The 72,089-nt window shown below is 43.2% G+C and overlaps 1 protein-coding gene across 1 annotated transcript; it reads right to left on the bottom strand.

The window, feature by feature from the left end:
* Nucleotides 1-11,429: 11,429 nt before the first annotated feature.
* On the bottom strand, nucleotides 11,430-56,370 carry SMS (spermine synthase). Its single transcript, XM_046673536.1, has 11 exons — nucleotides 55,953-56,370; nucleotides 35,401-35,521; nucleotides 31,984-32,074; nucleotides 31,376-31,440; nucleotides 27,066-27,241; nucleotides 26,155-26,309; nucleotides 25,602-25,691; nucleotides 19,784-19,898; nucleotides 18,890-18,969; nucleotides 13,426-13,541; nucleotides 11,430-11,944 (listed from the first exon to the last, which is right to left on the bottom strand). Exons 1-11 carry the CDS (start codon nucleotides 55,999-56,001, stop codon nucleotides 11,905-11,907), a joined length of 1,098 nt encoding a protein of 365 aa, XP_046529492.1. The 5' UTR covers nucleotides 56,002-56,370; the 3' UTR covers nucleotides 11,430-11,904.
* Between the last annotated feature and the right edge of the window lie 15,719 nt (nucleotides 56,371-72,089).

Here is a 72,089-nt window from a genome sequence, read left to right on the forward strand (position 1 = left end):
TCTCATGCCCTGATCATAAGTGTGTAAATTGGTACCCCACTTTGGAAAGCAAATTGGCAACATCTAATAAAGTTGAAGCCTGGAGAAGCAAAGATGTGGGAAGGTACTAGAAAGCTGTTTTTTTTTTTTAAAACGAGTCTACAAGGAGGTACCATTTCTAAAGGAATTGCTAATTTAAAGTCCAGGAGCCAAGCAGTGGTGGGTAGCAGACAGGAAAAGGATACAGTTGTGGGTCACCTCTGATAAATTGTGCCAAGTACCTTTCTAACTTCTGATGGCTTTGTTTATTAGCCCTTCACGTGCAGTAATGTGTTAAAGGAGTGATATTTTTAAAGGAGCTCTTTGGTGCATAACAAAAACCCACAGCAAGGTGCATATTTGCCCACTTCTCCAATGCTTTTTTCCTAGTAACATTGTTGTAGCATTCTGATTCTTCCATGAAGATGCTGACATTAGTCTTCCAACGTCTGAAGGCCTGTGGGTTTGGGCCTGGTTAAATGCATTTGTTTCATGAAAGAGAAGCTGATCATCTCTTTTGGGTTATTCATTTCTTTCTCCATATGTCAGTGCCGAGTTGAAACATAAATTAGTCACTATTCTTATCGTTATGTTGAATCATCTGCTAAGTCCTTTGTATGTTACTGGGTCTTCCATACCCAAACTACCAGATATGTTACCTTTTTGATGATTTACATTTCATAGTATCTCTTTCATCATTTCTATTTTCATTCTCTTTTTATTGGGTACTAACTGTGCGCCTGCTGAACTCCGGGGATGCAAAGCCCAATAGGGCCCAGTCCCTGCTCTCCCAGAGCTTACAGAACATGGATATCTAACCTTAACCAATTTTAACACCCAAATGGAAGATGCCCCAATCCCACCTTACATGAGTCCTTCCGGGATACGTAAAAAATAGCTAACCTCTTTACTGCCCCCATTTAACTCTCATTTAACATAGCCAGTTATCTTGAAGATGTGTGGAGAAATTGGAGGAAAAAAAATTGAGCATTTGGGAGAATTAAAGTAGCAGGTTTTTAAAAACTAAATAAAACCAATTCTGTATAATTGCTCTTGGTGAATGAAAAGACTGAAGAGGGCACGCCACTTAATATTCTTTAAGATTCCACCACCTGATTTCTTTGAAAGGCATCAGTGGCTCAGCACAGTAGGCAGTTTGGCTGCACTGGTATAAATTCTGATTTTGTATAACTCATTTTTGAAGCCTGATACTTGCTGGTAAATAATAAAAGCTAACATCTGAGCACTTACTCTGTGCCCGGCACCAATCTAAGGATGGATTCTTTCATTTGATCCTCACCACAATCCCGAGGCAGCTTTCTATAGATTGAATGTTTGTGTGCCCCCACCGCAAGTTTATATGTTGAAATCCTAACCCCTAATGTGATGGTATTATAAGTTGGGGCCCTTGAGAGGTGACTAGGTCATGAGGGTAAAGCCCTCATGACCAGGATTAGTGTCCTTATAAAAGAGACCACAGAGAGTTCTCTTGACCCTTCCACCAAGTGGACTCAGCGAGAGGATGGCTGCTATGAACCAGGAAGCTGGCTCTTACCAGACACAGAATCTGCCAGTGCCTTGATCTTGGACTTTCCAGCCTCCAGAACTATGAGAAATAAATTTCTGTTGTTTGTAAGCCACCTGGTCTATGGTATTGTTACAGCAGTCTGAACGGACTGAGACACAGGTGCCGGTATTATCCCTATTTTACAGATGCAGAGAGGGCCAATGTCTCAGAGCCATGAAGTGGCAGAACCAGGATTTGAAGCCAGTGGTCTGGGTCCAGAGCCTAAGCTCAAAACCACTTTTACATCCTGCATCCCATGAGTAATTAGTATTTGCAGGAGTTGATATTGCTTGTCCCAAATGTGATGAGTAAATGGTAACATCACTGAGTATGCATGAAGCACTACTGACTTTTATATCTGAAAATTTAGGATGGTTTCTCAAGCCAGTCTTGAGCCTACTACTAAAAGCAGGGACTGGAGAAGTCTTGACCAAGGATTGAATACAATTCAGTCTTGTGTTTCAGGCTCCCTAATTACCAAGAGAATTATGTTCACCAAATGGCACCTTTCCTGTTTCCAGAACAATGTTCCTTCGAGGAAGCCACAAACTTTGGCATCTCATACCAAAGAAGGATGTTTGTGCAAGTCACAGCACTATTTTACGTATGAGGTACCTATTACTGCTTTTGGTTATTTCCTTCAAAGATGTACCATCTCTTTGCTAATAAAAGGTCAGCTGTTGACTGCTTCACTCAAAGTCAATATAAGGCTATTAGATTCAGTCTTCACACATTTGTCAGAGTCAAGGTGGACAATCTGTGCTGATATCTCTGAGTAAGATACTTTCCTAGTTCCTCAAACACCATGAATTCTGAGCAGGGGGTATTAAGCACTCTTTGGATTTTACATTAAATTCTTAAGTCAAATGTTGTAGATTGAATTATCGTTCTCAGTTCTTCACTCCCCTGTCAACCATATTCTGGCCATGGCTTTGTGGTTGACAGAGTGTGCTTCCTTGCCTCTCAGCCTTGGGCTTGGCTGTGCATTGTGCTTTGACCAATGGGATCGTGACAGACATGGCACAGAGGCTGGAAATGTGCCTGCATCATTGTTCTTGCCCTCCCGCACTCCTGTCTTTCAACATGAAAACTTGTCTCAGCCAGCCACTGGTCCAAGGAGGATGAGAGATATGTGGAGCAGACCTAGATCCAACACACAGCTTTAGAGCAAAGCCCAGCAGAACCCAGCCAACCCACAGAAGTCTGAGAGAGAAAGTGACACTTGTTGCTATAAGCTGTTGAAATTTCAGGTTTGCTTGTTATGCAGTAGTATTGCAGTAATAGCTGACTAATACATAAACTCTCTTCCATCTGTCATCTAATTATTTTGAAGATGATCTATATTAGTTTCCTGGGGCTAATGTAACAAAGAACCACACACTGGGTGGTTTAAACAACAGAAATTTATTGTCTCACAGTTTTGGAGGCTAGAAGTCTGAAATCATGTTGTCAGCAGGGTTGGTTCCTTTCAAAGGCAGTGAGGGAGAATTGATTCCATGCCTTTCTCCTCAGGCATTCCTTGACTTGTAGAATGGCGTTCTCTCCACCTTCACATCGTAAGTATTCCTGGATCCAAATTTCCCCTTTTCTAAGGATAGCAGTCATATCAGATAAGGGCCTACCTAATGCCCTCATCTTAGCTTGATCACCTGCAAAGACCTTATTTCCAAATATTGTCACATTCGCAGGTACTGAGGGTTAGGACTTCAATCTTTTAGGTGGACACAATTCAACCATAACACCATCTCAGATGTCTTTCTGAAGGGGGAAATAAGACCAGAAGGGCCTGATGGCTTTTGGGTTAATGAAAAATCTGAGAGTTTCTGTTTATATCGCTGTAGCAGGGATAAATAGTATTAAGTTTTGCTGTCTTCTTCTAAATGTTTGGTGTTTTATAAAGCACTTGTAGTAAATCACCTCCATCCGTACCCATCCCTTAACTAAAACACGTGTGCTTTCTTTATAGCCTTCACCTTAATAAGTCCACACTTACTCCTTTGAGCTTCTATTTCCAGCAGGCCTCATAGCGCCTTGTTGCTTTGGGCTGGTGTTTTATGCCTATTTTTCTTTGCTGCTTAAGAGGCTGCCCATGTGTTCTTTCCTCTACATATTGCCCTGAATGTATCCCAAACATTGTCTTTTATGACCCCCTACACAGAGGCTGCTGCAAAAGTGGCCAATAAGTGCTGAAAGCCATTCTAGTACAATTCAGAGCTGAATCATGTCATCTCTAATCCTTCCTCTTATTATTCTTTGTATTTTGAATAAACCTGTGAAAGACCCAATCACGAATTGAAATTTGTTCTGGTTTTACTCTCCACAGAAACAAACAAACTCACCTAAACCCATGAAATCAAAGCACAATCCAGGCTTCAGTAAATTGCATGTTTAGTTGAATAAAAAGTATAATCCCTTATCCTTGCGTTTAGAACCTTCTGACTGTCAGGGCAGTGTCTGTGCCCTGAACGGGGGTCTCCATATCCTTCCAGAATTGCGGGGAGGACCTGAAAATTTCTGCACTGTTCACTCCTTTAAAGTCTCTGCTAATTGGCCTCCATCTACTGCCAGTTTTGTAATTTTTCAAATGCTGGGGGTATAAACGCCTTTTGGGGAGTACTGGGAGCTTAAAATCGAACCCCAGATTAATGGTTTATCTAATTGCCTTTTTAACAAAATCCATGAGAACATTTCTAACCCTTGGAAATCAAACAGGAACTCATTTTAGCAATTACTATGGCAACATCTATTGCTTTCGAGGCTGCTTGTAACAATAAGTTGATATTTAAATCATTTCAATTTGGCAGTGGTACATGCAACAGCTTCTTTCTGCATTTTTCTGCAATGCCACCCATCTGATTTTCCACTTAGCAGCATGCTAGCTCAGTACTACTCAAAGCGTGGTCCACAGACGGGCAGCATCACCATCAGCTGATTAGACTGTGAGAAATGCGGACTCCTGGGCCCTTCCCCAAACCTACTGCAGTGGACTGTCTTAAGGAGATCCTCAGGCGATCCTTCTGCGCACTCAACTTTGAGAAGCACTGCCCTAGTTTTTCTATTCCTGTTTCCAAATAGCAGGACTAATGTTCCAGCTGAACCTTTTAAAGTCCTCAGCCAGTTTTCTTGTCAAACTAATTGAATAGCTTTTTAATATGGTCCTATTTTCAAATTTAAAATATTACAATACGAGGCTCTTTGCCTTAAGTAAAAGGAAGGCTTCAGACCCACTCTTGCTCTCCATTCCTCTCTTCTACCACATACATCAGGGAAAGAAAAAAAATCAAATCCTTCCTGCCCTGCAGTGTCTTAGCAGACGCTGGGGAACAAACATCTAACAGCAAAGAAACGCTGGGGTCTTTGAAGCAAGATCTTTCCCTGAGGCCTTTTGTCTCTAAGCCAGCAGGATGCACAGGAACCCCAGTGCCGACAGAGAGCCAAGTGCCGCAGCATCCTCTTACCCTTGCTGGCATCTCCCTTTATTTCTACCGCAGCAGACATCACGGGCAGAGCCCCACTCCCTGGCCTTCACAATCTCCTGCAGGAGCCCTCACACGTACGGTTTCTCCTTTATGTAGCAGAGTCAGAAAGGCTCAAAGACGTAATTCAGCCACTACAACTTCTGTTGCCTCACGAACATCACATTTTACTGTCTCCTGTGCTGGATCTTAAAAGCAGCACATGCTTATTTGGGTGCTACACAGGTCGCTCGAGCCTTATTCCTCTTAGGTTTTTGATTCTGTGTCCAAAAACTGTCGTCCCTCAGGCAGGCGGGAGACAAGTTGTGCCAAGTGCATCCCTCCCTTTATTTTTTCCCTTAATGTTTAACGTTTTACTTGGAAATAATTTCAAACTTAGAGACAAGTTGTAGTAAGAACTTCAGTAAATTTAATATTGATACAATACTTGTATGGAAACTACCGTTCGTATTCCAATTTGTCCATTGGCACAATAATGCCCTTTCCAGCATCTTTCCTGCAATACGGGATCCAGTGGTGGGTCACGTATCCCATTTCGTTGCCATGTCTCTTTAGCCTCCTATAATCTGGAAACCTTTTCACAGCCTTTTTTTCCTGACATTAATACTTTTAAGGAATACAGACCTTTTTAATGGAAGATTTCTCATGTTGGGTCTCATATTTCACCATGATTAGATTCAGGCAATGCATTCTTAGCCAAATACAGCATAGGTGGTGATGGAGTACTGGAGGCACGTCATGTCCACCTGCTCCTTGTTGATTTTGATCACCTAGTCAAGGTGTTCAATTTCTCCACTGTCGAGTTCTTTTCTCTAGCAGTGTGTGGTAGGCTGAATAATGGCCCCTATGGATGTTCACATCCTAAGCCCAGAACTTAACATGTTACCTTATATGAATGTTACTCTATATTGCAAAAGGGACTTTGCAGCTGTGGTTAAGGATCTTGAATTGGGGAGATTATCGTGGATCATCCAGGTGGGCCCACTGTAATCCCAAGGGGGTCTTACAACAGGGACAGAGAAGGAGTCAGAAGAGAAGGCAATGTGACAACAGAAGCAGAGAGATTTGAGGCTGGCTTTGAGACTGGAGGAAGGGGCCAGAAGCCAAAGAATGCAGATGGCCTCTAGAAGCTAGAAAAGGCTGGAAAGTGATTCTCTCCCCAGAGCCTCCAGAAGGAGCCAGCCCTGTAACAAGAGTCATTTCAGACTTCTGACCTCCAGAACTGTAAGATGATAAATTCATTTAAAGGAACTAAATTTGCAGTAATTTGTTCAAGCAGCAATAGGAAAGTGATACACAACTCATAAGCAGTCTGGGAGAGAGACTTTAAAGCCATAGAAATATGTTCCTTGTCAAAATTTCCCCCAAGATTTTGCATCAGTGAATGCTTTCTTGCCTGGTTCAGTTTTCACTGTGGTGACTACAAAACGCTAATTTTTCAACTCCTGCCCTCCCTTCCCCTTAGCCAGCGGGCACTCAGCAGTCTATGATATGTGCCTTATCTATCTGTATTCTTGTGTCCCCCATTTATTTGTATATTTGTTTTCCATACACCTTCATGACTTCCAAGTTTTTCAATGGTTTATAATTCATTACTAGGCTTAATTATTTTAGTGCAGGAACCCTTCTGGATTTATCCAGTGGGAGCCAAGGCCAGGCTCAAACTAAGCACAAGTGGCCAGGAGCGGTCTCGTGGCCTTGCTGCCTGGCCTCCACAGGCTGCACCAGACAGAGCCATAGTCCTCTGCAGGCTGGCCTGGACCAAAGTGGAGGCCTGGTGCAAGAATTCCACCAATGGATGGGGAGTCACCAAGGGCAGAGACATTCAAGAGTGATATCACTGACAGCGGAGCCAAACAAACAGGAAAGAAGAAGAGAAGACTCACTCACAGAAATGGCTGACACCAAAATGGCCGCAGATCCCACACATCATTCTGGTTTTCTGGTCTGAATGCTGTACATCTTCCCGAGTTTCTGCTCCTCTTCTGCCCTTCGGGCCACCAAAAAGAAACCCAAAAGATGCAAAACCTGGTGAAAGGACCCCCTTCACCAACACAGCGCTTTCACCCATATTGGGACTACATCCTTGCTAGGGCAGGGTGGACATTCTTGTTCCTTCTAAGCGTGAAGATGCAGCAACTTCTCCCTTTATCATCAGACTGCTTTTCTTCTCGAACATGCCCAATCCTGTTTAATGTCTTCACACCAGCCTGTTTCCTCCATGTTCCACTTGGAAGATACAATTCTAGGCATTATATTCTAAGTATTATATCCTTTTACAGTGCGCTTCAACTTCCTAAGTGCCTACTACATGCGCAAGGCACTAGACAAACGTGACCAAAAGGGGCCTGGCAGCAGCCTTCAGAGCTCACGTTCTAGCCATCTGTCAACTGGACTGTGGCTGAAGGTCCTGCTTCCGGTGCCCCCACCACACTTCAGTTGAAAATCTCCAGCTCTTCTGCGGCAGTCAGAAACCACTCAGGTGTATTCTTTCCCACCAGGACACACTGTCTCTTCAGACATTAAACATTCAAATGTATATGGACAATAGATATGGGATGAAGACTAACAAGACTGAGGAGAAAAAACAGAAACACGAGTATGAAAGGATCACGCAACGAACGCACAGGATACGTGGGCAGAAGCTCCCCCCTAGCAGTGGAAGGACAGGGGTATTTCAGGAATCAAATTCAACTGAGACAACTGAAAAGCAGGCAAAGGCAGAGTTGTCTAGACAGTAGAGGACACGGAATATAGTCCAAGGAGCACTTCTGTCCCTCTGCAATGAGCTGAGCTGTCAGAATCACTTAGTGAGAACCTAAGTTACCAACACAATCCTTAGGTAAGACTATTTTAGAACTAAGAAAAAAGGGCTTCTTAAAAGGTGGATCGAGGCATGATCTCTAAGTTAATTCCAGGGTCAAGGCCATATCTCCAGAGACCTGCCCCTGCCTGTTTCTACTGTCCTGGGGTGGAGCAGCCCCCTAGTCCTCCCTAAGGATATTGGAGGGCTTCTGTCAAAATACCCCTGGCTTCTTTAGCTGGCTTTACCCAGGAGAGCGCCTGACTCATTTATTCTGTGACATTCCTGTGCAAAGTTGTAGAGGGAGGGGCCTGTTCCCTAATGCTTCATCATAAAGGAATTACTCACTGAAATGACCACCACGTGGCTGGTTGTCGCCCAGAGACGCCATCTGCATTAATGAGCTGGTCAGGGCGTCTCCTGGACCCCTGGGACAGGAGATAAGCATACCTGTCCAGTCACATTTATCACTGATTTCCCAGGGAAATCACATCCAAGTGTATTCAACTAGCTTTCCAAAAGCACTGAGCTATTTCTTGCCCACAGTTTATTTTTCATTTTTGAAATAATGAGTAAAGCAGAAATCAGTGGAATGATGGCACCAGGTAATTGAGATTTTAAATAGTTCTGGCCAAGGAGAAGTGACCTGCCAGGATTGATTTGGGGTTCCGACAACAGGGTGAAGGGACCCAGCTACCCTTCCCCACTACCTAAATACAATGAAACAATGGAAGCAAAAACTGTAGGTCAGGAGTTCTTAACCTGGGGTCTATGGACAGAATTCTGTGTCCCTAAACTGGAATGGGAAAACATTTCTATGTTTATTTTCATTAACTTCCAACAGAAATTTAGCATATCCTTTAAGTGCAACCACAGGTGACAAAGCATGTTAATACTGGCAGTACCTGACTGTCAACCAATCAGAAGCTTTACCACATACCAGTTGTTGCAGATCTTATATACTCATTATTACTTCAAAATTACGGTATTTGACCCACCACTAGATCCAGTTACATGACAAGTTATTAAAGCGCAAATATTAATTCATAAATTTTTGAAAAACAAGGTAACCTGTTTCCTTATGTTCGTTATCTACTCTATGTACTAAAAGACACGTTTGAGGAGGGAGGGGCTCACAGGTTTCACCAGGCTGCCGGAGTCGTCCAAGGTACAAAAAAGGTTAAGACCCCTGACGTAGGCTTTCAGATAGCAAATTCAGAATGCTGGAACCTAGACTCCAATTGTTGCTAGCCACGGGAACCCCAGTCACATCTCAAACTCTGACTGCTAGTCTACTCAGTGATGTTAACATCGAATTCACGAAGCTATTTTAAGATTGAGCAAGACAGTATAAATGAAGGTGGTTTATTAACCCAAAGCACAGCAATGCAAAGATTATTTGGTATAAAAAGGCATTCAACAGGGTGATAGAAGGAGGTTAAGTGTTTCTTCAATGCCACATAGCAGCTCATATCAAATCATGCTGCCCAACTGGCCCCCAGAACAGTACTACTGGAAATCTGTTCCAAGACTGGGTAAGGAGCACATGCTACTGCGGCCATCGACACAGCGCTTCCTGTGTGTCTTGCTAGGAACAAAAAAAGGTCAGCTGAAGTACAGAAAGTGCTTAGAAAAGAAAGAGCTGGTTGAAGGACCCCACTTGGAGTAGCACCGCTCTAGAGACTCGAATAGAGGCCAATGATATATAACATCACACACTTCCTTCCCCCCTCCCAGGAGTCATGGGAACAGAATGAAATTTATCATTTTATTGAGACAAATGCAGACTCTCAAGTCAGCAATAGTGAACAAAAGCAAGGAGGGAACCATTTCAACTGCACAGGAAGTAGGAGCAGCACATTTTTATTTTGACATCAGCCCTGCTCTAGCCCACTAAAAACACTATCAACCCAGCCTTCCTCCAGCCCAGTCAGAGCACCATTAATCAAGTTTTTAAAATATTCAATCATTTTCAGGAGAAAGCAGCATTTCCTTTAATAAACCAATTCTTGATATCTGCTGATGCATTGAATAGAATTTAAACCGCAGCCGTATTTGTCTTGTCTTTAAAGTGGCTATATGATACGACAGTATATTCTATTTCAGACTATAAAAGACTATAAGACTCCAGCCATTAAAGTAACAGTGCTTAGATCTTATAACATTTCCTGAAAATGCAGCCAAAGTAGAGGTTGTTTTTAGTTATCAGAGTTCAGCTGGCATGCATTTACAACAATTACAAAGATGTTCAAAAACAATCAAACATTATCCTTTCTCCAACGCAAAGAAATGAGCAGGGTCAGAATTTACCATTATCACCCAAAATAAAAATACTTCCATTCCTTTCTTCCTCCCATACCACATCCCTTACTCTCTCCTGAATGCATCTTCCATGGTCTGGCACAACCTGATCCACCTCATTTCTAACTCTCAGCTCTTGGCAGGACTTGTGTGTCATCAGATTCATCAGTGGATTTTAACCTCGGCCTCAAGCTAGTCTTCAACTATCAAGGTATGCCCACATCTTAGTAACGCCATATCTAGACACCAGATATACTTGGTTTCTTTTCTAAAATGGAAAAAATCCAATTCTATTAACTCCAAATGGTGTTCTAACAGTAATAGTACCATTTTTAACCTTACACAGTCTTTGCAAAGCATAATAGAAGTTTGAAGGGCAGGTAGGATTCTTAACATCTACCAATGCCGTTCTTAACCTCTATGCACAGGAAAAATATTTACTGATGGCCAATCTAGTTCCAACATGATTCTAACTCCTTTAATTCTAATATTATTGTTTCTCCTCCCATGCCAATCCAGTAAAAAGGAAGAGAAGGAGTAGGCACATACTCATTTTTAAAGAATATTTGTTAGATACCATGAGCCTATCTTGGGAGGAAGAAGGTTCTGGGTTGACACTATCTCAAAATAGACACTATTTCACCTTTAATGCTTTGCTTACTACAAATTCACCACAAATGAACTCACTCCATTGATAAAGCATAAACCTTTTATAAAAACAACAGAATAACTCGGTGATGTCTAAGGATACAAGTCAACATAACCTGACCTTTAACGTGGACTGTGACCCACACACACTAAAGCAGTTAGTTACACGTACTTCCTTAGGCGAGTTCAAGGTGCTCTTGTTGTGGGCCTCTCTACAAACTGTCACCAATCCGTGCATCCAAAAATCTCCTCAAAAAGTTTCACAGCAGCAATCTAAGACGGTCTCTATTTCCACATCTAATACACCGGTAAGAGTGGAAGTAGAAATAAGCTTTTGAGTTTCAACTTTACAGTGCAGCCAAATCTTTTCCTATCCTCAGGTCAATTTTATAAGGAAGAACTGGTGAACGTAATAGGTTGTGTATCATTTACCACAGTGGTAAATGAAGTCATTACCACTCTTCAAAAAAGGCCCTAAGGCCATCCTATTATAAAGAGATAAATGGCACCAAGTGATATAACAGAGCTAAAAAAAGATCAGGAGACACCTTTGTTCTGTGAGATCAGGAGTGAGAAAGAGGAGACCTGGCTGAAATGAAACGACAGACACAAGAAATTTCTCATTTGTAATTTTAATTGAAGCATTGCTATTCATTTTTTTTAACTTTCTTATAAGCACCAAATTGTAACATCTAAGTCAATTTTTGCAGAAAGAAACACCATCAAGAACTTCTCTCCAGAACGAAACAATGATGTTCATTCCTCCAAACAAGCAAATTCAAAGTCTACCAAAATACAAAGGAAAAGAGCCCACACAGAAAAAAGTAACGAAAATCACATTCTAGGGGTTCAGTGCATTTAGCAGCCTTCGCTGTGCTGTCTAATCATCCTTCAGCTGACTTTCAAAGAACATAACACCCTAGCTCATCAAAATATACATTTTCCATTTGCTTTTTTAAATTAAAAATAATAATTAAAAAAGAAAACTTGAAGGAATTCACGATCAATTGCCTGACGCGTTCCAATGTCATGTACAGCATTTGAAGGTCAGGAAGGCCATGTGCAGCACACGTGATTTGGGGATACGATCTTCAAGGTTTAGCTTTCTTCCAAACAGTGTAAAACACCCACCTGGACAAGGAGTCAAGGAATAAGATTGGGTAATTCAAGGAAGAACAGACATCACTTAAAATTTCTTTGCTCGCCTATAAATTAGAAGATGGATGAAAGCTCCATGGCTTAGAGCACTGTGGTAATGAGAATGAAGGCCTCTTAAACAAGGCCACTTCACCGCCTGTGACATGGAGGGACAAGTGGAGAAAAGGTTAAAGGCACGCCAATATTCTCTCAGGTAACATTACTGCTTCCAAGGTCTCTAAGATGTTTTAGGGAATAATATGAGAAGAAAGGGTGGGAGGGGGGGAGAAACAAAGACAAGAAGGAGGTGAGAGATGCAGGGGAGGTGGGAGGGAGAGACGGGTATAGTAGAGAGAGGGCGGTATGGGAGAAAGAAGGAAAAGAAGGTGGAAGGATGGAGGGGAGCCAGAGGGCAAAAGCCTTTTCTCCAAATGTTATTGATTGATTTCTAAAATCTCTCAACACAGACACGCAGACTTGACTGTAAAAACTGCTCCCGAGGGGAACACTGATGGAGGAGGACAGTCGCGGGGGAGAGGTGTCAAAGCTCTCCACGGGCCGTGGAAGAACGTGGGCACCCAGCCAGCACAAGCCTCCCCTCCTTCGGGGGCTCTTCCGGCTAGGGTCTCTGTCAGAGCCTGCCCGGCCTCAGGGGCCTGCCTCACTGTGAGCCCATAGCAGGCACTGGATCTCCCTCGACAGCAAGGAAAACTGCTGTCACAGGAAACTGGCCCCAGTGAGCGTGGATAAGAAAGCTTTTGTCTGGAGGCTACAGCCAGCCTTTTAGAAGGGTGACATGCATTTGAAATTTCCCATAACAATGTTGTCATTCTGGTTTTTCTCCAGGTTCTTTTTTCTCTGGACTAACTTACTAAGTGGAGCTAATGGAGACCAACATTAACTTTGCGATCCCCAGCATTATTTTTAGCTCTCGATTTCTACTGCAACTCAGGATCAAGTGAAGTGTAGAAACTAATATTGAAGTAGGACAGTCTTAACATCAAAGTAGAAGGAGCATCTTCAGTCTCTTTGCCTGCCTCAGTTCAGGCGGGGCTTTAGACCAGGGCTTCTAAAGTTTTGATGTGCAGTCCCTTGGCCCTGGTTAAGACAGGTCACCAGGCCCCACCTCCAGCCTTTCTGATTGGGCAGCAGGCTGAGATGGGAACTGAGAATTTGCGCGTGTAACTAGTTCCCAGGTGATGTTGCAGCTCTGGGGCCGCCTGTGAGAACCAGGGATGCCTGATCATTAAAACCACCTGGGGAGCTGTGGCAGGCCACACCCCAGAATCTCTGAGGGTGGGACCCAGCAATCAGTATTTTTTTTTAAAGCTCCCAGGGAATTCCAATGTGGAGCCATATTTGAATACCAGGGCCCCATATACCACAGAGCTAATTACATTTATTATTGGGCTTTCAAATGTTGAACTGACGTGGGTGTTCTGATCTGGCAACACAATGATAAGGTCAAAGGATACAATTCCAGGTATGAAGGGACACAGACGATCTCCTTCGAGAATTCCACAGGACAATACAGGCGCCCGAGCTGTTCTTCATAGAGCGACAGGGCTTCCGTCAAATTGACACAGTTCCCCTAAATCAAAGAAAGAAAAGCAAACAATGGGATTCGTCAGTCCTACTGAGTCCTTCACTCATTTGAAGGTCTTTAATAAATGAGACCAATTCTTGCTTTAGATAGAAGTTCATCTTTGAAAATGAGATAAGGCTTCTGTACTCTCACAAATTGCATCGAATTCTATTTATAGATCCATTAGCTCATTATCCTTCTACCTCATTTACCAAGGCATTTCAGATTATTAGAGTATGAAGCAATAGAAAGCAGTGAGACCAATTTCTCATTAGTGACAGTCATTGTATCAACACCATGCAATTAGCAAAGATTCATACACATAACCCATTCAAAATAAGTTTTCTCAAAAACAGTCACCACTGTGTTGAGAATGAAGTATCAAAAAGATACTGTCCCTGATTTCCAGAATAGTTTAATCTATGACCCTCACAAGAATCTAAGATGTTGACAGAACCATATTCACACACTCATGTTTCCCCCCAAATCTGTGATTTATTTTAAGGCTTAAGAGAACAAAAGTTTATTTAGAATATTCTGCAGTTCCACTGCTTATCAAACATTCTCTCTCGACTCCACTGTTCTAATTATTCTCCCCTTCTTGCCACCACTTTTTAAGCCTCCCCAGCAGCTAGGAGTGGTCAATGAGATATAGTGGAAGTCCACCGGAGGCTGCCGGGAAAGTTTTTGATTCTGGACAAAGATAAATAGTGACCTGCCCCTTCAATTTACTTCCAGCCTATAACCTAGATGTGACATTTGGAGCTGCAGCAGCCACTCTGTAACCACGAAGAAAAAACGGTGAAGAGAATCAGAAGCTGGCTAAGACAAAATACAGCTGCTGAATGGCTACAATATCTGCCTACTTCTAGAGCAGTGCTTCTTAATCTTTAATGTGCGTGAGGGATCTTGTTAGAATGCAAATTTTCATTCAGCAGATCTAGGGTAGAGTTTATCATTTTAGCACAATTTTTCCCCAAGGGCTTTTCATAACAGATTTAGAAAATAAGATGGGTTTTGTTGTTGTTTTTGCTGAGGAAGATTAGCCCTGAGCTAACGTCTGTGCCAATCTTCCTCTACTTTATATCTGGGTCACTGCCACAGCACGGCTAATGAGTGATGTAGGTCTGTGCCTGGGATCCAAACCTGCATACCAGGGCCACACAAGCGGAGTGCACTGAACTTAACCACTACACCATGGGGCCAGCCCCAAGATAGGTATTTTAATACCACCTATTTCCTTTTATCCTCTGAAGTACTTAACATTCGGAAGTCTACTGAATATGTGCCGATTCCACTTTTTCTTAAGAACTTCACTATCAATTTGGCTCAAAATAGTCAAGTACAATGTAAGAGGAAACTTATTTACAAATAAAGGCAGCCTATGATGTAAGTGTTCCTGAGAATGGCATTTCAAACCCAACCAACCAGCCAGCCAGCCGAGGGCAAGCGGGTAGACAGAACTATTCTGAGACCTGGGCTTGGCGGTTTTAACTTAGCACATTCACTCAGCATGACGTCATCCTTCAGGGCCAGCCTGTTTAGTAACCCATCATCTAGGGTCCTGCACTGGGATCTGACCAAAGTGCCCTTCGCCAGCATATAATTTGGTTTCAACATCAAGTTCACCAAGAGAGTATATAAACACCACATGTGTAATTTAAGATTCACAAATAGAACACACTGCCTGGTTGTTTTTGGAACACATCACCACTAGAGAAGCACCACCAAGGTGCACAGTTGAATGGTTTTCCTGGCCATCTTAAAATTGACACTATGCTCTCTTTATAGAGGGGATATGGGAGGACCTCCTCACAGAGAATGTGGTAAGGAAATAGGAAAGTTTCAATTTGTTCTTCCCAACATTGTCAAAAAGCAGTTTAAAAAAGAAAAAAGTTTAAAAAAAAAAATCTCACCACAAATAGAGACCTACCCAAAAAAAGTAATGTGGTGTATTTCACTTTCCTGTGTATTTAAATGGAAATACATTTTTCTTCTCTTAAGACAGACACATGGGAGATGCAAAACAAAAATCTAATAGCAAAAAATTAAGCACCTATTAAGGATTAGAGGAAGGGAATAATGGGGCACTTCTAGGGGATAAATCCCAATTCAGCAGCTTCGATTCTAGAAAGTTCTCCCTGTCACATGTTAGATGTGGGTAGATGCACTTTTTTACTTTATAGATTTCTGTAATTGTTTTTAAACTTAACGGTTAGCATGCATGATTTCTGTAATGTAAAAAACAATAGGTCCAGAAGAATATATCCTTAACAACACCATTTTTATCAAGTTCAAAAGCAAACAATATTCAGGAAATCACACATGTGTGAAACATCTATAAAGAACAGCACAGGAATAGGAAAAAATAACACTAAAGATGGGTTAGTTCTAGAAGGCCGAGAGGGATCGGGGGGGAATGTAGATGTGTCAAGGGTACTGGTAATACCCAGCTCTCAAGTTGCCGGGGGAGTTAGTATTCTGCATCACAACTTACATGAATGTAACATACATATTTTTGTATATATCAAATGACCTCCACTTTTTCTAATGAGGGGTGAGGGAGAGATGGGGGGAGGACAAGTTCCACGACCTGCCTCCTAGTCCCTTGAAAGCAATTTCTCCCTGGAGTTAAATTCCTCCAGCACACCAGAGCCAGCCCAATTCCCACCCACTCCATGACACTTCCCCAGTTTTGTGGCATGCTGACAAGGCCGTCTTCAAGTAGCCACAGTGACACTAGTGACATTATGAACTTGATAACTGTGATGCAAGCAATTTTAGGCAGGAATATTTAGCTTCTGTCAATCACCAGGTAACAGGCCAAACAACGTGTTCATCCCATCTTTAACCTTACTCCAGTTTCAAGCTACATGCTCAGGAAAGGGGGTTAGGTGTCAATCAAGGGTATCCCCTAAGGAGCCGGCCAGGTGGCGCAGCGGTTAAGTGCTCACATTCCACTTCGGTGGCCCAGGGTTCGCAGGTTCAGATCCCGGGTGTGGACATGGCATCATTTGGCACGCCACGCTGTGGTAGGCGTCCCACATATAAAGTAGACGAAGATGGGCACGGGTGTTAGCTCAGGGCCAGTCCTCCTCGGCAAAAAAGAGGAGGATTGGCAGCAGTTAGCTCAGGGCTAATCTTCCTCCAAAAAAAAACAAAAGGTATCTCCTAAGCATATCACATGGCTGTTAAAAAAATGTAGATTACAGTGTGGCAACTGCATCAGTACATCCCGGAGTCAAACCACGCAGTGCTCTTGACTCGACTACTACTGCTTCTTCAAAGGCCTACACCCGCCTGGGCCCTTTGAATCTCACTGTGTCACACACTGAACCACCAAATGTACTATGTGATCCCCAGGTATTATGAGACTGCCTTGAGTTTCTAACTGTAATGAACGCAGGGACAGGAAACATGTCCTAATACATCTTATGGACAATTCTTAGAAACCAGCACAGCCCTGGGCATATAATGTGATTTTTGGTAAAAGTCAGTTGGCCAAAGGCAAGTTATCAAAGCCTAGATCATTAATATTTATGAACAGGCTGTGGTAAATCGTAGTGTTTCTATTACTCTTCCATGCTGAGATAGCACTTTCCCAAGAAAGCAGTCTACCAAGAAAATATTCACAACAAAAGCAGTCGCCCCTTCTTCCTAACTCCACCTACTGTCTGCTACAAACTGACTGGTTTGCAGTGGGTTCAAATTGTTTTCAGTCTCTTGTTTAAAGATCCCAGAGCCTCACATTCTTCCCCAACTTAAGGTGCATGAGATTTGATTTTATTTGCAGAAATATAAAAACAACTAAATTCTATCAAGATGCTCTGCTTGAGAAATATCCACTCACAAAAAATTTGGGTTGCTTTTACAAGAATAAGACAACTTTGGAGCTGGCCCTGTAGCCAAGTGGTTGAGTTTGCATGCTCCAATTCTGCAGCCCAGGGTTTCACCGGTTCGGATCCTGGGCGCAGACATGGCACCACTCATCAGGCCATGCTGAGGCGGCATCCCACATGCCACAACCAGAAGAACCTACAACTAGAATACAACTGTGCACCGGGGGGGCTTTGGGGAGGAAGAGAAGAAGGAAAGAAAAGGAGGCCAGCTCAGGTGCCAATCTTTGGGAAAAAAAAAAAAAAAGAATAAGACAACCTTGAGCAGGTCTCATTGTAGATTTCCTATAAAGCACGGGTCAGCAAATTTCTTCTGTAAAGGGCCAGACAGAAAACATTTTAGGCTTTGCAGATCATACGTAAGGTCCTCATCACAACTACTCAACACTGCCCCTGTAGTGTGAAAGCAGCCATAGATAATATGTAATGAATGGGCGGGGCTGTGTGCCAAGAAAACCTTCCAGAAACAAGCAGTAGGTGAGATTTGGCCCACAGTCTGCAGTTCCTTGCTTTAAAGAATGTGTTAAAAAAATCACTTCTAAACATCAGGGAAAAAAATCCATGCATAGACAGTTATCTGTTCTCCTCAGAACCTCCCAGCACTTTCACCAAGTGCAAGGTCTAGGCTTACTCGCCATGTATGGGGGTCTTATGTGCAGGGGGAAGAGAAGGAACACCAGGATGGGTGGGAGACAAATTCAAAGTGTCTCTTAGAGTTGCCAAGTTGTTTCAGCATTATTAGTCTCAGATCTCAAACTGGCCAGGATGTGCTTGAAAATGTCTCCCCACGGGAATAAAGTTAAGACCTCTCTACTAGTTCTTGACACTTAAACATACTAACACTTTAAAAAAGGGGGAGGAGACTCTCCTGAAAACACCTAAGAATTACAGGGACCAGAGTACAACACTACCTAACTTAAGTAAGTGCTCATCTGCCTGCTTATGAAACCAAGGGATTTTTGCACCAAGAGACTGGATCATCAGTTAGCTGCTTTTGCTGTCATTTTCAGAATTTTGATAAGAACTTTAGTAGGTTATATATATATTTTTATATATCAAGAAATACAACCTTCCAACTTTCATTTAAAATTAAGAATCCCTTAGAGAATGAGAAAAACGCAATTTGCTTCCATCTGGTGGCAGAAGCTCATACTACACCCAAAGCAGCTTACGAAATTTATGTTGAAAATCTCCTAGAGGAGGAGGGGAGGGGAAAAAAATAAAAAGTCAGTCTGTGTCTCCATCTCGTGGCAGCAGTTCATACTACAGCCAAAACCAAAGGAGAAATCAGACAGTTGTGGCAATAGGACAGCTATTCACAAACGTACTGCTTGAAAAAACACAATCCAATTAAGCTATTCTATCCTTAACAGACATACATCTCAAGAATATGCAGTCAAATTTCAAAATTTAAAATTTTTATTGAGAATTTTGGGAAAGAACAGTTAAGTAGCCTACCTGTGTAAAATATTTCCCATCTTGCTTCAGTACTTTCATTGAGAGGTCAAGAATCAGTCTGAGAAACTCCCATGTGGAATCTGGATGTTAAAAATAATTAATTTTTTATAAATATGGGTTTGTATGCATCAGAAACAAAATCTAAAATCAAACATTCACATTAACACTCAACAACACCAAAAAAGAAAGAAACAGCTATGAGCTTAAGACCCAATATTTGAGAGCTTATTCATGAACTATAGTGTACTGTCATATATTGAGTGTCTCGTGCACACACACACAAGCAAGGTCAAACACACATGTACTTTCAGCACAATACCAGTGAAGATTCAACACAAAGGCAGTGGTTGAAATCTGAAAGACAGCAGCTTTAAGTAAGGGGGAAAGCAGCAACATCCTGAGAGAGAGACTGCAAGGATCAGCAAGGGTCATCGGGTGGGGGCTGGAGGCTGCCAACTCAGTAGGAACACAAGAGTACAGAGAAAACATTAACACTGAAATTCCAACCCAGCAGTGATCTCAAGCACGTAGTGTGAGAAGGGGAATTGTCTCCGGTGTTACTTGGAAAGGTCACCAGTTTGTCCCAGTACAGGTTAAAATTCACAATGTAAATAAATTATCAAAGGTGCTAAGGTCTCGGTGTGATTATGAGTCATTTTATTTAATACTTGTTCCAAGTGACTGAGTTATTAATTTGCTCATTTAGTGGGAGAACAAGATTTGACCAAAGCCAAACGCAGCTATTTTCCCACAGAGGGCCTCAGTTTAGCTACCTTTCAAAAATGAAGGAACTGAACTAGACAATCTCCAAGAGCCTTTCATTCTCACCAGGTGCCAAGAAAAACATTTCTATGAACATTATTTTGGTTAAAAACAAAAGAGAACAGAATCTACCTTCTTCCGGAGATGTGGAGATCGGAACAGCTGTCAAATCATTAATCACATAATCAAACTCTCTCCCTTCTTTGGCGTACCTCTTCAGTACTGGAATACAGTCTTCTATTAGAACCTTCCAGAGACAAAAGGAATAGACGCGCGTGAGCCAACACACGTGGAAGTAGAGGAAGGGGGAAATGCAAGCTGGGGCTGAGATCCACAGCACCTGTCGCACGAACAAAAATGACTTCCACTCCTGCCTGTAACAGCTAAAATTCCGTGCTTACTACATGCTTTACATGCCTTCTCATTTAAACAGCTCTACAGGTACTATTATCATCCTCATTTTCCAAATGGAGAAACAAACTTGAGAGGTTACATTGCTTGCCCAAAGGCACCCAATAAGAAACAGAACCAAAAAGTACACCTAGCTCTATCAGAAAGCCAAGTTCCTACTTTGACTTTAATCTATATTACCTCTCCTACTACTATATTTTCTTCTACGTTTATTTTTTCTTTCATACTAAGCACTGAATGACTTGTCTATTGATTTATATTTGCAGCTTACCTCAAGCTATTAACCTATGGGTTTTCAGTTTTCTCTAACACTTCAAGTACTGCTGGTGATGAAGCCATGTACTAAATACCAGCTCCCACAACCAGTTATTAACTAGTGGAGTACAACAGTTAAGAGCTAGAATTCTCATACAGATCCTTTACAGTAGAGAGGAGATAAGTTGGGGGTTCGCCTTATCTTTGAAGTACTGAAGATATGTGCTGGGGATCCACCCGGCTCTAGGCAACATCCTGAACTAGACTGTTTATTCTGTCTTTTATTTTTCTAGTTATAAATTATATGCTCATGTAAAAAAATCTCACATGTAACAAGTCAGTCAGAAATCAAGTTTGCCACAATTCCCTAAGATAAGCTATTCCAGATTTTTTCCTATGAATGTTCTTACATGTATCTCAGAGTCACAATTTAAGAAACTGAATCTTACCATCCTGATGTTTTATAACTCGCTTCACTTAATGCATCATTCGAGTGCAACCACACAAAGACAGAGAAGGCACTAACACCCCAGCTGCCTTCAATCTACATTCGATTCCATTTGATATGCTCAGAGCTTTTCCCTACACTCACACAGATTCCTTATAAACACTCCCCAACAAATAAACACAAACGCATGTTCTCTTTTCTAAAACCAGGACTGCACATATCAATCTGAACTTGGAAATTTTCACCTACCACCGTTCAAGGTAATGAGGTCTTTAAAAAATATATCATTCCTCTAAAAATATTCTACCCTTATCATTTTCAAGCTTTGGCCTTTACAAACACAGCCATAATCAACCTTGCATAGATGACTTTCTGTCTGTGGGCTGGACACTCCAACATGGGGTTACCAAGGCAAAAGGCATGTGTATTTAGCTTTCGGATTTTTGTGGTTTTTTTGAGGAAGATTAGCCCTGAGCTAACATCTGCCACCAATCCTCCTCCTTTTGTGCTGAGGAAGACTAGCCCTGAGCTAACATCCATGCCCATCTTCCTCTACTTTCTATGTGGGTTGCCTACCACAGCATGGTGTGCCAAGCAGTGCCATGTCTGCACCAGGATCTGAACCAGTGAACCCCCGGCCGCTGAAGCGGAACATGCGAATTTAACTGCTGAGCCACTGGGCTGACCCCTAGCTTTCAGTTTTGATGGCCATTCACATGTCAACCAGCAAAGCATGAGAGAACCTCTTTCCCTGCATCCTTCCCAGCACTGGATGTTGTCCCTCCTCTTCTGTCAAGTCCCTTGCTAATGTTTTCACACGAACTTCCTGGGCCACCACCAGGGGTGAGCATCTTGTCAGAAGCTCACAGGTTATTCGACTTTCATCTTTTGAGAAGTACCAGTGCATATCCTTTATCTTTTTTATTTAGTGACTTAATCTTTAAATTTTAAGCTGTAGGGGCTCTTTATATTATTAAAGGGATTACCTTCCTGTCACGTTTGTTACTAGTATTTTTTTCAGTGTGTTTTTTGGCTTTGTTTATGGTATTATGTTCTCATTATGGTTTCTGGGTTTCTTGCCTTTCTTGAAAAGGTTTCCCAACTCCAAGGTTAGATATTCTAAATTTTCCTAAATGTATTAGTTTTTGTATCTACAGCTTAAGCCGTCTGAAATTAATTTTTCTATGGCTTCTAGGGTTAGCTAACTTTGTTCTCACACAGATTAACAGCCTATTATGCTGGCATCGCTTATCAACTAAATCTCCCTTTCCCAAGGGAACTCAACTACACCTTCAGCTATACATTAGCTGTGTGTGTGCGAATACACATTCATACATCTTCATGTCTCTGTGCCATTCCTCTTGTCCATTCCTGTGTCAACATACTTCCTACTTGATTTCTGTGCTAGAGTAAACAAGCAAGAGGGTAAATCTCCCTTGACTATGATTTAAAAAGTTTTTTCTTGGCTATTGTGGTTTTTTTTCTTCTGCTTTTTCTCCCCAAATTCCCCCAGTACATAGTTGTATATTTTAGTTGTGAGTCCTCCCAGTTGTGGCATGTGGGACGCCGCCTCAGCATGGCCTAATGAGAGGTGCCACGTCCAGGCCCAGGATCCGAAACGGCGAAACCCTGGGCCACCGAAGCAGAGCTCGTGAACTTAACCACTCGGCCACAGGACTGGCCCCTTTCTTGGCTATTGTTAGATATTTATCGTTACAACTGAACTTCAAAATCATTGGGTCTAATTCTAAAAACTCCCTTGGGATTCTGATTGGAATTACTTACAATTAGGAAGAAAAAGACATTGTTCTGATATTTTGATCCAAGAAACTAATGGCTCTCCACGTATTCAAACTTCAGTTGCTGTCTTTCAATAAGATCTTAACGTAATTCTTACCAGTCTCAAAATACCATTCTTGTTAAATTTATTCCTAGGTATTTAACAATTGGTCATTATTTGGAATAGGATTTCCGGCCCACCCTGGGTGGGGGACCAATGTCCATTCAAACTGTTCTGCATTGAGCATAGTGGAGAAAAATTTCTAGTCTGCTTTTACATAATCACTTCACCAAATTCTCATAAATTCAAATAGTTTTCTAGATGAGTTTCCTAGATTTTCTAAGCATTCACATCATCTGAAAATAATTTCTTCCTATATTTATACTGTTTTCCTACCTTACTGCATTAGCTAATGCCTCAAAAACAATGTTGAATAAAGGTAATAACAAGCATCCTCATCTTGTTCCTAGTTTTAGTGGAAATACCTTATTTTGCCATTTAATATAACATTATCTTTAAGTTTCTGATAATTTCTATTTCCTTTAGTTTCCCCTTCTTTTGCAATTTTATTTTACCTAAAAAATTTTTATTAAAAATGACTGCTCAGGGGCTGGCCGTGTGGCCGAGTGGTTAAGCTCGCGCGCTCCGCTGCAGGCGGCCCAGTGTTTCGTTGGTTCAAATCCTGGGTGCAGACATGGCACTGCTCGTCAAACCACACTGAGGCAGTATCCCACATGCCACAACTAGAAGGACCCACAATGAAGAATATACAACTATGTACTGGGGGGCTTTGGGGAGAAAAAGGAAAAAAATAAAATCTTTAAAAACGACTGCTCAATATTCTCAAATGCTTTGTCATCTGTTAATATCAAATTATTTTCTCCTTTACATTATTCATATAATGAATTATACTGATAAGTTTCTTAAGACTCATATCTTTACATTTACGAACTAAATCTTTTTTGGGCATAATATATAATTCTTTAAATAAACTGCTAAATTTACTACTATGTTACTTGGAAATCTTGTACATATATAAAAATCCATCTTTAGTTTTCTTTTTGTACTACCTTAATGATTTCAGTACTAAAATTACTCATTATAAAAAGAATGCAGAGTGCTCTGGAACATTTTCTGTGTTCTAAAAAAGGTTAATGGAGTAATTACCTGTTTTTCAAATGATGAACAGTTGCAAAGACCTAGTGTTTTGCTGATGGTAACATTTTAATAGCTAATGGAAAGCTAAGGGGCTTGCCTGGCTGAAGCCCCACAGACCAGGAAGCCCCACCCCTTGAGAGCTCTGGGAAAATTCTCAGCCTCAGAAGAATTTTCCAGGCTCCCCCTGGTGGTTGCTCTGTTCCAGAAAGGCAGCAAGGGGAGAAAGGATGCATTTGGGCACCCAACTTCCTCAAAAGCCGAGCCATTTCAAATAAACGATTACTTTTCCCTTCCCTAAAACGTCCGACTGTCTATGTCACCATCTGCCTTTGGTGCTCTGCCTTCAGACACACTCGCAAGTCAAGGAGTTGTTTCCCGAGGCCATTAGTCAATCTTCCCACTTATATCTGGCCTCTAATTACAACAGTCCACAACTTCACACAACTGCAGGTTTGAGCTTGTGTTTCTGTTTATTTTTCCTTAATCCATGTGAGTGAGCCATATAAGCAGCCAGGGAGACAGGAATCTGAATCACTCCTCTAAAGTTACCCTATAACCTTGAATAAATGTCGTTTAAACTCTCGAAGCTTAATCTTCTTCATCCATAAAATAGAAATAATACCCACTTGGTACAGGTGTGAAGATTAAACATTAAAACACACACCTTAGGCAGAGGGTCTGGCTAACCCTGCAAACATTATTTGCAAACAATGGTTACTTTTAGTTCATAGTGAAACAAATCTGCCATGCTCTGAAGAACCTAATCCCCCCTCCCTTTTTAAACTTTCAAATAGTACAAGTGAAGTGTCTTTCCCTTTTGCCCACAAAACAATCACAACTGGCATTTTAATGTAGATATAATTCCTCTCTCAGCTTAAAAAATTAACATGCACGTAACATGCAATCAATCAAACCTAGGAAGTACACACGTTAGGAAAGACGGCGTAGGCATAAATAATTTACATTAACCACAAATTAAAGCGCTCATCTATATCGTTTATAAATCTGGAGATACACATTTAAGATTCTGTTCAAATAAAATATTTGCTTGGTTTATCTTGCTCTAACAAGTTCCGTAGGTGTGGGCACTGAACATATGCATCCTCAAAATGTAATACAAAACGTACCCTACAAACGGTCATGATTGGTCAACTTGTGAATTGATTTAGGACAGAATTTAGGGCAATTTAGGATAGAAACTAATTTGCTTAGCAAGAAACAATTGTTGAAACTGCTCAAATATACATATATACATACAATTTTTCAAAACTCACATCAAGAGACTGAAGGGTAGCAGAAAATGCCACCTCAAAATATGCCGATTTGGTATACTGATTATTTTGAGCTGTAGGCACAGGAAAAACAGCAAATGCAGGGAGAGGCTTTCACTGACCTCCCCTTTATCTGCCTCAAGACAGATCCTCCAAAAGGAACTCAACTGTCATAGATCCCTCGCCCCAGGCATTTCAACCAGGGAAGACTGACTCTTATCAGAGGAGAGGAGACTTGACACCACACCCAGACAAACTGTCACATCTCCTTATCTGTTCTTCTAAGGGCCTATCTTTCCTAAAAGTCATGTACTCTCCCTTAAGACACCCACATCCTCTTTCCCTATTAAGATGATATTTAAGCCTAAATTCTAAAGTTACCTCTGAGTTACTCATTTTTCTCTGTATACGGGAGTATATATGTCAAAACTTGTTCTTCTCTTATTAATCTTTTGTTACAGGAGTCTCAGCCAAGAACTAGAGGGAAAATCTTTCCTCCCCTGCAAGATGATCTATTTATCTTCTTAACCAATTATACTTCAAGTTGTTATAAAAAAGCACAATTCAGATCAATAATATATTATATTACCAGTTGACTTAAAAATGGTATCTGGAAAACACGATTACCTGATAGCAGTCTCCTTTAAGATTGTCTAAGACATCGCCACATGTTTTTCGCATGTATTTCTTACACCCATCAATCACCATTTGGTCAATGTTCGAAACAGGTTAAGGAGAAATTTCCCCTGAATTTGGATGTATCAAAGAATTCTGAAACAGTAATACTTTAAAGAAAAGGTTAAGACAAACATAAAAGTTTTATAACACTAATTTGGGTATCAAGCTAAAAAAATGATGAAAGAGACAATGATTTCAAATTTTGCACCACGGACACTCAAAAGGAAGTACATTTTCTTTTCTTCTCATGCAGAAGTCATTCCAGCAACTGCTGAGTAGTAGACACAGTACCAAGGTCATTTTCTCTTTAATTCTCAACTAGATTATGTCTGCTTTGTTGGTGGCCACATAAAAAGGCTACTGGTACTAAGTTGACATATTTGTTCAAGGCACTCTTTATAACACATTTACCTTCTAACATTAACTGGAGTCTTAATACAAAAAAGGAGGAAGAAAACAAATGCAGCCCATTGAACTTGATGTCTTATACAACAAAGGATATCTCTACCATAGTGACCATCTTTGGTTTCAGTTTGACTATTTCGCATAATATGCCCCCATCTCCACCTCCCAGAATCAGTACGTCCTTGCCAGTGTAATCTTCTTTGCCACTGCCCATGATGGCCCGGGTATACGCCAAATCACTCTCCGCCAAATCTAGGGAAGAGAAACAGATCCAAAATGGTGACTCTCCCCAAACCCTCATGCCACCTGATTCACCACGCTATTAAGTGCTGGAATCTAGCCTAAAATTCAAAACTTCATTTTCAATCTAAAAACTGTCAACAATATACAAAAGTATTTTTTTGGATTGTGGAGTTTTCATCCATCCTACCCATCTGACACCTCACACAACATATTACATACATAGATTACATTAGTCATTGGGAAGAAAATCCAGTCTTAAGCATGTACTGATGTGCTGAATAACTTAAAACAATTATATCTTTCCAGATGAAATAATAGGAGGCCTGAGAGTTGCTTCAAAATATGAGAGGAAGAAAGTGGATCAGGGTTTAGGGGAAAAAACACTGGCCAGGAGTCAATAATCGTTGACACTCAATGGTGAATAGATGTAGGTTCCTCATACTATTTTCTCTATTTAGGTTTGAAGTTTTCCATAACAAAAAGATTTTCAAAAAATAAGCAATTACATTTTCTTTTTAAGTACAATCCAAATATTCATTACCAGTTAAGAAAAAGGCAAGTCAAGACAAAGTTTTCACGGCTTTGCCATAAACGTGAAAGCCCAGACAATCCACGGGTTAACACAACATAAATGGTCATTTCAAAAAACAGCAGTGCCAAGAACAAACTTGGACAAATCCATGACAGTGTTATTTGTCCGGAAAACACCAGAATCCCACACACTGTCACTTTGTTATATGACTGGGGTAGGGATGGAATACTTACTAACATCCCCACTAAGGATGAGAATATTTCCAAATTGCTTCGAGTGTAGGATTTTAATGTTCTGATAAGGTGAATCTTCATCATACACCACTTCATCTATGTCATACTCAACCAGGCGGCCATCAGCAGTGGGCCAGTATCTGTCGATGGCCCCTCCTCGAACTATGGGTGGCAATCTGGAAAATAAGGGGAGAACAGGAGTGAGCCTTTCAAGAACACTGCTTATGGCGAGGCTGCCTTAAAAGTGGACCTGGGCGCAAGTATGCAGAAGCAAGCCGCATGACCCCAGGCCGACTTCTGAACAGCACCCAACAAATCTAAAGCTTTACCTTTTAGGTTTAAACAAACACGGCCACCACCACATCCCAACAACTGCTGTACATACGACTTCACTTTTTTATAAAAACCTTCCTGGCATGCTTTAAATTTTTCTAATAAAAAGTTAAAGGAGAAAATGGCCACTGCACACATCACACTTGACCCCAAAATACTTCAGGAGGGATCTAAGACTGCCTACATAACCACACTGCCATTACCATTCATGCAAGTGCACACGGATCTAATACCATTATCTAGTTCAGAATCCATATTCGAGTGTCCTCAATTGTACCAATGTCTTTTATAGCTGTTCTGCTTTTGAATGAAGGATCATACACTGTATTTTGCTGGGGGTTTTTTCTCTTCTTTTCTAACCTCATTTAATCTAGAATAGTTTTTTTTTTTTTTCCTGATAATGTTTCATGCCATTGACATCTCAGAAAAGTCCAGATCAGGTATTCTGCAGAAAATCCCTCATGTGGGTCTGCCTGATGATCTCTTCATTAGAGTCAGGTTGATGTATATTATCCAAGCATCACACCACGGGCATGTGATGTCTCCTTGCCCTATTATTGGTGATGCCAAGTGTGACCACTTGGTTAAAGCAGATGCCACTGGATCTCTCCATTTGCAAAGGTACCTTTCTTTCCCTTTAAAATTACTAAGCAGGCCGTGGGGTGGGGGCCTCTGAAACTGGGTGAAGGTCCTGATCTCCCAACAAATGTTCACCAGTGGCTTTGGCATCCAGAAGATTCTTGCCTGAACCAACTACCAGAGCAGCTGCAAACTGATGATATTCTATTCCATTCTTTTGTAAGTACTCAGTATTTTAGATAGGGTAAATGTACTAGAAACTACCAGCAGAGGACACTAAATGACAGGGAAAAACAGACCTGGAAAAGGAGCTTGGCAAATCTAACCCAACACAAACAAAATGAAAACTCACTGCATAGATAACACAACTGCGTGCCAGTCATGTGTCCTCAGACACATGGTGTTCAACAGCAAGACAGCCGTAGACACCTGAAATACTGGGATGCGCTACCTCTGACTTGCTCTGATGAGCTTCCTTCCCAAGAATACGGTCTGAACCTGTTAGAAGTTAACAAGGCTTGCTTTCTCTGAGGAAATACTAACATCTGCAAAGAGCACTGAGATTCACAAAGTAAGTTTCCATAAACTCATTTAATCACTTCATCTTTCAGGTCAACAAATTCAGCTTGTTGGACTGTTAGGTAGACCAGAGGTTTTTCTTGTAAAATGTAGAGCCCCAGTCAGGACGAGGACCTGAGAAGCAGGCAAACAGGACTTGAGGGAAGCCTCTGCCACCCCTGGCTGATGGGTGGGGGGTCAAGTGCAAAAGTGAGCCACCTGTGGCGCTAGATGAAGGTAACAAATATCAAGTCACAGGTTTTCAGGGGAGGAAACCCAGCCCCTGGTTGACAGCCAGCCAGCTATAGGCAGTTACTGAACTATGCACAAACCCACTGAAAATAAACAATGCCCATTCTCAATTGTGTCAATAGCGCCTTGGCTAAGGTGAACAGCTCTGTCCTCGATTGCAACACAATGGTTTGTAAAGACTGGCAAAGAAACAACAAGGATCTCTAACAGGATGGAGAAGCCATTATCTTGATGAAGTGCATCTGTCTATGATGGGCTACGGGAAATATTCTGGAACCCTACACAACTCTCGTTTCAACCTTCACTACTAAAAATCAAAAACGGGTAGTAGAGAGAAAGTCAGACAGGCTACATCCTGAGCCTGAGGTAAACTGTAAATTCCAAGAATTTTTGTTTCAACAAAACTTAACTGATGTGACCTTGTTTTCCTATTCCTTTTCAAAAGTAGAAAAATTAATTTTCTAATAAATCCCATGACTTAGTTGAAAATTCAGATTTAACTCACCAGCCACAGGGGAGTAAAAATTTCAGATAATGTCACTGAGTTATTTGTTAATGACTGACTCTCTAACAATGTCATTCCCAGATAGAAAAGTGGCACCATCCTTGTCCTTTTGAGGCCAGGGACAAAGGGCCTACAACAGAAGCACTTCCAACAACTTCTCACTCCCTCCACCCTGATTTTATGAAAAGCTGTAAAAGCAGTGACAAGCAAAAACAAGGTCAAGGTCTGTATTTTGAACTGAAAATCTGAAGCTTAACTCCATTCTCACTTAGAAAACTCCTATACCAAAAACAAATGAACCAGACGTCCCATGATCGCTGGAGCCCATAAATGCATTCCATCTACTTACTCACTTCTAGAAGTAACCCTGATAAAAATCACACCAATAAAAACCAGAAGCATTTTGATGTTGGCCAATTCATCATCACTGAATTTAGGACACAATGGGAAGCCATTCAATGCAAATTAATACAGATAAGGAAAACGTCTTACCTGTAAGAGCAGGAAAAGATGAAAAGTCCAGAAAGGAGTGTGGTACCTGGGCGAGGCTTTTTTTTTTTTTTAAAGGATGAGGAAGGGCCTGAGGACACCTAAGCTAAATTTGGGTGGGGTAAACAAATCTGGGTGCTCTGACAGATTTCAACAATGTGGGCAAGTTCTGCCCTGTGTCTTGTTCTTTTCGCTTGCAGTTTCCTGCTTTCTCCTCTACCAAAGGTCAGACAACTTCCTAGTTACCTTGCATCTGCCCTGGAGCTTTCCTATGGGCTGAGCCAATTTAGCATTCTGAGCCATTATGTACTTAAAATCCTAGTTCTTGCCAATAAGGATTCACTTCTGTATTCTGGTCACTTCCAACAGTGATGGTGTGACCTTGGTCAAGTCCCTCCATGCCTCTGCATCTATATGTTGCCTTTATGAGCAAGAGACAGGCCTCCTCCTTTTCTGGGCCTGATAAGGAGCCACCTAGGAAAGGCAAGAGCAAACTGCTCAGAATTACTCGCTGGGCATCCATGATTAATTCCCATTCTTAATTCCCAGGACCTACCAGACTCTATCTTTCCAACAAATGTCAAAACTGGGTTTTTTTGAGCAAGATTAGCCCTGAGCTAACATCTGCCGCCACTCCTCCTCTTTTTGCTGAGGAAGACTGGCCCTGAGCTAACATCTGTGCCTATCTTCCTCTATTTTTTTGTTTTTATACGTGGGACGCCTGCCACAGCATGGCTTAATAAGCGATGTGTAGGTCTGCACCCAGGATCCGAACCTGCGAACCCCGGGCTGCCGAAGCAGAATGTGCAAACTTAACTGCCGTGCCACTGGGCCGGCCCTTCAAAACTGTTTTAACATCTGACACCACTGGCAAATAACTCTGAGACTGTCCAACAGAACTTTCTGTGGTGACAGAAATGTTCTATATCTGTGCTGTCCCCTATGGCAGTCACTAGCCATTAGCTATTGAATGAGGCTAGTGAGACTGAGGAATTGAACTGTTTCTTTTCGTTAACTTAATTTTAAATAGCCACTACTGCTAGACAGGGAAAGCTTAATTGTCTTCATTACCATTTGAAAAGAATCTACCTGTGGCTGCTCAAGGTGGGTGGCCTCTGAGATTCTTAGTACCTTACAAAGTCATCTCACTTAAAAGCTTTGAGACAAATTTTCTATCACCCCATCCTGTCATAAATCTCTTAAAACTGCTTACTGCCACTCTGGGGCCCAGAACTCTGAGCAGACAGGCGACCTTCTCTCTTTACTGAACAGAGTCGGGGAGGAGTTTTCTAGTTCCCCTTTGACTGAGGTGGCAGCCCCACCACGGTCTCTGATTTGTACAGTTTCAGCTCCTTGCACTCACCCCACATCTCCTTTCCGCCTTTGTTCCATTTTATCCAGAAGACCTCTCTCTCTCTGTGTTTTCATACACTTGTCTTGTTTTGGTGTGAGGGGCCTCTATCAGCTCAGCCTGCCATGTTGCCAGCAGATGACTTTGATCTTTTCCACATCTTAAGCAGACAGGGACACCACCACTATTTGGATTATTTTAACGATTAACCAAATATAAAAGGACATTCAGGAGTGGACTTACCGCTTCACCCGCCCAGTACTGTCCTGACTCAATTCTTTCATTCTTTCTTCTACTTTATTCAAAAGCTACAATTAAAAGAAAAGAAATCAATAGGCTTATAGAATAAGCTGAATGGAGTAGTTAAATTACAGACTAAGAGGCTGAGGCCATGTTGACAGAGCTGTGCGATACTGGCAGATACCCAAACATACCTGTCCTCCCCCATCTCTGCAGCAGCCTCCAGGCCTGGCCCAATTCACACTCCCCCGCCTGCTAGCCCTCATGGTGCTGACCTAACCTTAGTCTAAGTTAGCACCAAAATAATGGGAAAGGGAAAGGCTCAAGGATAATGCAGACAGAACATTCTGGTTAAAGGTTTACACCCCCTCCAGTGGAAAGTAAAATCATTACTTAGCACTCAAGCAGTCAAGGGAAAGATGATAGCCAGGTTCCTCAAAACAACTGAGGAACAACTATTATTCTTCTAAAATCACTTATCTGGAGGGAGGGAAGTTTAAAATTAAGTTAACTGGGAAGTCTGCAATTAAGAGAAAACAATTTCAACATCATTAAACTGAGCAGATTTTGTGATCCTCAAATACTTGAGCAGATAAAAGTGAAAAACCGACACTGTCAACTTCTTTGCCTTGCGCATCACTGTCATAACTCTGAAGGTCCAGCAACACCAATCCATGTGGGTAAATTCTCAGATTGGCAAAACTACAAAGGAAAGCATAATTTTAAAGTGAGAAATTGTATCATGTCACTCAAAAGAAAAAAGACACCAACTCAATTAAAAAGAAAGACCACCACCCTTTTTTCCCCCTAAATTACATAGTTAACCTTGGTGCTTTCTTATTAGAGCCACCTCTTGGGGACACGGAAGCCACCAATCATTTAGGGAAGATTCAGAGAAAGTCACCAAATGCTAAGGTTTTCAAAACAGGTTCTTGGGTCCAGAAAGTGATTCAGTAGTAAGTTCTATGAATCTGACTTTTGAAAAGGATCCCCAGCAGGTGATTCGGCCAGGTTTCGTAACCAGTGCCTTAAAAAGGAAAGGAGAACTGAGTTCTCCCAATTAACCTTCAGAGATCAAAACAGCCACACTGATCTGCATGCAAGCAAGTGGTGGTTAAATTCATTTAAGTTTGGGGGTTGGCAAACTCCAGCCCTACAGCCCGCAAGCCAAATCCATGTTTTGTAAACCTTGCAGACTAAAAATGGTTTTTACACTTTTAGAGGGTTTAAAACAAAAAAAAAGACTATGTGACAGAGACCCTATGTGGCTCCTTACAGAAAAAGCTTTCTGACTCCTAATTTAGTGTCCTCGGATTAAAAAAATAAATACAACTAGTTAATTTTCACCTTCAGTTCTTAATGGTCTCAAAATCAAGTTCAGGCCCAGGACACCACAAATCATCTACACCCAAATGAGTTGATCCTCTCTCCCTCTGCCTCCACCAACAGCACAAAGGAGAGGGGGCCGGGGTGAAGGAAGAAGAAACAAATGCCTGAGTGGTTCTAGCAAAGAGTTTTCCTGAAGCAGGAACACCGAGAGTGCTGGAAGGTAGGGTCAAGTACCAACCTCAAGGGATAAAGCCAGAAAGACAGAAAAACAAAAAGTTGCCATGGGGAAAAATGGAGACATGAAAAGGTAAACGAGGACCAGAACCAGGACCCCAGCATCACAGAAAGGCCATTAACCGGAAGCAGGGTGTGGAGCTGCAGTCCTTCCCCAAGGTGGGGCCTGGGGGCATGGGCAGGAGAAGTGAGGTTTCACGACAGGCACCCTGAAGATGGGTCCCAGTGGACCAAGTGAGAGAAGGAGCGAGACCAATGTGAAAAATAAGTTTATAAACTAAGCATGTTTTTATTTTTTCTGCTTTCACAAGCAATTTCCAAACAGCTCTTCTCACTCAAAAACTTACTCCAGGAAGAATTCTAAGCCTTCTGGATCACTGCAACTAGGGTCTGTGGTAGAAACTTCAAGAAGTTCAGTAGAGAGGTAGGCCTTAGGAGATAAGAGACGGAAAGCTTCCCCTGGGAGTGGATGGCAGAGTGACAAGGTCCAATTTGCTGTGGTCCCCAAAGGATGGATCGCAGCAACAACAGTGAGAGACAGCAGTGAGAGGGTGGCAGGGAGGGTGGAGAAAAGCAGGCCAGCACAGAGGGGCTGAATGTGAGCCTGCAGGAGCTGGAGGGCTCAAGGACAGCGGCAGACCTCTACTTCCGGGAGACTCGCCATTAACTGGGCTGGAGGATGATGGAGGCCAGAGGGGGTTTGGTGGTGGTGGTGGTGCTGGTGCTGGTGATTTGAGGTCATCCTTGAGGAAGAAGTAATTTTAGATGCATTTGAGGTATCTGCTAAACACATATATGGAGGTTTGCTATGTGGTTAGAAATACAAATGTGGGTTTGGGCAGAGGGGTTAGAATGTCTGAGAAGCATCAATTACCCGCCATAGGGGTGGACCATAGACTTAGCAAGAGAATAACGGAAGAGGGGGTGGGGTCAAAAGGAAAACTTTCCCTCATCTCACAGCACTGTCTTCTGGGCCTCTGTAAGATTGGGGGGGTCGGGGGGAGAGGATATTTTTGCTTTTAATAGAAAAACAAGGGAGAGAATGTGGAACGTTAATGAAGTCATGTGGAACTCTAGTACTTTGTACCCACTGGGGGAATAGAATGAAAGCCATCAAAAATACCCAGGAGTTCACATTTCAAAATTAGTAGTGCAAACTACTAAGAATCTTAAGAGTGGGGCTGGCCCCGTGGCCGAGTGGATAAGTTCGCGCGCTCCGCTGCAGGCGGCCCAGTGTTTCGTTAGTTCGAATCCTGGGCGCGGACATGGCACTGCTCATCAAACCACGCTGAGGCAGCGTCCCACATGCCACAACTAGAAGAACCCACAACGAAGAATACACAACTATGTACCGGGGGGCTTTGGGGAGAAAAAGGAAAAAATAAAATCTTTAAAAAAAAAAAAAAAAAAAAAAAAGAATCTTAAGAGTAACTAAGTCTAGCTATGTCTCTCTCTATGTAACTAAGTCTTAGCTATAAGTCTCATACTAAACTAGTCTAGCTATGATATAGACCAGGACTTAGGAAACACAAAGAGCTCAACGCACTGGTGTCTTCTATTATCAGTCATTTTTTTTTTTAGATTTGTCATTATTTTCCCCCCTTTTTCTCCCCAAAGGCCCCCGGTACATAGTTGTATATTCTTAGCTGTGGGTCCTTCTAGTTGTGGCATGCCACCTCAGCATGGCTTGATGAGCGGTGCCATGTCTGTGCCCAGGATCCAAACTGGCGAGACCCTGGGCCACCACAGCAAGCGCGCCAACTTAACCACTTGGCAACGGGGCCGGCCCCTATCAGTCATTTCTTAATTTAGGTTTCCTTTTCTCAGAACACATTGACTTTCATCTACATATTGATTTATGTAAAGTCTAGATAGATTCTAAAGTTTTAAGGAGAAAAAAACACAACGAACTCTTGGAGCCCCTCAGCTTCCTATCAAGCTACTTGTAGACTTTCACATCCTGCATTTGACTACAGTCTGCATTAAGTGATCATCACTTACAATAGTGCTAACTCGCAGTGGCGTCAGCCGAACAACAGCATGAGCATCCCCCGGGAGCTTGTTGGAAATGCTATTTGGGGCACAGCCCCAGACCTACCGCATCAGAAACTACTGGAGTGGGACTCAGGAATCTGTTTTAACCAACTCCAGATCATGGCCTGCCAGCTCATGCTGCTTACGGTGCCCGAGGGTTCTGGGTCCTGGCCACATAATAGAATCACCTGGCAGGCTTTGGAGGAACACTGATGCCCAACAGCCTCAATCTCTGGGGAAGTGCCTGGGCATGGTATTTTGTGAAAGTGCCCCCAGGCGATTCTACGGTGCAGCTAGGGCTGAGAAGCAGTGAATTCTAGCCCCCTCCTAAAAGATGTCACAGAGGAAATATATACGACCGCAACACAGCCCTTTGTCCCGCCTCTCATTAAGTGCTCAGGTCTGAAAAGCAGCACTCAAGACCAACTCACCTGCCGTTTTTGTTTATGTAGGTCGCTAAATAGCCATGGTCCTGCCAGGTGTGCACCGACTCCGTCATCCCCTGCTCCTGGAAAATAGACTGGAGGCCTTTTAGAATGGTCTCACCATCAGCTGGAGAACAGAGGGAGAAGGCAAAATGGTCAGGATGAAACACATTCAGAAGGAAAGGCAGTGAGGCACAATTTGACAAGTGAACTCTAAGAAAATCTGAACAAAGAGTTGCCAGTGTCACTTATCTCCTATCACGAGCTATAAACATTCTCGATCCTGCAAAGAGAGGCTGCACAGACTACCAGGTAACACATGAACACAAAAACCAACCACAAAATAGCTGTGCCAAGGATGCAGACAGATACTCAGCCAACTAGAGAGCACGTAACAAAATATTCAGCCTAACCAGAAATCAAAGAAATGCAAATACAATAAATGAGATTCCACTTTAGGGTAAAAAAATTAATGAGGATATACAGTACTAGAAACGGGATGACCACCCACCGTTGATAGGTATTAAAAATGACTCCAAAACTTTCGGCTGTACGTTCTAGGTGTTTTACAATAAGGATGGGTTGCTTTTATAACCGGAAAAAATAAATATTGCCGCTCAGTAACATATTTCTAAATGGTAGAAACTGAACTACAATTCCTCATGGGACAACCTGCTGGGCAATGTGATCCCCTCCTTGATCCAAAGCCAATTGTCCCCCTCCCACCCCATTCCTCTACAAAGTGGAGCTCAGTGTCCCCAGGTCAAGATTATAGAAATTGCATCAATCTCTGCAGGTACACTTGAAGCCAGAATCTTCAAGAACATCCACCATTATGATACTTAGAGGAAAGGCAAAAGGCAATTTATTCTTTTCTAGTTATATCTGCAAAATCGTCGTTCCCTGAGAAGGGTAAGACAAAGAACCAAGATGGGACAAAAGGAAGTACTCTGTTCTGTCCCTCAAGCTCTCCGCAGGCTGGTGCTTTTCCCACATGAAGGATAAAAACAGCATAGGCTGCAAAGCACCAAAATGAAACAGCCCTGTGACCTGAACTGAGGCAAGAGAGAAAACAACGATTCACAGCTGACTGCAGTGTGGTTTCATAAGAAAATTGCCCTTGAATTCCTTCCATAAACTAAGGCGTGCCAACACTTGGACTGGAGGTTCAGGATGTTTTCATTCTACACAGAGTCTCACCCAGCGACATGTGGAACTATGTTCCCAAGCCCTTCCAGTGCACAGCAAGAATGAAGGCCACAAACCGGGTTCAGAGGCCAAACTGCCCAGCAGATGTGTTTTATTCTGGCCCGCACAAACTTTTTAAAAGAATGTAAGTTAGTTACCATTTAAAAACCAGAAGATTTCACCCACCCCCGCTGTAGTAAGTGGAATTGTGGCCCCCAAAAAGACATGTCCATATCCTAATCCCCAGAAGCTGGGAGTGTCACCTTATTTGGAAAAAGGTTTTTGCAGATGTAATTAATTTAAGGATCTAGAGATGAGGGAATCTTGGATTATCCAGGTGGGTCCTATATCCAATGACAAGTGTCCTTATAAGAGACAAGAGAAGACACAAGTGAGAGGAGGAACAGGTAATGTGAAGACAAAGGTAGAGACTGGAGTGATGTGGCCACAAGCTAAGAACACCTGGAGCCACCAGAAGCAGGAAGAGGCAAGCAAGGATTCTCCCTGGAGCCTTTACAGGGAGCGTGGCCCTGCCGACACTTTGTTTTCAGACTTCTGGCCTCCAGAAACGTGAGAGAGTAAGTTTCTGTCATTTTAAGCCACCCAATTTGTAGTACTTTGTTACAGCAGCCCTAGCTGACTAATACACCCACCAAAACTCGCTTTAACAAACAATAGCAAATGGAGTAGGAAAAATGGCCGTGAAAGCGTATTTTTTAATCTTCTGAATCCCCAAACACAGAGCAATTAGGATAGCACAACCAAAACTCACGGACAACATGTAGAACAAAACTAGATGACAGGGTGTACCCCCAAATCCCAAAACATGAGTAAGTGGAGACAGGCAGGCTACAGCCCAGGAACCAGCAAGTGTGTGAGAAGAAAACAGGAAAGCAAAGGGACTTCAAATCCCCCATAAAAACACCAACAGCGGTTCACCCACAAGGACGGTCTCTTCCTTTAAAACGGCTGCACCCAGCAGATCACATCCATTTGAGAGCAGGGGACCTGGGTAGGGCCGGACCATGTCGGGATGGCTGAGCTCTATGGATGGCCAAAATGAACTGAGGCTACTCCCAGGAAAAAGCCCCACATCGGGAGAGACTACTGGAGCAAAATCCACACCACACCCCCATCAGAACACAAGCATCCACCAACACCCACCAGTGACCTCATGTCTCATTAAAATCTTGCTCTCTCCCAGCAAACCTGTGCCTTTGGGAAACTCGTTCGGCAGAAAATAATCTAGCTGGCTTCGCTATTCTGAAAGTGGCTTCAGGAAATTAAAAGGGGGAGGCCTGAATTATATCCCCAGAATTGTGCTTTTAAGACTGAATTCCGCCCCTTAAGAAAATTCCAATTTCAAACTTGATAAAAAGAACCGTGTTTGTCAATAAAGCATGGGGGGCTCAGGCCACCATGGAAGGGACTGAGCGGCAGGGCGGTAAAGACAAGTGTGCCCAGCATGCCCAAGTCCCACAGATCCCAGCAGTCCTTCCCCGGAATAGAAAGCCACTATGTCATTATTCAGTCCCTCCTTGGCTACAACAGATGTTTTCTGTTTTGAAAGTGCATAAAACAAATCATCACTCCCGGTAAACAGCCTCAAGATTGGGTTCTGTTGGCACATTACAAAAGAGAACACAAATCCCCCAGGCTGGTGAAGGGGACAATCCAGGCAGGGCCACCCTGCGTGTCACTGGCCAGGCTGTGCAGTGAATGAGGACCCCGGCCCTGGGGCTGAGCTGAGACAAACTCAGTCCCTTGGACTGGGGAAAGGGGTGTCTTTGTCTGATACATGCAAAGCCCTTGACTGCTGGCCAAGCCCAGCATGGCGACCGTGCCCTTTTTCTAACTGGCACAATTAGCAGAAAGGTACTGAGTGGGCTAATGGAGACCCTATAGCCAGGTTTCAAACTGAAGAAAAACACACTACAAGAGAAATCCAAGTTTTACTTATTTCTATACTGTGTGCTTACCCCCCAGTTCAGTAGAAACAGGCCAGGTCTGAAGGTTATTTCTGGCTACTGCCACCACCCAGTCCCATGGGCATTAAGTGCTGGGCTTCCTCCTGAGCTGGGGACTCCACTGTCACCCACACTGCTCCCAGCCCTTGGGGAAGACCCCAGAAAAGGGAGCCAGAGCTGAAACCACTGCCCAGCACCTCTTTTCCAGACTAATGGTTTTAAAGCGAAAACTAAAAGCCAAAGACACGAGCTCCACTAGGCTTACCGAGGTGGCTCACTTGCTTATCTTGATCTCAGCTGCTTAATAAATGTTTTCTTTTGTGGATAAATGAAAATTTGTTTCATTTGGCTAAATTAATCATTATTACTATGCCTTTGCAGAGTTTCTAGAACGTATAGACCAGTCGTTTTCAATCCGAGCTATGCATTATAATCACCTGGGGAGTTTTAAAAATTCTGATGCCATATCCTAGACCATTAAATAAAAATCTGAAGGTGAGACCCAGGCATCGGTATTTTTCAAAGCTCCCTGGGAAATTCCAATATGTGGCCACAGTTGAGAATCACTAATCTACAGCACTAGATACAAAAAAGAAAAAGAAACCCCCACTATCTCCAAACTAATTACATTCAAGTCACCTACGGGTTATATAAAATGTTCAACAAAACAGAAGATCCGGAAAAAAGTCCAAACTCCTTAGTAACTATAGCCACAGGTAACTTATGACATGCCCCAGAAAACGCTTTGCAATTATTATCCAATTTCAACCTTCATGCCTGTCTAGTTAGGAGCATGTAACGTGACCAAACAAAATGTACTTGTTCTATCTGGGTTCCTAAACCGGGGCTGACAATATGGTGTGAATGACTGTTCTGTCCCTCACAGGACTTTGGCAATCCCAGCCATACCCACAAAATGTGAGTAGTGCCCCACCTTGTAAAAAGAACAAAACAAAAAACTCCATACCCCAATTTTCCAGGGGCACAAGGGGAGCAGGGCAATACAATCCCTTGAGAACTACTCGATGCTCTACACAGGAGTGAAAAGGAGCCCGCGGTCAGAGCATACCCAAATTTGGGAACACAAAATAGTGCTGTCCTAAATATCTACAAATCAGAATTTTTTAAAGTAGACTCAAATGCTAAAAGAAATATAACCATACTGCTTTAAAGTAGACATGGTAATCCAAACTAGGCTAAGAAAATGTTGTTTGGCTGGCCAGGCAAGAATGACATATAGCTAGTTGTACCACTCAGAGCCTTCCAAAGTGCTCAGAAACACAGCAACCTCTCCCAAAGCAAAATGTGTCCTTTGTCCACTGGACAACTCAACGTCCCCTTTTCCAGACCACTGCCTGCTTTTTGTGTGTTTATTCAACAATAACTTAAAAGAATCAACTTGGAAGTCTGGTCCAAATTAAACACACCACTATCAAAAGAAGGGAAGGGAAGACAAAAGAGGCGGGGGATGAAGGCCCAAGCTTCATCTCCCTGTCTGCCTCATTTTATCTCAGGGATCCATTTTTAGGCCTCTCTTGGAGAACAAACCTCATTCCCCCAACCCTGACCATCAGCTCCAGATGGCTGAATCCCACATCCGTATATCTAATTGGAATCTGCCTCCTACCCAAGTGTTCCCCGCCCTGTCCCAATCCCGAGTCTGAACTCGCGATTGGGCTTATTAGCCTTCCGTATGCCCTGCCATCCTTGTTAATACCCCTTGCCACTTAAGATCCCCATAACGGTCCCCCTGAAGCTTCTCCCACAAACCACCCCCTCAGTTTCTCTGCCCCACCCAAACTCACAGGCCTGGACACCCCTGATGTACAGACCTAGTTTCCTCAACCATAAAATGGGGACAGTACTTGCCGGGTTCCTGTAAGGAACCCAGCACCAATGTTAGTTCCCTCCATCCCTCGTGGTCTGGTACTGCCATGTAATCACTGACCCATGAGGTGGGCAGCCCTGCATGCGTGCTGTACCCACCCAATGTTTCTAGCCCAAGAAGTCAAGGGATTCGTGCCGAATAAAAACCCAAGGTACCAGGCACCCTGGTAAAAAGGCTGGAAAACAGCCTTCAGTTACAGTCCCACTTCTTCAGCTTTAAGAGGCTAAAATACTGGAACCCCCTTAACAACATTAGAGAGGCTGCCCTAAGGGAATAAGCAATTCTCACCCGTCTGAATCCAGAAAAACTCTTGACTCTGTCCCCTCTTGTGACAATCACTTAGAGCCTTTAAGTCTTTTTTAACTTCAGAAACTTCAGCTAAGAAAACTCAGAACTAGGGTGTGCTGGCTTTCTCCAAGCTACAATCCTGAGCCCCTGCCCCACCCCTGCTGCAGGGCCAGACGGAGCAGGCACCCTACTCCGCCTGCCCTGCCAGGGGCCAGAGCCGCCCCAGGCTCCTCTGCAAGATTAGGGGGTTGGAACAGGTGATTTTCGGCTGCATTCCTTTCTGCTCTCTCACATTCAAGCAGCACCTGGCTTATGAAATTAGGCAATGAATTTCTATTCTTGTCAAGAATAGCTTTAATAATGCGGGCTGGAAATTCCAAACCTCACCATCGAGCCTCCCCCGCCATTTCTTTGCCTTCTAGGTCTCTCTCCCACAGCAGCTCAAGCTACTTACACTCCAAAGGGTGGTTAACTATTCCCACGATCACAGGTGTCCAAGTGGTGAGGCCAAAAGCCCAGCCTCCTTCCAGGCCCGCTCCTACTTCCCAGACCCTGAGGTTTCCAGAGCTCATGCCCTCAACTTGATTCCCGGCTCCCTCTGGTCTGCCTCCCCTACCACACTCCCTATCTACCGTCCAGGTTAGAGTCCACCCCTACCCGCTGCCATCTCTCCCTTTCCAAGATCTGCACTCTTGTGGCAAGATGGCCCCCCAAAGCTGCTGGTAGACCCATGTGCAGCTCCCTGCAAGGGGCAGCATAACCGCGGCATCATTTCTCCAAAACCCAGGGCTCTGATGTCAGAACCTCTGAGCAAGGCTGGGGTTGTGCAGTTTCCCTTCACACATAAACCAGCTTCCTGGTTTTCTTGATAGACTCCTAAACCTAAAGGAGGAAGAAAGGGGGGCCGGCCCCATGGCCAAGTGGTTGAGTTCGTGTGCATTCCGCTTCTGCAGCCCAGGGTTTCACCAGTTTGGATCCTGGGCGTGGACATAGCACCACTCATCAGGCCACGTTGAGGCGGCAGCCCATGTGGCACAACTAGAAGGACCCACAACTAAAATATACAACTATGTACTGGGGGGATTTGGGGAGAACAAGGAGGAAAAAAAGAGGAAGAAAGGGAAACTGGACTCCAATACAATTTAAAGTCATTCAAGTATCTACTTTAAAAATCCGCTCAGATGTCCTAACCTTGACAGTGGTGGTGGTTACACGACTGTACGCACTGGCTACAATTCAGCACTGTAAGCTAAAATTTACTCTATGCAAAATCCATCTGCCTTGGTGCTCTAGTGGTAAAGACCGGGTGCTCTCACCACCACGGACCAGGTTCACTTCCCGGTCAGGGAACCACATCACCCAACTGTCGGTTGTCAGATTGTGGTGGCTGCATGTTGCTGTGACACTGAAAGTTATGCCACCTGTATTTCAAATACCTGCAGGGTCACCCATGGGAGACAGGTTTCAGCAGAGCTTCCAGACCAAGACAGACTACGAAGAAGGACTGACCACCCACTTCTGAAAAAACTGGCATGAAAACCCTGTGAATAGCAGTGGAGCATTGTCTGATAGAGCGCTGGAAGGTGAGAGGATGGCGCAAAAAGACCGGAAAGGGTTCTGCTCTGCTGTGCACAGGGGCACTAGGAGTCAGAATCGAGTCAACGGCACTAACAACAAAAAATACATTAAGTTAAAAAAAAATCTGTTCCAGAGTTACCACCACCCGTAGCATAACCCCTGTGAGAATAACAAAATAGTATAGCATTCCTCTTGGGCTCCCTGCTCCCTCTCACCAGAGCTGGCAACCGCCTGAGGGTTTGAGGATATCTTTTCAATTCACTCTGGATATGCTAGGTGCAATCTAAAACATGCAGTGTTGACAGGCAGCAACTCCAGATTACTGAAATCAAGTGATAAACAGAAAAAGTCTTCATATTTCACAATCAAAAAGAGCTTAAGACTTAAAATTTTAAAAAATCGTAACATAATTTTAAATTTGACAGAGAGTCTGTACATCAGAAAACTTCTCAGACATTCAGAAGCCTAATGAATTTCCAGGGATTAAAGTGAAGGTCAAGCAGGTGGTTCCTCGGCCTGTCTTACCTCAACTGCTTAGTTTTATATTCCCACGTCCAGCCCTTTTTACAAGAGCTGCAAAATGATTAATCTCATCACACAAAACCCAAGCAGACAGGAATGTTCAGAGCAGCATGATTCACGATCGTCAAAAAGTGAAAACATCCCAACAGCCCATTAAGTTATAAATGGATAAGCAAAATGTGGTATATCCCTACCAGGGACCATTATTCAGCCATAGAAGGGATGCAGTACTGATTCATGCTACCACATGGATGACCCTTGAAGACATCAGGCTAAGTGAAAGAAGCCAGTCACAAAGGACCACATTTTTTTTTTAAAGACTTTTATTTTTCCTTTTTCTCTCAAAGCCCCCCGGTACATAGTTGTGCATTTTTAGTTGTGGGTCCTTCTAGTTGTGGCGTGTGGGACGCCACCTCAGCATGGCCCGATGAGCAGTGCCATGTCCGCACCCAGGATTCAAACTGGTAAAACCCTGGGCCGCCGAAGCGCAGCGCACGAACCAAACCACTTGGCCATGAGTCTGGCCCCCAGGACCACAGTTTATATGCTTCTATTGACATGAAATGGCCAGAAAAGGCAAATCCCTAGAGAACGGCTAAAGGTTACAGGGTTTCTTTCTGGAGTGATAAAAATGCTCTAAAATTGTGGTGATAGTCGCACAACTCTGTGACTACACTGAAAACCAATGAATTGTATACTTTAAATAGGGGAACTGTATGGCACATGAGTAATATCTCAATAAAGCTGTCCAAAAACCCCAAACAAGCTGCACTTTTAGATTGGCAGTTACTGTGAGGTAATGGGAGAGAAACTTTCAGAAGTCGGTTTCTACCCTTCAATCAACCATAAGACAGGCCCTAAGCACCAGGTTAAAGGGGCTGCAAGGATGGTCTTCTCTACCCATCCCTACTAGTCACCACCCATCACAGAATAGCTAGTGTCTGAACGGTTGTTGTGTGCAGGCACTGTCCCCAGGCACCGGAGATGGCTTTCCTTCCACTAAAGCGTGCCTGCAGCCAGTCTCAGTGCCTTTGTTCAATCACAGCAGCAAGGTACAGCGTGGGGACTACAGTTATTAATACTGTATATTTAAAAGAGTTGCTAGGGGAGTGGATCTTAAAAGTTCTCATCACAAGAAAAAAAATGTGTAAATATGTGGTGATGGGGTGTTAACTAGATTTATTGTGATTTCACAATATATACATATATTGAACCATTATGTTGTACACCTGAAACTAATGTTATATGTAACGTTATCAATTATACCTTAATAAAAAAACAAGTAAGTCACAGCTGCGAGGTGGGGCTGCAAAATACAGAAAGGGACAAAGACAATTTGGAGGGCTTATTTTCAGAGCATAGTTTGATATTCATATAGAAACCAAACCAGGAAAAATTAACTCCAGAAAGAAAGAAAGAAAAAGACCTGCTCAAGTTGTATTGAAGGCCACACAACACAAAAATAACACCCAAGTTCTTTTCATGCAAATGGGCGTTAAGGAAAACCATATGAGATTGTTTACAGTACCAGCCACAATGACTATTTCTTAAAACATTAAGATCCACTTAGTATACTGTAAAACGTGTTGCTAATTATTTCACTGCCCTGTCTTCCCTTTCCCACTGCAGGAGAGAGCAGTGAAAGGGGCATTTCCCACGGACACGTGGGCCCAGCTCCCATCGTCCCAACACCTGCTGGAAAGGGGGCAGAAGCCCCGCTCTACTTTAAAATAACACCATTGCAGGTCCTCCATGAGCCAATCTCCTTACAAAATTGAAAGCGGGCTTAGCAAAAAATAACTTATAAGATACAATCATAATCCCTCTTTAGTCTGGAACCCAAAAACTAATGCAATTATTTTACCCTCTTCTCCTGGTAAGCCTGTTTCCCCACAAGACTAGCAGAGTCTAAAAGGAGCCACAACCCACAAGCCTGGTTGGCACAGGGAGGGTGGCACCTCCACGGAGCTGTCACGTGGCTCCAACTCTCCCATCCTTACATTCTGACTTAGCTCACATGAGAGGCCAACCAAGAGTTATAAAATAAGGCACAGAAAGGGGAAATTAGGCAAAAGCCTGGCTTTCATTTGGGGCAAAGGTGACACTGTTAGTTTGTGGTCATGAGACACCGAACACTGGGCCACTTGCCTGTCCAGGAAGGAATCATCAGAGGAACACAGGCATCCTACAAGGCCATGGGCTTGAGAAACGTGTTTTCAAAGGAGCGAAGCGGGCTGGAGCTGTGGAAGAGAGCAAGAAGGGAAGACAGCCAAGGCAGAGGACACAGAGATGAGGTCAGGACCACAAAGAGCCCTCTCTGGGGGCTGCGCTCAACCCAACAGGAAGAGAAAGCTGAAGGAAGCAAAACCAGGCCCAGCAGCAGCATAAACAAGGACAAGCAAGGTGGCAAGAGGGGACTTGAGGGGTTTGAGGTTAAAGGACAAGAGAAGACTTAAGGCATCCGGACGAGGAAGAATGAGCAGCCCTTCCCTTATGTTTAGTCCAAAACCGCTGTCTACAGTCCACCATGAAGCCTGGAAAGGGCCCCAGTCGCCACCTGCCACTTCTCCCTTATCTCAGAGCAGCGGGAGGAAAAGAGGCTACAGGCTGGCCCCAAGTCAGAGGGCAACGGGTCCCTTCAGCTCCACCCTGAAGGAGAACAAGATTTTTTTTCCCAAAGCAGAAACTGTGAGATCGCCACCTTCATTATCCAGGAAGGATGAAATATGCTTTCCGAGTGCTTCAGCAATAATATGAATATCCAGCTTTCTTCCCACTAACTTTAGGTGGGCAGAATCCCTTACCAATCAGACCTACCACCATTTCTGTTTCTAAAAAGAATTCTAGGATTTCTGGCTGAGCTTCTATGCCAGGCTGCAAATCAACAATGAAACAGCATTGCCAGAAATAAAGCAGTCTGGACTTTGTGATGTCAAAAATCACATTTGTACCAGAGCTGTCCCTGAGGTGGCCCCGGCACCCTCCCTTCCTCTGGCTTTGGCCAGGGCAGAATCAGCAGAAAACCACTCAGGTCTGCCCCCTTCAGAATGGACTACCAAGAAGATTACTCAGCACCTGGGAGGTGCTGGGAAAGTGCATGCGACTGGAGAATAGTACAGAGACTAGAAAGACAAAGGGCACAAGTCAGAACTCCCCAGACACGGTGAGGGGCATGTGCTATGATGGATTCCAGATGAGGAAAAGGCCATGTGGGGGGCCTGGGAATCTGTACTTGTAGATTTTTCCAGATGGCTCTGAAGCAAGCCACTGGACTTAGATGGTCTAAAGGCAAGGGTGGGCAAGCTTGTTCTGTAAATATCATACTTAGCTGGAAGACTACAAAAAGAGGCCAGAGGAGCAGGATTTGGGGCTCAAGGGCCTTAGTTTGTTTACCCCTGGGGTCTGAGGTCCTTTCCAGCTCTAAATGCTTAACTGACAGGGACACTCAGCTGTAATTCTACAACCTGAATTTCCAGAAGTGACATTCTTAGAATTCGAGACTAGAATAATCTGAGGAATATTTCCTACATTCAAGTTGGCAACTTACTAAATGTGGAAAAAAATAACAGCTAATAACCTATATAACTAGGATCCCTGCTTTTCAAGGAATACATGGAAGTAACTAACATTAGCAGCTAACAGAAACAACCTCACACTAGAGAATGAGAACATTAAGAGTACCAGTCTCCATTTTAAAGTCTCAAATCACTAATCTATGCTCCCACTTCAAGACCCTAGAAAAAGAGAAAAATAAACCCAAAGTAAGCAGAAGGAAGAGAATAAGGATAACAGCAGAAATCAATGAAATTGACAACAGAAAAACTATAGGGAAAAAAAAATCAATGAAGCAAAAAGCTATTTCTTTGAAAAGATCAATAGGATAGACAAACTCTAGCAAGACTGACAAAGAAAAAAAAAAGACACAGACTGCCAGTATGAGGAATAAAACAAGAGATATCATTACAGACCCTGCAGATACCAAAAGGGTAACAAGGGAATCCTATAAACAACTCCACACACATAAATTTGACAACTTAAAAAGGAAATGAGCCAATTTCTCAAAAACACAAACTACCACAACTCACCAATATGAAATAGATAATCTGAATAGCCCTATAACTATTAAGGAAATTGAATCCGTAATGTTAAAAACTCCAAGAAAAAAAAAAAATTTGAAGCCCAGATGATTTCACTGGAGAATTCTACCAAACATTTAAAGAATTAATACCAAATCTACATAATCTCTTCCAGAAAATAGAAAAGGAGGGAATGCCTCACAATTCATATACCAAAACAGACAAAGACCTACAGGCCAGACCAATATCCCTCATGAAGAGAAACACAAAAATCCTTAATAAATCCTTAAACTCCTTAATAAGAATTCAGCATTATATAAAAATAATTATATACCCAGGACCAAGTGGGATTTATTCCAGGTATACAAGGCTGGTTCAAGGTTTGGAAAAAAAAAATGGAAGTGATTCACCACATTAACAGGCTAAAGAAAAATCGATACAGAAAGCGTTTGACAAATTCAACACCCATTCAAAATAAACACACAGAAAACTGAGAATGGAAAAACTTCCACAGCTTGATAAAGAGCAACTACAAAAAAACTACAGCTAGCATCATACTTAATGGTAAGATTAAATGCTATTAATGAAAGTGTAGACAGCTCAATGAGGCAGAGAAGGGTCAAGAACTTGCCCACCGTCACACAGCTAATAAGTGGTAGAGCCAGGATTTAAACTCAAGCAGTCAGCCTCCAAAATCCAGTGCTTCTTCATCATGACATTATGTTGCCTTCCTTAGTTACAGATGCAACAAGAATAAGCCATTTGTCCCATATACCAAATCATCACGAGTGGTTATCTACTTGTGATAGGATTACAGATCTGGGTTCCCCCTTTCTTCATATTTCCCTACAACCCGCACATGGTCTAAAATGAGCAAATAACTTTTAAAACAAAAACATATGTAAAAAGACAAATGCATAAACCATTCCTTGAACAGCTCCTGCAGTTTCTTTAAGTAGAGCCAGATCCTTTATTCAAAGAAAAACAAATACACACAGGAACTCTGTTAAGAATTTAACATTCACAAAATGCTTTTTAAAAAAAGTCTTATCTTCTCGCACCTCATACCAAAGGGAATAAGTTAATGGTAAGCTCTTTCCTGTCTCCAACCTAAACAAACCCCACAAAGGAACATCAAATTCTTGGATAGACAGGCCCATGATCCTCTTCCTCAAAACCCCAGAACCAGCTGGGCCCGAGATGCAGTATTACGCAGTTCAAAGATTCAGGGTTAAACCATTTATTAAACCTACACCATTACTGTTTCCCAAAGCGTGATCCACAGCACACGTCCTGAAAAATACTCTGTAAGAAAAAGGGTTCCATAAATAAGTCCTGGGGATGTAATGTACAACATAGTAACTATAGTTAATAATACTGTATTACATATTTGAAAATTGTTAAGAAAACAGATTTCAAAAGTTCTCATCAGAGGAAAAAGAAATTTTGTAACTGTATGGTGACGGATGTTAACTAGATTTACCGTGGATACAAATATCGAATTGTTACGTTCTACACCTAAAACTAATGTTATACATCAATTACACCTCAATAGAAAAAAAAAAGGGTTCCATGCTGAAGCAAGCTCGAGATATTCTATATTCACCTCTAGGAATTCAGAATGTCAATTAGCATACCGTGGTCTTGCCTGACTGCTAAGATCTGCAGTCCTCTGGAAGAGACAATTTGGCCTTAAATATAACCACGTCCTAGAAATTGCTCAGGATTCTCACTGAAGAAATTTCCATTCTAGGGAAAACAGAATCATGCAACACAAACTCATGGAAGTGATATCTTAGAAATCAAAGTGTCCTTTAAAAATTCTGCTTTAATAACTTAAAGAGGTCCTCTAAATAAAGTAAGACCAACCTTCAAATCACATGCCAACTCATTATTTTCTGCCTCTTCTTTTGCCAGTAGAACTTTCCTTATCTTTCAGTAAGTTAAATTCACACCTCTTTATAACTGAGCATCTTTATCCACTGGCACAACTTCAAAGTTCTCAGCCCTAAGTACTGCAATTAGTGTTAAATGTTTTATGTATCATCTGACACTCTTCCAAACATTTTATTGGACATCCCACCCAACAACACAGTGTGTGGGATTTTCGTATCATTAGCGCCTTCGTGCAGAGGCTGAAATGAAGGTGTATGTGAAACTACCCAGAGGGTTAAGTCAGCTCAGGAATCTAGAACATGCTATGGGCTCTTTCCAGCTCCTTTTGAGTTTGTGGTTTAGCACATAAATGCATTTGATCACAAGTATGGCCACCAGCTCAGTGGCTCCTTCCGGAACACAGATGATAGTATCAGTTTAATGAAATCCAGGCCCACCACAACTTAGGGCCCCAGAGTTGTTTTTCCTGGGGTCTGGAAAAGTGCCTAGTTGTAAGGGTTTAAAAGAGCATTTGTGCAATGGTTTACATACTTGGTTTGCAGATTCAATTGAGGAGGTTTCCCGACTTTTCAAAAGAACTGAGCCTGTAATTAAACTACCATGAAATGGTGGTTGGAGCCGCAGCTCACACCAGCAGGCTTAGGTTACAACTGCACTGAAATGGTGGATTACAACACCTGGAATATGTGTGACTCCAAAAACAAAACTCAACTCAATAATTGTTTCACTGAACACATTTTTAAACAGACACCCAACTACAATCCAGCAGCATTCTAACTAATCCTTACCTGCCAAGGCTTAGTATAACTACTGTGGTCTCAATTCAAATTATAAAGCCCCTAATTCCAAATCCGACCCAGGTATCAAGTCTAACACCAACAGCTTTAACCCTTCAAAGCTATGAGAGACCAAAGCACTTCCGTCTATCTCCCAAGAAGTAGCAGAGGCCCCTTCAAATACCACCAATTTCATTACACAATTAAGAAGATGCAAAGAAAATTCCAAATGGGTAAGTCCTTCACTGCAAAACAAAACTGGCTTTCCCCCCTCAAAAAACACAAGACAAATTGTTTACCAGTTAGTTATTAAACTGGAAAACACCCTCCTTAAGAAACATCACATGCAGGGCTTTGAAAAAGTACCTCTCCTGTTAACTGGGGCGGGGATCTTTCCTAATGCCTGGATTCGAGTCAATTTCTTAAACAGCTGTTGGCCCTTCCAAAGCATTTAAAACAACAGAGAACTACCAAAGAGCTAGAGGAGGCTTCTTGATGAAAAGCACAAACAAATTTCACCATACACCACCTCTACAGGTTTAAACTATACCCTAAAAAGATTATGGTTTATACAATTTAATGGCAAGCTCACAAAACTAATTCCCAGCAATGTGCAATTATTCAGCCTAGAGTCAAATAGAGCATGATCAGTGCAATTAAGAATCTTTTGCAGAGTTGGAGGAAAGGGAGTTTAAAAACAAAATTCCAACAAAGCAAAGGAGCATGCCAAAAGGCGGCAGACTCCAACAAGGGAGCTCCCCCAAGCAGTCCATGCATTTTCAAACACAATTAAGGTCTGAGAGAACATCTATGTAAAGGACCAAAAATGCCTTCCCCCAAGCTATTCGATTCTGAGTCCAGGTGCCTCCTGGCTACTTGGAAGCACAAGGAGCGTGAGACTCAAGTGTGGATTGGAGGAGGGAGAACTGGGTAGAAATGGAAGTTGGAAGGACTGATAAGAAGTTCCGACTTTATCCATTGGGTAAGGAGGACCCAGAGGAGGGTTTTAAAACTGGGAAAAGGGACAGGGATCTGTTGAGTTCCTGATAATCGAGCCCTTCCCCAAAATGCAGACAAAATAGGGAGACTGTGGCCAAGAATCGCAGCCAGGAAAAAGGTGAGCAAGGAATTTGAGAGTGTAGCAAGTAGGTCCACAGGACTTAATGACTTGCGGATGGGGGGGTGCCCCCAAGGTTTCTGATACAAGGGTTTTTTGTTTCTAATGAGGATCCTATTATAGCAGTTCTCATGCTTAATCAGCATCAGAATTACTGGGAGGAAGCTGGTTAAAAATGCAAATTCCAGGGGCTCTCCCCCTCAAAGACTGTGATTCAGTCAATCCAGAGCAGGGCCCAAGCATGCATTTTCCCACTCCCAGTCTTCAGCACCCCCAAGGCTTCATTGTTAGAGCAGGCGTGGGGGGAGGGGGGTGTTGTTGTTTATCATAATGGTGGGTAAAGTGTGATGATACAAGGGATAAGATAATGCTGAGGAGGTAGGAGGGAAGGCTCTTTCCACTCTTGAACAAAACAACAAAAAAGCTAGATCAATCAAAACTGGATTGTTCAGGTTTTATGCTTATAGCTTTTTAAAACATACAAAGACGATATGCTTCCACCAGAAAGCACCTCAATAAATCCAGGGGAGAGTGGGAGCTTGGTAGATGAGCCAACGGTTCAGGAAATCAGGGAGGGAGGGTCACGGAGCCACAGGCGCAGATGGCTACGAAATGCCGGCCCAGCCCTCTGCTCCTAACCAACCCCACTGCAAACCTCGGAGACAGATAAGGCCCCGTCCTCCCTCCCTGCGTAATGGAGACTTCCAAAAAGAACTAGGGAACTGTTGAGAATTTGTCATCTAGATCATTGCAATGGCCTAGTGAGCCCTTACACCAGGGATTCTCGACCTCAGCACTAATGGCATTTGGGGCTGGCTGTACTGTAAGGGGCCGTCCCGTGCACTGCAGGATGTTTTGCAGTATCCCTGGCCTCCTAGATGATAGTAGCACCTCCTCAGTTGTGACAACCAAAAATGTCTCCAGATAGTTGCGGGGAGAAGGAGACAGGGCTGGTGCGAATCACTGCCTTAAAGAGGCTTCACGGTTGTGAAATTAACAAAGGCCTTGGAATCAAACAGACATGACTTTGAATCCCAGCTACCCCTCGTCTAAAGTGAAAAACTTCAACCGGCCTATTTATTCATCTCTAAAATGGGGATAACAGGCCCTACCATAGGGTTGTTGTGAGGATTAGTAAAATAAAGCATAATGTAAAATGAAGCGTAATGCGCTGAGGCCAATGCCTAGCCCAGGAGGCAATTCATAAATACTGGCTTTTATGTTTTCAAAGAGATGTTTTGAAGAGGAACTAAGGACATTTGTTTACAGCTCCCGCCTTGAGTAGAAAGCTGCTACTCCAAAAAGAAACAATATACAGAAATGGCAGTCCCAGTTCTCTCTCCAGCTCCTAGGGGGTCTGAACCTCGGGGGGATGGCCGGGTCCACAGATTCCCAAGGGGTCGGTGTATACAATTCAGGGAGGCTGTGAACTTGGAAAAAAACACATATCCTTATTTTCACTAATTGAAATTTGGCATTTTCTCCAGTTATGCTTGTAAAACCACACATTATCAACTATACCTGACCACTATCACCACTAAAATCACAGCCGAAATAGATTTTCTTGGCTCTACTTCGAAATTATGGACATTATTAGGCCTGCTGCTAGCTTGTGTTTTTTTGGTAAGATTTTATTTTTCCTTTTTCTCCCCAAAGCCCCCAGTACATAGTTGTGTATTTTTAGTTGTGGGTCCTTCTAGATGTGGCATGTGGGATGCCACCTCAGATCTGCCTGATGAGTGGTGCCATGTCCGCACCCAGGATTCGAACCGGTGAAACCCTGGGCCGCCACAGCACAGCGTGTGAACTTAACCACTCGGCCCCGGGGCCAGCCCCTCGCTTGTGTTATTTAACGTGTAACTAAAGCAGCACATATTATTATGTCACATATTTCGGCTTTATTTTTTAAATTTTATTTTAAATGATTGGGTTATTTTATGCATTTAAAATTCTTATTTTGAGAAGAGCTCCACAGGCTTCCCTGATGAAGGTCAAAGACACAGAAGAACCCCTCCCTAAACCTTTTCGGTTAAGCCCATAATTCCGAAGCAGCCTTCTGTTCTTAGTTTATTCAAGATTTTTGTTATAAAACTAATTTGTGAATTCGAGTGCCACAAGTCCCTTTGTTTCCCTACATAAACTATAAATCAGGGGTCCAAAAGACGGACATAATAGCATCAGCCAGGTTTCCCCACAAAGGACCCATGCCCTTAATTCTAAAAGTAAACGTGTGCCTCGTTTTCCCATGGTGGACTTTAACTAGCTTTCCACCTTTACCATAACATCAATCGGGTCTACTTAACCAGCACTGGGTCCAGGATACAGACCCCGGAGGTCTGCCTTCAAAGATGCTCCCAGACCAAGGGAAGAAATGGACATCAAAAGGAGGATTGCTAGACCTTTCCAGGGCTGACTGGTCAGCTAGAGGCTGTTTGCTGTAACAGGGTAGGCAGAGGCCATGTGTACCTCACCTCTGTAACCAGGCACGCTTGCTGCCTACCGTACATGAGTAGGAACAAACCATGCGTCCTCCACCAGCCCAGAGATGCTTAAACTACACAAACATGGGAAATGCTTATTCTTGTTAGCTTCGGGCTGAGAAATCACACAATTTTCTGGGCTCAAGAGTCCTCAGAGTACAATACTTCACTTACAAGATGACCAAAGATGAAATTTTTTTCTTTTAGCAAAAGTTAACATTTCCTGGGTTACCTCATCAGCCAGAGCATGAAACCGGCACCACCAGATCCAACCTATAATTGCCCTTAGTGGCCCAGTGGCTGCTGGGCACTAGCTGGCTTGCACTGGTAACTAAGTTCTATGGAATCGCAACATAATAACATAACTGTTTCAAGTTTAATTCCATTAAAATCACATCATGGAACTGGAGCCTTTGGAAGGATTACTGACAAATGGGAAAAAGAACAGGAATCCAGGCTCCATAGGCATTTGACTCACTCTTGAGTCACATCCAAAACTCACATGCCAAGAGTAATGCCTTTTGACTCATTATTATTAAAATAATGTTTTTGGAGACCTCACAGGTGGTAGATCTCTCACCAAGCACTCCTTAAACTTAGAAGATCCTAGTCTAGCCAGATCCCCTTATTTTACAAGGGTGGATACCTACTGACAGCAAAGGGACACGCCTCCCCCCAAGCCCAAATCAAGTGATGGGGAATGCAGGGAGAATCAAAGCTCTCTGACTCCCAAAATACTTCTGTAGGGACCAAGATATACCACAAATGCGTACACACACATCCCCCTCCCTAAGATGCTTTCTACAATCTTCTTCACCTTGCCATCAAATCTTTCTCATCTTTAAGATTAATAGGCTGGGAATGAAGAATAACTGGCTGGGAATTCTCCTCAATCTTTACTTTCTCTTTGCACAACTCTCAATTATTTAAATGCTACTTCCACACCTTGTCAATTCAGAAGCTGCCAGTTTCTCCTGCTCCCTTCCAAAATGCATCCATGGTTCTCTCTCCCTTTTTGGCCAGTGTCAGCCCAAAGTGTTCAAGTTCTCTCACATTTTCTTCATGCAGTTAAGTGAAGGTTTTCCCCCACATTTACAACAGAACACAGAAGCAGCCCATTGGGTGCCATCATTTCAACAGGTAACACCTGAATAAAGCTGAAAGCTGTTTAAGGCTTCAGCCAAGGACACTCAGACTGACGAAAGTGCCAGAACCTTCCAGCCTCATCCAGAGATTACCCTCCTTAGGGCCTAGAAAAGCCATGAACAAGTACAGGTGCACATTCACAGATGCTTATCACCAGGGACACTTCCTAGACGCACCTCTTAGCAGCTAGGTGACCTTGAACCATTATTTCTTCCTCAAGCCTCACCCCCCTCACTTCTAAATGGAGTATGCTAGAACGTTCGCTAATCACTAAGCCCTAAAGCCGGCCAGGTAATAATTACTCAACAAAACCTTAGGCATCTCACGACCCACCAGCTGCACACCCCAATCACCATTTTATCTCCTGACTCTTCCCAGCAGTCTCCCTTTCCTCCATCCTCAACTAAGAAATGTGGGAACAAAAAAATGCTTTGTCTGCTCCAAGTCACTTCCAACTACCCAAATACACCGATACTACTTAACCTCGTAGTGTTTTACAGCAACTCCCTTAACACTAAAAGCCCTATGAAGTGTACACGGTCCTTCCTCTTTTTTTTTTTTTTTTCCCCACAGGGAAGATGAGGCTCAGAAAGGATGAGAAATAGGGCCAAAGTCACATGCAGAGCCAATCGAGAGAGAGAAATCCTCAGTCTTTATTAAATCTTGTGCCTTCGGAGATCCTTTCAATTGGGGGGAGAAAATGCAAACCGAGTACTTAGAAGCTGAAAAAAAAAAAAGAGACAAAGTGAGGAAGTCAATGTTTTAAATGGTAACAGAAAAGGATGATCCATCCAATTCGAGGGAAAAATGAACAAAATAGGGATGAGACGCTCCAAGTGGGACGCACGGGAAGCGCAGATTCAAGTCTGCAGCACTCACAGGTCTAAACCCCACCAGAAAAAAGACGGGCCGTCCTCCCCCTTCCCCCGTTAGAAGCACCCAGAGAAAGCGTGCAGAACACCGCTCCCCTTCACAGCGCCTGCACACGGCTCCCACTCGGCCGGCCCTCTGTTCTGCTCGGCGCGCAGCCCTCCGAGCCTCCCCGACTCGGGGAGCTCTAGTTCCCGCGCCCAGACCTCAGCCCCCCCATAAGCATCAGCGTTTCCTTTCCCGTCCCCGGCCCTTTCCGGGGGATCCGTCTCCTACGCAGGCGGCCAAGAATCCTGCAAGCCCGGCGCCGTCCTTCCCCAGCCCGAGCGCCCACGCGGGGAGCCCCCGCCCTCGGGGGGACTCGCCCGCCGCGGAGAACTGGAGAGGTCACGCGGACGGCGCGCGCCCTGGCCCGGCCCGTCCCTGCCCCACGGGGGCCCGCGGCCGTGGCGGGGGCTCCTCCCGCGCCCGGCGGCGCGAAGGGGACCCCGGCGGGGGCGGCCGAGCCCGCGTGGAGCTCCGGGGGACGGCCCAGGCCCCGAAGGGCGGCTCGGCCACGGGGCTGGGGGGGTTGGCAGTCGCAGCCCCTCCAGGAGCCGCGCGTGAGCTGGCGCGCGGCCTCCCCGGGAGGCCGGGGCACGCGGCGCTGCAGCCCGGGAGACGCCGTGGCCGCGCGGGCCGTCCGCATTGTTCGGCCCGCGGCGCGCGCCCCGCCCGGCCCCCGTGGGCCCCAGCCCGCCGGGCAGGTGGCGGCGCGCGCCCTCACCTTTGGCGCCGAGCATGAAGTCGAGCGTGCTGTGCCGTGCTGCTGCCATAGTGAGGCGAGGCCCTGTGCCATGCCTGGCGAGGCAGCCGCGGGAGACGGGGGCCGCACGGCGTGTCAGGCTGCGGCGGCGGGGAGGGCGCCGCGCCGGGGGGAGGCCGGGCGGCGGTGGGAGGGACCGCCGGGAGCGACTCGGGGCGCGGGGCGGGGTCGGCCCGCCTCCGGGAGGGAGGAAGCGAGGACGCCTGCAGCCCCGAACTCGGCGCGCAGGGTGGAAGGCCTCGCGAATGTAATGGTGGAGACGTGGGCGCCGCTCTCCCCGGCGTGCGTCACCGAGGGCCGCGCCCCGCGCCGGGGATCGGGCGGGCTCCCGCCGGCCGAGAGGGCACCTTAGGTTTAAACCGCGTGGCACGCCTTCCGGGGGGGCCGACCCCCACGCTTCCCCCAGACCATCCCCCAAGCCAAGCCCCTCTTGCTTCCTGGCCAAGTCGGGAAAATAACATGCGAGGATCCACCCTGTAGTCTAAAAGTACTGCCGCCTTTTCCTTAACTCTTCAAATGCTACAGATAAACCCATTAGAATTATTACCATTATTAGCAAGGGTCTCCTTTGCATTTTAGGACCGAATAGAAAGCTCTTAGGTATTTAATTACCTACGTTTTCACGCCGAATGGGAATAGGGGAAAGCAAGCGAGAGGCTAGCGCTGTTAATATTGCCTGTGGGAAATGACAGATTCTAGAGTTGCTCCTCCATCACTGATGCCTCTATTAGTGGCAGTGAACCTTTCTGCTGTGGGCTTGTCTGACTTTGGGGGTAGGGCTGGTGTTCAACAAGATGTGGCAAAGGAGAGAACGTCAGAGTCTGCACTAAAGCCCTCCTTTATTACACTGACGGTGTCACTGGGCAAGTGCCTCCATCATCCCATCAGTCTTCGGCGCCGCCTCGGCGTTCAGAAGCTCCACAGGAATTACTGAACTGGCTGGGTAAAGGTTAGATCAGTGAATTCATGCACCTCCACAAAAGCAGGAAGAACCTAGATAATAAATTCCTCTCTCCCGCAGGGAGTCCCTAGTGGCTGTTTGACCGAGTCCTTCACCTTTCTACAAGAACTGGGACATGTCTTCGCAAGTGTTCTTCAATCAACCATTCTGTTATGAACGGGATCCCCTTTATAGAACCTGCATTAGGCCACCTCTTTATTGCTCCACATGTGTTGCTTTCTTCTGTGGATCCCAGTTCTCAATTTCGTTAGCTATTCTTCTATCTCAGCCTTCGGTCTCTATACTTCAGCCTGCAGCTCCTGCTTTCTTCAGGGATGTTCTCCAATTCTGGCCGTTCCTCTGGAGTCAGGTCACTGGGAAGACAGTTGTCCTCCTCTGCCACGTTGCAGGGACAGTAGGGCTCCACAGGTCCTGTGTGACTCTCCATGCTCAGCAGTAGGGTGGGCCTCTTGGGCACATAGCCTGTGCAGTGGCACAGGGCCTCACACTGAAGGGCCCTGCGCTTGGTTTAATTCTCTGTGTTGCTATCTTGAAATTCTTAATAATTTTTGAACAAGGGGCCCCATGTTTTCGTTTGGCAATGGATCTGCAAATTATGTAGCCAATCCTGTCCAGCAGCTTGTGTCCTATAGTGCAGGTGGCCTAGTGGCAACAACCACCACTCACCTCGGGCTCCGGCTCCTGCTTGACTCAGGCTTGAAATGGCATCCCCAGCGCTAGTGCCTCCCCTTACTTCTACAAGGTACAAAATAGAGATGAAATCCCTGAGATGCTTTGCCATTAACTAATCAGGTAGCCACAACAAAAGTGGAGTTTAGCAAAAATGTTTCATGATGTTAGCACAACATCAGAGGTAAATGGGCCTCAATATGGAACCGACATTGTTGGGGTAATTTTACAAGTTATTGTAAGGATGTTCTTAATGCATGTATTACCTACCAATGACACAAGATTATTAAAGGTAGGACATGGACAGGAACCAAGGGCTATGAGTACCTATATGGATTCTGAAATATATTCTCATTGCTTGGGTCTTATAATGTAGGCCCCCCTTATAATTCAAGGCCTGTTACAGGGTCAATAATCATTACGTTTGTCAGGATTGCTCCTGTTACAGTTGACCACTGTATCCTGTGCAGCTGTTGTCGCATCAGAGAATTCAGCAACTGATCCTGCAAGAAAAAAGCAGGAGAGATTTACCCAACTACAGCCTGCATTCTGGAAACAACCTCCTAATCAACAAAATCTTGGTGATGGTAAAAATGTGAGTATCATGGATTATTGTCCTCTGGCCTGACCTCATCTGCTCTTGGCCAAAAAGGAGGCCTGAGACAGAGGACCAGCCCCTGCCATCTGGTCTGGGAGCTGGCCGGGCAATCTCCTGTTGAACACAGACAATTCCCCAGAACACCAACATCAGACAAGGCCACTCTGTGACCAGGATGGCACAAGACAAAGACAAGACTGCTCTGAACTCAGAGAACACGTGAACTTGTCCTTACAACAAATGTCACCAAACACCCCCTAGTCCTGGCTAAGATGAGTGACTGCTGCTTCTTTACCAGTGGTCTTCCCTGCTTCTCCACGAGATTTATTGAGACCATCCATCGAGTTACCCCTGCTTCCTGACAGCATCCAGTCCAGAGCAATGCCCAGCTGCCTTACATGCTCCCCAAAAGCCCCTGCCACAGGCCCCAGTCCTCTGTGTGGACCTTCCTGACACCCTCTTGCTACGATGCCCACAGTTCCGCCAGGGTGTGCGTTCTCCCTCACTGCAGGAAGAAACCAGCTTGTTCCACTCCAGGTGTATTCCTTGGAGGGTATGGCTGGAGGCAGTGATACTAGTGACAATAAGATGAAGTCAACGCTGAGAGTGAAAAGCCGTAGGTGACCCTCTTAGCAAAATGCTACTTAGTGTTACATATTACTCTTATCCAAAACATGTTCACATTGGCCCACCTGCTTATTCGCAATCAGGCCAACTTGGACATCTGCAACAGTTTTCATAAACTTGGAGGAAGGGCCACACTGTCTGCCCCACACAGTTAGCAACAGTAACTACTCACTGGGAAGAAGGAAGTTGATAACGGAAAAGAGCTCTCTGTTCAAAAGGAGGTGGTGGTGGTGGTGGTGGTGGCAGTGGCAGCGGCCGCGGCTGCGGCGTGGCAACAGGGTGCTAACTGAAAGCCCCCCAGGGCTGTAAGAACCCAGAGGCCACCTATGGTGCTGCTGTCCTAAACCTTCCTTGTGAAGAGAGGTGGGGGCAGGGGCTGGCAGCCCTTAGCAGCTGCACCTGCCGTCAAAGCCGGTAGCCTTTTGTTTGTTTTGCTTTTTGCTTTTTCACCAGTTCACTTGGGACCCTTCGAGACATGCTGCCTCCCTGCCCCCTGTGTGCAGCTGTGGTGAAATCACTTCCTCTCAACAAAACTCAGCCTTAGCTATTAGGGTTAGAATGGCTGACAGAAATCTGGATGGCTCCCCTGCAATTTTTGAGATGAATATGAGCCTTACCCAGCTGGTTAAATATGATTTCAATTTCTGATTAAAAAGAGTGCATAACCAAGAGGGGCCTGGAATCTTCGACACAGTGAGTCTCAACTTTGGCTGCACATTGGAATCACCTGGGGAGCTTTAAAACCAACTGCTGCTGCTGCCTGGGCCCCCACCCAGGTGCAGCCCTGGCATTGGGATTGTTAAAAAATAAATAAATAAAAACCCAGGAGATTCCAACGTAGAGCCGTGCATGCCACTGCCAAATCAAAAAGCAGCGTGAACCACGATAGATAACAATTCCACACTCACGAGGATGGCTCAGATATAAGTAAGTAAATAAATTTCAAGAGCCAGAAAATAACAAGTGTTGGCAAGAATGTGGAGAAATTGCTGGTGGGAATGTAAAATGGTGCAGCCACTGTGGAAAACAATTTGGCAGTGCCTCAAAAAGTTAAACATAGAGTTACCATATGACCAGCAATCCCGCTCTTGGGTAGGTACACAAGAGAATAGAAAACAGGTGTTCAAACCAAAACTTGTACACGAATGTTTTTAGCAGTACTATTCACAATCACCAAAGGTGGAAACAAGCCAATTTCCGTCAATAGGTGAATGGATAAATTATTATCCAGCCATAAACAGGAATGAAGTACTGATAGGTGCTACAACATAGATGAACCTCAAAAACGTTATGCTAAGTGAAAGAAGCCAGTCACAAAAGAACACGGTGTGATTCCACTTGAAATGTCCAGAATAGGTAAATCTATTGAGACAGAAATTGAGTTTGTGGTTGCCAGGGGCTGGGGGGATGAGAGAAAGGAAATGACTGCTTAATGGGTATAGGGTTTTCTTTGGGATGATGAAGATATCTTGGAATGAGATGCAGGTGGTGGTCACCCAACATTGTAAATGTACTAAATGCCAGTGAGTTTTTCACTGTAAAATGGCTGACTCTAGGTTATGTAAATTTTACCTCAATTAAAAAAAAAAAAAAGACTTGTAGCCAAACCAAATTTGTAAGGTAAAGCTGCATAGAAGTTTTTAAGTGAACTTCATCACCTGAAAGCAAATTTCGAGAAAATGCCTGATGGGATGGAGTTGAGGTGAGGTGTTTTTAACAAAACGCGAAATTGAAGGCTGCTGGGAAACCAGCCTCACGCTTGTGGTTTTCCTAGAGAAAAGCATTCTGCAGCCTCAAATGCTAACTTATTTAACCCTTACCATAGCCCGAAGAGCTAGGTGCAATTGTCACCATTTTACAAACAAGTTAACTGAGGCATAAAGAGGTTAGGTAGCTAGAAAGTGGTAGAGCCAGGACTCGAAGCCAGGCAGGTGGCTTCAGAGTTGAGCTGTTCACCCCTTCATAGCGCTGCCTCTGATTGCCCTGCCTATTGTCTCAAAGTGGTCCCCACTTTTCTTACAACTCGCCAAAGCCAAGGTGTGTGACCCTGCCTGCCTCCCATCAGGGAGTGGTTGGAAAGGGCGTCCTGCCTCCCTCCTCTCTGGATCTGTTACCTATCTCCAACAAACAATTTGTGGGGTGAATTCCTAACCCCTTCTTACTAGCTGACGGTAGACAGGTTCATCAACCTCTCTGGGCCTCCTTTCCCTCTCTGTAAAATGGAGTTAATAATAGTACCCAGCTCCTAGAGTTGTGAGGATTAAATAAATAAATGTATGACAAGGGCAGTGTCTTACACACGACAAGTATTCAATAAATGGTAGGGAGCTACCATGATGAGGACACTGGTATTGGTATTAAGACACCCCCTACGCTAGTGCTTCAGGACTCCTGACTTCTCACCCTTGTGCTCCCAGTGCTTGGCATGATGCCTGGCACACAGTAGGTCCTCACTATCTATGTCTTTTGAAATGAACTGAGGAATAGAAGTTCATGCTCGACACCCCAAAGTGGACCCCAAGCAGAGACCAAGTTCTCTCAGGTCAGAAGCTGGGGAAGGAAAGTGAGGGCAACAGCCAACCCATGGGACTTCCCTACTCTGTTCCCCATCTTTCAACTCATAATCCTGATCCCAGGGTGCCGGGCAGTCCACAGCCCATTCAGAAGCCCCTAAAGAGTTCATTAGTAGAACTCTCTGGATGCTTATTTAAGAAAAGTAAATGACAGAATAGGTTTTCCTAGAGACATTTCAAGCCAGCGCCCTGAGTACCAGTCATAATCCTCACTTGTGTCCTGGCTGACCTTTCTAGAACCAGCATGGAGAACACAAATACAAGAGGATGAGAAATCAGTGCCTGCTATTACCCTGCAGCCACTTTCCTGCACGCCCCCCCGCCAACACCCTGCAGACTCGTGATGCCCTGAGATGTGTCCACAATACCCCCAGAAGGTTCCTCCAGTTTGAGAAAGCCTGACTTAGAGGGGAGATTGGCAGCCTAGGGCTTTGTCACTCAGCCCTGAGAAGACACACAGGGTCAGGCTTTCTTAAAAAATCTCCACTCGAGACTCTTTACAAAGCCCTCACTTCTCCACGTGAAATGCTGTCTAAGCCACCCCACTTCCTCCTTTCCTCTCACTTCCAGCAAAGAATGGTGCCTTAGGGGGAGGGGAGACCCAACTGTTGCAGTGTGTCCTAAGTGCCTGTGCCCAAATATGACACAATCAAAGCTGTTACCAAAGCAATCATAGAGCATGTTGTGGTCTAAAAAGTAGTGCCTTGGCTTCTCGTCTGAACGCAGCATTCACTACAACTATACTCAAAGACTGGCTACATTCTCTGTGGTTAGTACCAGTTAAATATATATTTTTCTGTAAGACTGGTTCCTTACTTCCTCTGTCTATGGAGAGGCAGGTCAGCATCATGGTTAGGATCAGGGCCTTTTGTCAGCAGGCTTCGTCCTAATCTTGATTTTTCCATTTGCTTGCATTTGGCAAATGATCTGTTCTTTCTAAATCCAGGTTTCTTTATCTGTGTAGGAGGTGTCATAACAGCACCTGTTTCACACAATTGTTCTGAGGGTTAAATAAATTAATATTAATAGAAGTATAGCACTTAGTGCCTGGCATGTAGAAAGCCTCACGGAAGGATTCGTAAGTATTATTAATGAGTTAAGACTGATGTTTAACTAGTAGTTTCCTTTGCCCCAGTCCAAATGGTGGGTACCTGGCAGTTTATAGGGCAACTCCCATTTCGCTACAGTAGAGCTAAAAGATTTCCAAAGCCCACAGAGGGTTGGTCCACTTATCTTAAAGTGTATTTAATACGACTCATCAGTCAGAGGTAGTCCTAGAAGCTGATTGCAGTGGGATTGGATGTGAGCTGCCATTTTGCGGAGTGGCAGCGCCGTGCCTTTTTACCTGCCAGACCCTTGGGTCTTTGCCCTCACCTAGAATACCCTCCTTTCTACGGTGGAAAAGCCTACACAGGAGCATTGAAGGCCCAGCTCAAGTGCCACCGTGGCCAAGGCAGAGCTGCTCATTTGTTCGCTTGCTCACCTGTATTCACACAGCAAAGTGGTCAGCTCTCCAGTAAACAACTTTCCACCTTGCGTTAGTAGCAGAATGCTAGCGCCACTCAAACTTGACCTGTGTTTCTCTCTCACCAACACTCTTATCTTAATGGGTAAGTTTGAGGGACTAGCCCAAGATCAGGTTGTTGTTAGTTAATTGAAGGCTCAGGGACCAGGACCCTAGTGCCCCGGTCCCCAGGCCAGGGCTCTTTTCTTTAAACTACATTGTCCTCATGTCCAACTTCCATTATTGAACGTCCACTATGGGCCAAGGTATTTGTAAAGTACTGTGAGTTCTTTATGTATGTCATTTCAAATCCTCCCAACCCAGCAAGGTTTATTCCCTGTTTAAAGACATAGTCACAGGCCAAGTGACCTGCTCAAGGCCACAAGCCAGTCTGCAGTAGAGCGAGGCTTGGAGCATGGGTCAGTCTGACTCCAAAGTCAGGGAAATTTCTAGTTTCTCATGTTGCTGCTCAGTACTGGAAATGAGAGCAGAAGAAAGCACTGAATGGTTCATTTAAAACACACTCACTATGCATGCAGACAATTGTTGTTTTAAGGAAAGGGTAGAAGAAAAAGAGAGATTACATTTTGGCATGCAAAGGCAAAACAATAAATACTCTTTTTTCCTGTTCCTGGATCCCATTGCAGTTTCTTCAAAGCAAGTGAATTTATGCATGTTGACACAGCTCTTATTTTAAAGTCTTCTTTGGCTGGGATTTCAGCTTCTTCCCCTTGGCACACCCAGTCCCATGACTCTCCTCTGTCAGGCTCTGAGAAGCTGCCTAAAATCATTATGCAGCAGTTACTGTTAAGATCCACACCGCAAACGATAATTCACTCCTCCCCACGAAGCCATAGCGTTCTTCTGGTTTTATAGTACATTGCCTGGCATATCGCCAGGTTAGTCATAAAGGTCTTTCACTTTGAGGATATATTAATATTAATATTTTTAAAATGTGTTCATTGCATTAGGAACTTTGCCCTTTAATAATCTTAAATCACATTTTCTCAAACTTATTTACAAATATATAGTTTTTGCATTTTTGTCTGAAATAGTAGATCTTGTTTCCTTCTAAGTATACCTGTTGACTTTAAAACTCCACGAGTAAAAATGAACATATATTATTTTAAACTTGCTTCCTTAAAAACCACCAGGTTATTGCACTTTGGTTATTTGCAATTCATCAAAAATAATTTAGAAACTTCTCCTTATCATGCTTGTGTAAACAAGAAAATTTTACTGCAGTGCAAGCTGCCTGCCAAATGGGAAAAATAAGCTAAAAGAACATTCCGTTGCTCTTACAAAGGAATGGTTAGATCTCCAATTGGGCCAAATGACATCACATGCCTCCTGCTGTGATGCACTGAGAAGCACCCAACATCCCTGCTGTGGTCGTCTTGCCACAGATGCACAACCTTAGTCTAATCATGAAGAAACATCAGACAAACTCAAACAAAGGGGCCTTCCACAAAGCGAATGGCCTAGACTCTTCAAAAAATGTCAAGGTCAAGAAATACAAAGAAAAGCTGAGGAACTGTTCCAAATGAGAAGAAACTAAGGAGATACAACAACTAAATCACAAGTTGTGATTCTGGATTGGATCGTGGACCAGGAAAGAAAAAGAGCCATGGGAGACATTACTGGGACAACTGACAAAAGTGGAACAAGGACTGTGGATTCAACAACAGCTTTGTTTCAGTGTTAAATTTCATGACTTTGATCAGTGTAATGTGGTTGCATAAGAGAATGTCCTTGTTCTTAGGAATTACTCCCTGAAGCATTCTGGGTAAGGGGGCATAATGTCTCCAACTAATTCATGGTTTGGAAAAAAAATAATATATGCATGTGTAAGTAGAAATAGAGAGAGAAAGACTGATAAAGTAAACAGGGCAGAATGTCAACAATGGTTGAATCTGGGTAAAGGGTATACAAAAGTTCCTTGCAAGATAAATAAATGAAAAGAAAAAGAGTTCCTTGTACTCTTTTTGCCACTTTTCTGTGCGTGCATTTAAAATTATACCAAAATGAAAAGTTATCAAAAACAGTGAATGTACAAAAAATATAAGAATGTTTAAAGAAAGAAAAAAGCAATGCTCTTGAAGTGTATATGACACAGCAGTGTCTGAGACATGTTTAAATCTCTTGGCGACAAGTAAGCTTGACTTAAGGGAAACAGTCTGCCTTTTAAAGTGCAGGGTTGAGGAAAACAGGAAGGTCGCCTTTTTGATACTTTCAGCCCATTGTTCACAGACTTAATAAAAAACCCCAGGAGATTCATGCCTCCTCTAGCCCTGTCACTCTCTACCAGGCCTCCAGGTCACAGCTCACCTTCACTGACAACTTGGACACCTGTGTGACCTCAGTTCAATGCCTGCCTCATCCTGGGTAGAGTTTCAGCTTCTCTGTGGAAGAATCGGCCAATGTTCCATCTCAGGTCCTTGATTTCCTCAGCCCCAGTGATGCTGGATACTTGGGGTGGGATGGGGAGGGGGGTGGTTGGGGAGGTAGTTTCATGTAAAGGCCTTGGACCACTCCGAATGTGTGTGCTATGCCCGTTCTTTGATCATATCTACACCTTCAGTCCCCGGACCACCCTATTTCCTCCTCACTTTATCACTCACCTCACTTCCCTTCTCTCTCCGTGGTTGGACATCATGTCGGCAACCCATCAAGCCCTCGTCCTTTGTCCCTGCAAACTCCCACCCTTGAATCAATCCAGCCTTTTGCCTCCTCCTGCCCTTCCCACTTTTGCTCAGGATAACGGGAAACACTTCACATTGGTGCTGACTGGTCCACACACGTATATATATACATATATACACTATATATATTTTTCCTCCGGTGTAACTGGGCTTTCACCCCATTTAGCAATCTTTGTTCACCTTTTCTCGGTTCTTTTATTACTTGCTCTTTCTTCATTATTTTGCATTGTTGAAACCTCCTTTTCCCGTGGCTTCCATGACATCACTATCTTTGGGTTCCTGCTACTCCTTTGACTTGAGAACTCCTTCACAAACTTCTTCATGGGTTCCTCTCTCTGTTTTCCCCATAAATGTTGAGCTTCTGCAGGGTTCCATTCTTGGCACATCTTCTCTCCTTACCTTGTATCAATGGTTCTCAAACCTGGCTGCATATTAGAATCACCTGGGAAGCTTTAAAAAGTTGTCGTGCCAGGGTTCCATCCCTGATTTGATTGGGAGGTATGGCCTGGGCGCTGGCGTTTTTCAGTCCCTCCAAGTGATTGTAAGGTGCAACCAAGGTGGAGAACTTCTTTCTCCAGGTGATCTCATCCATGCCTTTAATTTCAGCCACCTATATATAGAAGATTCCTAAATCTCAATCCCTGGCTTCTACCTCCTCCCCCGAGCTCTGGCCCTGTCTATTGGTTATATTCATCCCCTGCAGAGTCAAAGTCAAATGACCAAACTTAACTCTTTACCTTCCTCTCCAATGTGATGTTTCTCATGTAATCTCAAACTTGAGATATTTACACGTTAGTAAATAGTGAATAAAAACTGACTGTACCACCATCCACTGAGCTGACCACATCAAAAACTTCGGACCCATTCTTAATTCTTTCCCTTCAGTTTCTACACTCTACTGATCACCAAATCTTTCTTAAATCCATCTCATCATTTCTCCCATCCTCTATCTCCTATGATCTAAATTCTGACCTTTATTCTTTCTATCCTGCACAGTAATAACTGGCTCCCACAATTCATGCCCCACTGGCTTCAGTTGTTGTCTCTCCAGAATACAAATCTAATGATGCAACAACCCCTTGCTATAACTCTTCAATGGATGCCAATGGCCTACAGAATAAAAATCAAATGCTACATGTGGCTTAAAGACTTCTCACAATCTGGCCTTAGGCTTCCTTTTCTCCCTCACTTCATATTCCTCCAAAGACACAGGCTCTAAACCTGCTGAACTACTGCTAGTCTCAGACACATCACGGTCCTTTACAAGCCAATAATGTTAGGAAAAATTATCCAAAATTTGGGAATAAGATTACTTATCAAATAATAAAAAGATTATTCCAGGGGCTGGCCCCATGGCCGAGTGGTTAAGTTTGCACACTCCGCTTTGGCGGCCCAGAGTTTTGCCGGTTCAGATCTTGGGCACAGACATGGCACCGCTCATCAAGCTATGCTGAGGCGGCATCCCACATGCCACAACTAGAAGGACCCACAACTAAAAATATACAACTATGTACCAGGGGGCTTTGGGGAGAAAAAGGAATAATAAAATCTTTAAAAAAAAAGATTATTCCATTCTTTTTCGATGTCGTACTGGAGAATTGTCAAATCGGTACACCTGTGTTACTGGATGCAGAACAATGCTGTCCAGCGGAGCTACGTGTGCAATTTCAAATTTTCTAGTAGCCACATTAAAAAAAGAAGTAAGAAGAAACTGGAGAAATTAATGCTAATAATGCATATTATTTTACCCAATATGTCCAAAATATTATCCTTTCAATATGTAAAAAAAATTTTTTTTTGAGGAAGATTAGCCCTGAGCTAACTACTGTCAATCCTCCTCTTTTTGCTGAGGAAGACTGGTCCTAAGCTAACATCCATGACCATCTTCCTCTACTTTATATGTGGGACGCCTACCGCAGCATGGCTTTTGCCAAGCGGTGCCATGTCCGCACCCGAGACAAACCGGCGAACCCCGGACCGCCAAAGCAGAATGTGTGCACTTAACCACTGCGCCACCGGGCGGCCCCTAAAAAAATTATTAAATGAGATATTTTAGATTCTGTTTTTCATCCTAGGTCTTTGAAATGCAGTATGTATTTTACCCTTACAGCACATCTTTGGATGCTACATTTTCATGAGAAGTAGTTAATCTGTATTTAGATTTCATAAAATTTACAGTTGAAAAAAAGTAAGTTCACATACCCAAGTTGTTTTAACATACCGGAAAATTTCCAGTAACTGAATTGAGTACCAAAAATCATTTTCCTTTAATATTTATATCCACATTGACAAAACCAATTTGTCTTTTTAGAAGAACTGATTTGACTTTGCAGCAAAAGCATGTCGGTTTCAAAACCACATCTGACCAAATTAAGTAAATTCACTAATTTGTGTCAACTCAGTATTTTCAACATTAAATTCAAAAGGGTATTGTGCTATTTGAGAAGCAATTCTAAATTTATCAATATAAATGAAGCATTCTTCAAGTTTTTCTCACAGTTTTTACAGCCAATTTACATAATGCTGTCTATTACAATTAAAATCTTCTGCATATTGATTCATGTTAGAAAAATGTATAAAATCATTATTACTGATTTGACTCATGAAAAGTTTCAACTTCAACATAAATTCTTATACCCGTGTAGCTAAATCACAAAGAAGCTTTTCTTTTCCTTGGAGCTTCAAATTCATCTTGTTCATATGCAGTGTGATATCTGTGAGAAAATATGTAAACCACATTGCCATTTTTTTTGATTGATGAATATTTGGCATTCCTTTTGTTTCAAGGAAATCTTGAGCTGGAGTTAACAGCTCAGTAAAACGTAAAACTTTGTGGCGCAACCAATGAGCGTTGGCAACCAACACAACATCATTAAATTCATTGTCTACTTCTTTCAACAGTTCCATAAACTGCGATGAGTCACAGCATTTTCACGTATATGCTGAATAGTTTTAACAACCGTATCCATGATGCATTTCACAGAGTCTGTTTCAGAGAACTGAGGACAAATATTTTCAGTGTGTATCATACATTGATATGAAATCACCAGAAAAACATGTCTCTTGTTTTAAAATTCCAACAGATCCAGAATTTTGACCTAACAGCTGGAGCACCATCCATTGTAAAATATTTTTTTCATATTTAACAGATGTGAAAGATTAAAAAATATCTATGCCATAGTTTTTTAGGCTATGAATTGGCATTTCTTTGCAAATATGGCAGTCTGAGACAAAACAAACAGAAAATATTGATTAGACGTTGTCCTACATCACGTGACTCATCTAAAGCTAAAGAAAAGTATTTGCAATTTTTCCAATTTTGAATCAATTAATCTTGGATCCTGTTAGGTCTTGTATCCTACAGGCAATTATTTTGTTGTTTTATTGAAGATCTTTCATTTTTTGTAAAATATCGTTTTTAGTCTTTTCCTTATAATTTTTAAACAAAATTTCCATAACTGAAGTCATCATTTCTTTTACTATCGCCATCTAAAACTAGTTTTCTTTTATGTGCAAGAATCCAAACCATTATAAAGCTGGCCGAAGTTACAAGTTTAGAGCCTGTTATCATTTTTTTACACAATTATCTTTGGACATTCAATTTTGAATGCAGGCAACTAATTGTATTGATTCTTTTTTTATCCTCATGAAATTCACTCTGCATTTTCTGAAAATGTCTCTCTTTTTTTTAGAGATTTTATTTTTCCTTTTTCTCCCCAAAGCTCCCCAGTACATAGTTGTATATTTTTAGTTGTGGGTCCTTCTAGCTGTGGCATATGGGATGCCGCCTCAACATGGCTTAATGAGTGGTGCCATGTCCAGGCCCAGGATCCGAACTGGTGAAACCCTAGGCCGCCGAAGCAGAGCGCGCAAACTCAACGACTTGGCCACAGGGCTGGCCCCTGAAAGTGTCTCTTAATATAGTCCACTTTATTATCTTTAAACAATTTTTACACAACGGATAGCTTTTCCATTTTGGTCTGCTGCAGCAAATTACCTGAAATTTACAACATACTTTTTTCCAATCTCTTTGCTTTGTTCCTCTTCCAGTATAGTACTAGTGTCTACATCTCCACTCACTTCTGCCTCAGTAGTAAGCCTTCATTTTAAATTTAAAAATTAGTCCATATTTATTTTTTATTTAAAAAATAGTTTATATTATAATTTAAAGCACAAGAAGTATTTCAATTTAATTATCAATTACGGTTCACATAGATATCACTATAAGTGATGTTGTCTATATAAAATATGCAAATAAACACATTTCAGCATTAAATTGGTGCATAGAAAAGAATAACTTGAATTGATTCATTCCATTGACACTAACTAGAGTGATGATGTGTTTACGTGTCATACTGGGGGTGACTGGGGTACTCAACACACAATACAGTACAGCAATACCTATGAGATGCAACAAAGTGAAATGTAGTCCCACCTAAACTATAAAGTTGAATTTAATGGAAAAATTCTTTACACTGCTTCAGTTTTAAAGTAAAATTAACATTGAGTAAAATTAAATCAAATTAAAACTTCAATTTTTCAGTTGCGCTAGCCTTTCAGGTGCTCGGTAGCCCCATGTGGTTAGTGGCTATCATACTGGATAGTGCAGGTCTAGAGAAACATAGCTTTAACTTGCTAAGTACTACTGATTGGGGCCCAGACTCTGATGTTACTCATTTACGTGTTAACTTGTATGAAAGATTGATAAGGTTGTGAGTGATTTTATTTTTCCTTTTTCTCCCCAAAGCCCCCGGGTACACAGTTGTATATTTTTAGTTGTGGATCCTTCTAGTCGTGGCATATGGGATGCCGCCTCAGTATGGCTCGATGAGTGGTGCCATGTCCGTGCCCAGGATCCATGGGCCGCTGAAGCAGAGCACGCGAACTTAGCCACTTGGCCATGGGGCCGGCCCCGTGAGTGATTTTTTTTTTGTCCAGCAGAATTGCAAATTTCTGCCTGGTAAAAATGATAACGCTAGTAGTTGCATTTGTACCTAAATTTATAGCTTAGTCAGCAATTTTATTCCAACATTTTCTCTTTCCATATAGTGCTGCCCTTAAATTTGATATCGCAGCAGAATATCTGACGATGTAGAAAGATATTCACAAAGTATTGTTAAGTGAGAAAAAGGAGGTCACAAAAGAAAATGCACAGATTAGTCCTACTTTCATATATTTTTAAGTATATATTTTCTAGAAGAATAGGAAGGATATAAACAAAGGTGTTTACGTTTACCTATGGGTGGACTTATGCATGATTTTAAGATGTTTTTCCTTTTTTGACTGTCTTCATTTTTAAAACAACAGTATTTTATGATTTTGTCAGGTTAACTGCAGGAGGCCTTTCCTTAGGCCCCCTTCTCTGTCCCTATAAAACCCAGTGCACTCCTCTGAAACGGTTTAGCAACACTGTTAATCCCAGGTACTTGTCAGCTAATTCAAGTCCTACTTTGAAAAAATGATGATGGTGGTGATGACCGTGGTAAATGTGTATACAGGACTGTGGAGTCCTGTACCTGAAGAAATCACTTCTTTTCTATAACTATGCTACATTCTTTCAGCTGCTTACTCGGTGCTGTGCTTTTTTTGCACTTCCCTGTGAATAATACTTTGAGCCTAAATTGTGAGTAAATTGACAGTGCCTTCTAAATACAACAACAAAAAGCCCAGTGCACATTCCTATCAGTGCCTGCCCCCATCCTCAAGTTTTATAATTCATTGTTTATATTTCTTTCTTTCCCTCTAGCCTGTGAGCCCTTGAAGTTGGGGCTGTGTTTTATTAACCTCTGTGGCTGAATGCCTAGGATAATTCCTAGCATACAACAGGAGAGTGGGCATGCTATAAATCTGTGAGGAATGAATGAAAGAATGGGAACCCCGTGTATTCATTCATTCATGTATGCACACACTCAGCCCCTGCTCTGTGCCACCCTAGGCACTGGGGATACAGCCATGAACATCTGTAAGTTTGGAATATAAAAGGACTATGATTTAATTGCTTAAATATGACCAAATGATATATTTAATAGCTGAAATTAAAAGACATGGAACCAAGAAGGCAACATAGACCCAACTAGTTTTATACAGTGAAACATTCTTCCTAACTAGGAAACAATTGCATTACTGTGAAAGCCAGAAGCAGTGTCCTTAATAGACTTCTTTCTCAGCAGGCACCCGATCTTAACTCCATTTGAAAAGCTTAAAATAAAAAGACTGCTCTTGGCTTTTCTTCTTTCTCCAAATCTCATGATTTAGGATCAGAATCGCAAGTTGGCAAACCTACACAGAGTTTGTAACATTCTGTTTTAAGCACAGACTCTGTTAAACTACAAATAGAATCAAGTGTTTTCATCACAGCTGGATTTTCACCTTCGCTGTCAGCTGTGGATCCTACCTGCTGGGTCATTAGTCAATAGGTGCTTGCCTTCTAGCTGTATTCCTATGGCTTAATGTGGGTATTTCCA

This window comes from Equus quagga, chromosome 10 (assembly GCF_021613505.1).
Source record: "Equus quagga isolate Etosha38 chromosome 10, UCLA_HA_Equagga_1.0, whole genome shotgun sequence".
Classification (NCBI taxonomy): Eukaryota; Metazoa; Chordata; class Mammalia; order Perissodactyla; family Equidae; genus Equus; species Equus quagga.

Bases quoted from the DNA above. Each gene is read 5' to 3' on its own strand.
- SMS (XM_046673536.1), bottom strand. From the start codon at position 56,001: ATGGCAGCAGCACGGCACAGCACGCTCGACTTCATGCTCGGCGCCAAA. The intron at 25,692-26,154 runs ATATCCTTTGTT...CCTGTTTCGAAC, and splicing joins AGATGGTCACTATGGTAGAG to ATTGACCAAATGGTGATTGA. The intron at 13,542-18,889 runs GTAGGCTACTTA...TCTTTGATTTAG, and splicing joins ATGGGAAATATTTTACACAG to GGGAACTGTGTCAATTTGAC.